At 35.2% G+C, this 72,089-nt stretch overlaps 4 protein-coding genes across 8 annotated transcripts in view; all 4 read left to right on the plus strand.

Annotated features, from left to right (window-relative positions):
* The first annotated feature begins 9,084 nt into the window (after positions 1–9,084).
* tut7 (terminal uridylyl transferase 7) lies at positions 9,085–38,449 on the plus strand. 2 transcript variants are annotated; one of them, XM_073839634.1, is made up of 30 exons: positions 9,085–9,222; positions 9,859–10,181; positions 10,269–10,387; positions 12,124–12,231; positions 12,325–12,502; positions 12,587–12,675; positions 14,583–14,634; positions 14,869–14,938; positions 15,944–16,070; positions 16,203–16,322; positions 17,959–18,087; positions 19,751–19,928; positions 20,002–20,333; positions 21,245–21,505; positions 21,759–21,909; positions 25,016–25,102; positions 25,233–25,333; positions 26,079–26,136; positions 26,467–26,570; positions 28,733–28,822; positions 28,976–29,089; positions 30,831–30,908; positions 31,819–31,996; positions 34,166–34,213; positions 34,563–34,654; positions 35,012–35,127; positions 36,009–36,190; positions 36,283–36,332; positions 36,436–36,502; positions 37,770–38,449. In XM_073839634.1, the coding sequence occupies exons 2-30, from the start codon at positions 9,866–9,868 to the stop codon at positions 37,832–37,834; spliced, it is 3,660 nt and encodes a 1,219-aa protein (XP_073695735.1). In that variant the 5' UTR covers positions 9,085–9,222; positions 9,859–9,865; the 3' UTR covers positions 37,835–38,449. The 2 variants fall into 2 exon arrangements, with proteins under 2 accessions (XP_073695735.1, XP_073695734.1); XM_073839633.1 differs by having other exon boundaries at positions 9,203–9,330.
* Positions 38,450–42,435: 3,986 nt separating this feature from the next.
* isca1 (iron-sulfur cluster assembly 1) lies at positions 42,436–47,455 on the plus strand. The gene is made up of 4 exons (XM_073841418.1): positions 42,436–42,581; positions 45,201–45,254; positions 45,357–45,462; positions 47,303–47,455. Exons 1-4 carry the CDS (start codon positions 42,501–42,503, stop codon positions 47,449–47,451), a joined length of 390 nt encoding a protein of 129 aa, XP_073697519.1. The 5' UTR covers positions 42,436–42,500; the 3' UTR covers positions 47,452–47,455.
* A 7,955-nt stretch (positions 47,456–55,410) lies between these two features.
* On the plus strand, positions 55,411–63,528 carry LOC141334396 (cyclin-O). The gene is given in 3 exon segments (XM_073839457.1): positions 55,411–55,872; positions 59,157–59,342; positions 62,974–63,528. Coding segments are annotated over 3 exon segments (921 nt in total). The 5' UTR covers positions 55,411–55,692.
* A 2,677-nt stretch (positions 63,529–66,205) lies between these two features.
* smtnb (smoothelin b) overlaps positions 66,206–72,089 on the plus strand; it is a 100,194-nt gene continuing 94,310 nt past the window's right edge. For all 4 annotated transcript variants that reach the window (XM_073839433.1, XM_073839435.1, XM_073839434.1 and 1 more), the window contains exon 1: positions 66,206–66,531. In XM_073839433.1, coding sequence (XP_073695534.1) covers positions 66,469–66,531 — 63 coding nt within the window. In that variant the 5' untranslated portion in view covers positions 66,206–66,468. The remainder of the gene's footprint in view (positions 66,532–72,089) is intronic.

Genomic DNA, 72,089 nt, shown 5'->3' on the forward strand with positions numbered 1-72,089 from the left:
TGGGACACACGTTACTTTCACGTTATAAGTATTGCCTAACACAATATTAAAACAAATGTTTACTTTAAGTTATGAGACAATAAAATGTTTTTAAAATGTAGCTAAAATGTTGTGACACACTGCAAAACAGGCATTTTTATTACAAAGTGGTAATATAGTTCGTACCTGCATCCAGGAGACAAATCTTGATTTCGGGGTGTTTGTGTGTCATCCATGATGAAGCTGAACAGACAGAAGAGAATGATGAATCTCCAACACTTACTCTGGGTGGAAATGACAAACAAATAATTGAGTTGAACGGATCCTGAGAGTCGGAGAAACAGCAGAACGACACTCAGTCTTATGTTAACACAAATGATCAAATCAACCACAGACAACACGAAAAGAATCGAAACCATTTGGTTAAAAATATCAAACACATTAAAGAGCACACGTCCTTCAGGAGAAATATGAACGCGGAAGTCACCTGCATTCCTCACTGATTGCGACACTGATTCTTCTACTACTGTATGTTAATGGCGCATTACAATAAGACAGGATTTTCTGCATTTACTAACAATTTCATCTGTTTTTTTCAATGTGTATCAAACTAGACACGCAAATTGGCGCAATTTTTTTCTTTAATCTTTAAGCAAGAGACAAAACATTATGAATGAACAAGATGTTTATTTGCTTTATTTTATTTTTAATTTTAAGATTTAGAGCAAACAGTCTCAGTGATGATTCTAAAAATACAAATTCTCTCTCTGACAGCAGGTGGCGCTTATGACCGCTGTAAACAGAGCAGTGCTGCACTTATTAATACAAAAATATGCATTAAATGCTATCAAAGAAAGAAGAAGAAATGTTGTTTTGTCCTCTTTGCATCTGTTTTTATTGTGTCCCGTCTCTGGCTCCTGTTAACACATTCTTTACAAACTTCTTAATAAATCCACATTGTCGTCCTTCATTCTTTGTTCTTCCACCTTCCATGAGGGTCTTCCGCTCTGCCATAGTCCCTTTCTACACCAGTTCCATGATCATCTCCTCTGTCAGATTCTGAGTAGAAGTTTCCATCTTTGCTGGTCCTGAAACAGAAACAGAAAATCTTTGTTTATTCAAAACTACTGAACTTTAGATGTCATGTCCATACCCAGAATCATGTGTTACATGTTAGCTATGTGTTTTTGCATTGGGTTTATCTGTGTTTTACACTTGGATCTCTCTAGGGTTTTACCATCTTTAGCAAAACATATTATGACATATGACTGTAGTGTTCTTTGAGCTCAATAGCTGCAGAAAGTGAGCCATTTTAATAAGATGAGATGTTAGTGTGTTTTGTGAGTGTAAGCTGAAACTGTCACTGGTTAGAGTGTCTTCTACAGTATTTCACACTCTGGTGCACACTAGACTTGAGTCTCTGAACTCAAACAGAGGCACTGCTGTTCACTACATACAGCACAACATACTGAATAAAGAGTATATTCTATGTTATCTTTATTGATCTGCTTCTGTGATTGGTCTGTCACATATCCATAGCCGAGTCACAAAAAAGGAAAAAACTGACCAAATCAACATGAAATCAATTCTTTTTGAATGCATATTACTGTTTTACTGTGAACAATTCATGAGGGATTCATTGGTGTATTAATTTTGGGAGTGTGAAACACAGTAAGCAGTCTATCAGAACTGGATGAGATCTGATTTTCTGAAGGACTTGGATACATGTGTGGTTTCTGAAATTAATTAAACAAGAGAAATACACTTAATTATATAGATATTTACTCACCAAATATGTGACCCTGGACCACAAAACCAGTCATAAGGTTAAATTTTACAAAACTGAGATGTATACATCATATGGTAGCTCAATAAATAAGCTTTCTATTGATGTATGGTTTGTTAGGATAGGACCATATTTGGCCGAGATACATCTATTTGAAAATCTGGAATCTGAGGGTGCAAAAAAATCAAAATACTGAGAAAATCACCTTTAAAGTTGTCCAAATTAAGTTCTTAACAATGCATATTACTAATCAAAAATTACTTTTGATATATTTATAGTAGGAATTTTACAAAAAAAACTTCATGGAACATGATCTTAACTTAATTTCCTAATGATTTTTGGCATAAAAGAAAAATCTATAATTTTGACACATACAATATATTTTTGGCTATTGCTACAAATATACCCCAGCGACTTAAGACTGGTTTTGTGGTCCAGGGTCACATATGTAAATTCGTCTTTCTTGATGAATGTCTCAGATTTGGAGAAATGTTTGACTTTGGGAACCTTGAGTTTTGGTTTTTAATTAAAATTAGAGGACAGAACTATATGATGGTGCATGACACACTTTCTCAGGATTACATTACTCCTGAAAGAAGCAACTTCTGTTAAAAATTATTCATAAAACTGCACAAAAGAATGAGCAGGTGATAAATTCTGAGGCAAATGACTTTGTTTGAGGTTTGGTGAAACTGGACATTAGGAGAGAAAAGAGCAATGGATTTGAATGAACAGTTTCCAAACAGAGTTGACTGTAGGACACAGCAGTGATTTCACACATTAAAATACATCACTTCATATGCTAGAGAAGAGATACACAGTAAAACCACAGACTGCACACGATTAAATCTAAACAGATTACATGTTAAATAGACGCCCTCTGCTGGAGAAACTGGACAAACAACCTGGTTAATACGGCTACACAAAGTTATTTATTAAATTATTGGTTTTATATATCTTTAATATTTAAACAGTTGTCATTTTAAACCTTCAAAAATTGTAACCGCAACTCATATTAAAAACATGAGCATCCATACATGCAGCTAAAACACATTTTAATGTTTTTTATTATTATTATTATTATTATTATTATTTAATCGAACACATATACTGTATTTTTCATTATGTATATTTTTTTAAACTACTGGGATAAAGCATTTTATTAATTTATAATACATATTTAATTTATCATAATATTCTGACAGACTGTGTTTTTGTAATCTTTGATTTTATGCATATTACAGGCCTATTTAAAAATAAACGGGAATCATTAAGAAAGTTCAGAGACTCTCGAGTTTTATGACGCCATAGAGCGCGTTCGAATAGAACTCTGGGGGTTTATAAAGAGCCTGACATTCTTTCATTCTTTGTGGGTTTGTTGTAGTGGTCAGTGAATTAATTCAACGATGGGACAGAGACTTAATAAAGTGAGTCCGATGCCGCTTGGAGAGGTGTACGAACAACACCCTAGTACACCCCCAACACCCAGCACCAACATGGAGGTTCACCTTCCTCATCCTCGAGATGACACCCCTGTTGGTGCTGGAGGAGGAGGAGGAGGAGAAGGAGGAGGAAGAGGAGAAGTAGTAGTAGTAGGAGAGGAAGGAGGAAGAGGAGGAGAGGAAGGTGGAGATGGAGGAGGAGAAGTAGTAGCAGGAGAGGAAGGAGGAGAGGAAGGAGGAAGAGGAGGAGAGGAAGGTGGAGATGGAGGAGGAGAAGTAGTAGCAGGAGAGGAAGGAGGAGAGACAGAGGAGGAGGAGAAGAGGAAGGAAGCAGGGAGAGTTAAGGAGAAAAGAAAGAGCAAGTGGTGGAAGAGGCTTCGCTCTTTCTTCAAAGCTGGCAAAAAACAGCCAGAGAGCAGCTCAGGTCAGGGAGAGGAGGAGCAGCAGCAGGAGGAGGAGGAGGAGGAGGGAGAGAAGAGGAAGGTGGCAGGAAGAAGTAGTGATGGTAAATGACACATCCATCTTATGAGAACATTGTAAATATAAACACTCTGTAAAACTATCAGTCCCCTCATGCACAATATCAAAAATACACATCAGTACATATAAGCACTGTCTGATCTTTATTCTGACATGTTAAAACATTACTGTTCTATGTCTTTACGAATGTATGTTAAAACTATAAATATTGGTAACAATGTGGTTCTGTTTAATTTAATGCTACTGTATTAACTGACATGAACAAACAATGACAAACACATTTATTACAGTATTTATTCATCTTTGTTAATGCTAGTTAATGAAAATACAGTTGATCAGTGTTAGTTCATGGTAATTGAAAGTGCATTAACTAATGTTAACAAGCACAACTTTTGATGTTAAATTAGTATGTTTAAATAAACATGAACTAAGATAAATAAATGCTATATTGTTCATTCTTAGTTCATGTTAACTAAAGTAGTTAATTAACCTGTAAAATATTACCAAATATTCAATATAGCCTCTATTAATTAATTAAAACACTCATTAAAACTAGTCATGTATGAAAATGAGTTTAAATGATATTTAGATTAAATACAGCATGTCACATCACAAGGCACTGATCTCATGTGAAATTTTGTTACTTTATTTTTTAACAGACTACATCTTCAGCCGGTACTCTGTGGGCGATCAGCTGGGGAACGGTAGTTTTGGTGTGGTGTATGAAGGGAGACGCCTGGAGGATGATCTTAAAGTAAGTGAATATTAATAACACATCACCAAGCTAGCAAATGTTTTATCTTCTAAATCCTCTTAATGTATCTTAAATAATTAATTACATGTTTTTTGTTCATCAGGTGGCTTTGAAGTATGTCACCAAGACCGAAGACACGGAATGCATAGTCATTGTAAGTACACTGCACTATAAAAACAGTATAAAATGTCTCATATTAATATTAATCAAACAAATTAAATGAACAAACTTGTCCAAGACTCTATTTGAGAAACTATCCTCTTGTACTGTAAGCATTATAAAAACTCAATTCCTGTAGCCCGATCATCCAGTCCCCCTTCCCAAAGAGATCGCCCTCACCATCCTGGCCAATAAAGGTCACAGAGTGGCACAAATAATCCAGCTGCTGGACTGGACGGACCACCCTGACCACTTTGTTATCATCCTCGAATGTCCCTCTCCCTGTGAAAATCTAGTAGAGTTCATAAGGCGTCACGGTGGAAGCCTCGATGAAGTAACAACGCGGACGATCATGTGGCAGGCGGTTAATGCGGCAAACATGTGCTGCCTCCGCAGAGTGCTCCACCGTGACGTCAAACTGGAGAACCTACTGATCAACAGGGAGACATCCGAAGTCAAACTGATCGACTTCGGATGCGGGGACATTCTGAGGATGACGCCGTACAGGTCCTACCATGGTATGTATGACAGAATTCATTTCTTCTAGTAGACACAAAACAATCATTCTGCATTAATGCAAACGTACACATCATACAAACTCCTCTCTCCTCCAGGAACAGCAGAGTACTCGCCGCCAGAGTACTACAGCAGGGGGGAGTACTGCGGCAGGCCAGCGACGGTCTGGTCACTAGGGATTGTGATGTTCACCATGTTGTGTGGACATTTCCCTAGTGACTTTGACCTGCACCTGCTGCAGTACAAGAGCTGGTCCAAACCTGGCCTGTCTCTAGGTGAGATCACAAAACATCTTACAGAATAGCGTGATCAAATAGAGCAGATGTGTAAGCTAATAAAATAATGTCCTTCTCGTCTTCCTGCACAGAGTGCTGTGACCTCCTCAGTGCTCTCCTCAACGAGAAGCCAATCCGGCGGCTTGGCTTGGGGCAAATCAGGTCCCACAACTGGTTTATGGTAAGGAAGCTAAGATCAGCTAAAAATAATTAATATCCTCGTGGGAAGAAATTGCGAAGTCAAATCTGTTGTTCTTCTGTTGTGTTTCAGGTCGTCTCATAAGACCAATCCAGTTGGCGTCTCTCCTGCAGCTTTGCGTCTTGCGGGCTGCAGTGGGAGACGTTTCCATCCCTCTCTCGCCTTTGCGTCTTGCGGGGCGAGCAAGCCTTGTGTTGCGTCTTGCGCCTTGGCTCGAGGAAGCAGTATTTGCGTCTGGCGGTACTGCTTCCGGAGGGATGTGTACATATTGTATATATATGTACATACTTCTTTTGGTTGCCCCTTTTTGTTTGTCCCATCACGGCCACTTCATTCCTGAGGTTCCTGTCACAGCATGCCAGAGCTCTCAGTCTTCTCCTCCACAATGACAGAGCTCCCATTCTCTGCCACCATTCAAGCCAAAGGTGCTCCACATCTGTCATAGTCATCCCAATGGTGTCGTTGCCTCCTCAGAGGTTTGTGTAAAGGCTCAAGCCAGAACCAGCACCAAAGCAGTCTCAGTCCACAGCCGCCCTGGGCTCCAATTTCCCAGTCATCCCTGTATAAGCCCAGAGGTTTCTGTCATGGCCTCCTGGTCCCAGATACTCCAATCATTACTTCTTCAGAAGTTCAGGTGATGAGGTTCAGCCACAGACAGAAACCAAAGCATCTCAGTTCAAAAGCTCCTACCTCAGCCACTCAGGTCTACAAACTCCCATCATCTGTCATGGCCTGTTGGCCCCAGAAGTGCCAGTTAGTGCCACGTCTATGTAATAGAAGTTCCTGTTCCAGCTGCCAAAGAGGGTCCTGTAATGGACACCATGGTCTCCAAGCTCCTCACAATGTTAGCTCAGTCCCAGAGCTCCCTGCCTCAGAGATTCCTGCTAAAGAAATGCATTCTTAATATGAACAATTGAATAAAAATGAGTTCAGTTAATAAAAACATATTTTTTTTATTTAAGAAACAGGGATCATACACTCTAAAAACAATTTTTTTAAATATTTATGACAAATTTGTTTTTTAAAAGACAGACATGACATGCAGTCTTATACAGGTAAGTATTCTAGAAAATGTTGTATAATTCTACATTAGGGAATTGTTCACAATTCAACAGTTGTCAAGTATTATTTATGAAATACTATTATAATAGACGGATTACAAATTGTAATCAAACTTTAATTTATAGATGAGAACACAGTTGATTGAATTAATCAGTCAGATGTAGCGGCAGGGATGTGATGAGTCAGGAATATGCATTAGAAAAAGAGAACAAGCCACAATCAACATTTAATAGTGTGCATTCATTTCATGAGAAACCAGGCTTAAGATGTACAGTTAAAGTCAAAAGTTTACATACACCTTGCAGAGTTTAAATGGCTTAAGTTGATTTAACTTAAAATCTTAAGGCAGCTGCTAAACTTAACTTTTTAAGTTGAAACTGGTGAAACTTTTTACAGTGTATGGTAAATGTAATTATTAAACAATTATTATGGATTGTAAACAAACCGAATGCAAAAAAGCATTTTTTTTTATTTTAAAGTTGAGAAGAATGAATATTAATTGAAATGAAAACAAAAATCACATTGCTTTAATATTTAAAGTATGTATAACTAGCAAAAGTAAATTTGCAAAAACTGGCTTTGAATATTGAATTGACTAAAACTTTTGAAGCTTGAATGGGCTTTATAGATTTGTTCTGTGGTAAGTAAAAAAATGAATACGCTGCACAATTGCTTAAAATGCTTGAAATAACACATATCATATATCTTTCATTTAAGCAATAAGGTACGAGAGGCCTTATTACTCCGCTTCGCGTCGTGCCTAGCAACGCCCTTCAGCCGTGATCTATTCATGATACAGCACGGCCTCAAGTACCTTATTGCTTTTATAAAATGGTTACCACACAATAAAAATATTAAAATCAAAAATATATATTAATCTATATATATTAAGTTGTACGTTTTCATAAAGTAAAATCATTAACTGCCTTCCGCTGTAAAAAGTAGTCCCTAACTGCTGCAGCTGTGTTTATGTTGCTAAGGGTGGTTGCTAAGGGGGTTCAGTGATACACAAAACCGTTGAGTGAAGCGGTCATAGCAGTCATAGATATATATACATAGATACCGCATTGGACCGCTCCAAGCACGTAGATGCGTCCGCCATATTGGAACGGTCCACTTGACGTCATTCACCATACTGTAGGTTCGCAGACCAACGGCTGTGCAGGACTGTGGCTTTTCGAATTTTCAGTGATTACTATGAGATCTATGGGTGAATGACGTCAAGTAGACCGCAGTGAAATGGCGGATGGCTTACGTATAACGGCCCATAGAAACAGTCGCTAATGAGGCATCTACGTATATATATCTATGATAGCAGTGCCCAGAGTGCCGTATCATGAATACGACACAGCTGCTGACCAATCAGAATTGAGGAATGGAACTAACCGTTTTATAATTTAAAATATAACATTCCGCTTTTCCATACAGCACAGAAACGTCAACAGGTTAACAACGCTATTAAACAACAAAAATAATGGAGCAATATTGTAAACCATTAAATATATATCGGAAAATGTAAAGATTTCAGTATAAACAATTTTAAAGCACAGCATTTTACTCGGCCGCCATCTTTGAAACGCCTCTCAGGCATGCAAGTAAATAAGAAATCAAATTCATGTAAAATTTCATATTTGAAATCACCAATGAACTCTGACAACAACTGACTCATAAAGGGTGTTCCTTATGCTCCATTGTAGCGTTAGAAAAGCTTGTTTTTGATGCTGGACAAGACAGTGCGCATGCGCAGTCACAAGCGCAGGTTTGCTAATGCTGCCTGTTTCTATAGGAACCGACGTTTCTAACGGCAGCTGTAGTGACGCGATGACTTTTTTAATCAACGATTGGTTCTTTTCGCTATATACTTTCTCCTATTCATAAACAGTCTTCCTATATCTAAAATCTTTGGTATAAACAAAGAAGTTATATTACTCTGTACTCTTTGGTATAAATACTGACAAATACAGTATCTTGATTCGGTTCCTTTTCTCTGGTTCAGCCAGTCAATGTTTTTTTTTTTTTTACGTTATTAAAATATTAACCAAAATACATTAATAACATAATTAAAAACGCATTTTAGGTTTGGGAGTGACGCATTTGAATTTTGGTATTTTATTTAGTTTAATTGGTCATTGGCTTAATTTAGCTACGCAAATCTGGCAACCATGGATCTGTAAGTATGCTGCATGTTTTACCGAAATACAATCCTGTCAGTGTACCCACAGATCTTAAATCAATTTTGGCGATAAATGACCCAAGGTTTAATATAAAGGGATTTAAACGGGAAATAAGCACTGCGGCTTTAAATCACGAGAAGAAGCTTTTATTTTGACGTTACGTAGGACCCGGAAGTGCAAGATGCAAACAGCTACACTGCTACACAGCATATGAGGTAAAAATAGCAATTTAAATATCAAATGTCAAGATTGTCACATAAAAAAGTTAAGTATTAAACTCGCACTTTATTTACGCTTAATTAAATGCTAAATGGTTAGTTTTTATGCTCGTGATTATTTCAGACAGACGAACGTCGGATGATTTGACAGAAGTGTAGCCGGCGGAAGTGGGTTTGGGTCAGTATCAGACTTGTTAATGTTCAGGCACCTGCATGATACACTCATCAGGAAATTCTCACGGAATGTCGCGCTCACATTTATAAAGCAAGAGTAATATTAGATCGGGTGAGTTCGGCACGACCACATTAAACAGGCTGCTGTGTTGTTGTTTGTGTTCGTTTGACTCCGTGACACTCCTTCCGGCAGATTTCAAGAGCTGCTCTTTGTCCTCAGGGGGAAAGCAGCAGTTACACAGCAACTCTGATCGTGTTTTGCTTTAGTATTTGATACTTTTACAAAATGCGCGTAAATACGCGTGTTTTGCTTTATTTGATTAATATAAATAGCTCACACTGCCACAGTCAAAAATATCTGGTATTTCAGTCATTCTTTAGAGCTAATATAGGATTCAAGTCATGTTACTGAACATTGCAGGATCAGATTGCTATGAAATGCATATTTTGTCATAAAGTTTGACATGCTACAGAGCAAAACAGGCACTGTTTTTTAAATTAGTATGAAAACAAGTATGTGATTTTATTGGTATTGTGAATCCTTATAATCAAAATGACTGCAATGAGAGTGATTTCTCACTGAATTACACTGAGATTTCCATTTTTTCTTATTGATCTTGGTTCCCACCCATTAATCCAGATCCACAATGGCTGATAAGGGAAACAGGAAGTTTTCTCCACGCTACAGGAGACAGAAGGAAGCAGATGAAGCTGACAGCTGGAGGAGCCCGTTGGGACGAGACCATGTGAACCATGAGCGCAGTTACAGTCCTAAAACCAAACGGGGTCACGGTCGAACCTATGAAGGTGGCGGGGACAGAAAAACCAAAGCCTCGCTGTCGTGCAGCTCCCCTGAGGGACGAGCGTTCGGACAGAGTCCTTCTCATAAAGACCGAATGCAGAGGGGTTCACCTGCTGACCGGAAGAACTGGAGAGAACGACAGCGAGATGGACAGAAACGCGGTAAAGCGTGTAAATGACCTGTCGGCTAATGAAACCGTGAGATTAAAAACGTAGCTAATATCTGTCTACATCTTTTCCGTCTATCAGAAAGCATGCAGAACTGGAGGGAGAAGAGCAAGATTGTCTCGATTGAACGCTGCCTCACTAGACGGGACGTTTTACAGCTGTGCTTGGAAGCAGAAGGCGGTGATTGTGAGCCTAAAGAGGTTTGTAAGATATAGACGGACCGGTTAAAAGAGTAGTGCACAGGGAAATGAAAATGTGGGGGACATTCACTCACCCTCAGGCCATCCGAGATGTAGATGTCTTCATCAAATTTGGAGAAATATAGCATTGCATCACTTGCTCATCAACAGATCCTCTGCAGTGAATGGGTGCCGTCAGAATGAGAGTCCAAACAGCTGATAAAAGCATCACGATAATCCACAAGTAATACAAAACACCCCAGTCCATCAATCGACATCCTGTGAAGAGAAAAGCATTTATAATATTACCTCCAGTGAAGATCAAGCAACATATACAATTTACAAGCAAAAACACTTCTAAACAAATATGTGATGTGAGAGGACAATAGCACTGCAGGAAGCGTTATTATGGATTATGGACACTTTTATTATTGATTATGGTATTTTAGCCCGAAGCAATGGTTTGAAGCTAAAATGTCTTAATGATGGATTTGTTTCTTACACACAGCTTTTCACTTCTCAAGACCTTAACTGTTGGACTGAAATAGTGTGGGTTATTGTGGTGTTTTTATCAGCTGTTTGGACTCTCATTCTGACGGCACCCATTCACTGCAGAGGATCCATTGGTGAGCTAGTGATGGAATGATACATTTCTCCAAATCTGATGAAGAAACAAACTCCTCTACATTATCTCAGAAAAGTGGGTGCACCCCTCACATTTCAGCAACATTTTTAGTATATCTTCTCAAGGGGCAACACATTTAAACACCGCATAGGTATAACTTCCTTTTCTTATTGAAATCACAAATATTTTAATATATAAAACTTACCACAGACGGATAAAGATTTAATGCGAAAGAATGGCACGAAAGCTGAGAGCACGAACGGTCTGCTCTCGAAGTTCACTTCAGGTGTACTCACTTTTGTTGCCAGCTATTTTGACAATAATGACTGCATGTTGAGTTATTTTCAAAGGACAGTAAATCTATACTGCTATACAAGCTGCACATTGACTACTCTAAAATATATCCAAGTTCCTTTTCTATAGTATTGTCCCTTGAGAAGAAGATATACTACTAAAATTGTTGCTGAAATGTGTACTCATGAAGTGATGGATTTATTTCTTTGTGGGGTGAACTATTCCTTTAAGCAATTAAAATAGTATTCTAAGAAAAGTCGTAATTTGAAAAAGAGATACTCTCAAAACATTTCCATTGTGGTGCTAAAGGAATGTCACATTAATGTGCTGTAATCTTTACACAGTACAATGGCACATATTTAAAGTTACTAATTCTGTGATTTTAATGCTGTAGCATATCAACCAATACAAGCAGCTAAATAAGAATGATTTTATGACAAGTCTATTCTGCTCACAATGGCAGCTTTTATTTGATCAAAAATAGAGTAAAACAGTATATTATGGAAAAAAGTTCATAATTCAAAAGTTTCTTTGTGGATATATTGTAAACTGTAATTTATTCCTGTGATCAAAGCTGCATTTTCAACATAATTACTGCAGTCTTCAGTGTGACATGATCCTTCAGAAATCATTCTAATATGCTGATTTAATGCTCAAGAAACGTATCTGGTTTCTGAAAACAGTTGTGCTGTTAATAGTTTTGTGAAAACCATGATAAATGTTTTCAGGATTCTTTGATGAGTAGAAAGTGTTAATAAAATGGTTAATTTACTGACCTCAAACTTATAAACAGTCGTGTACATTGATCATATTTATTCACATGATCTGTTTTTATTAGTCAAGCGTCAGTCTGAAGTTCAGATGTGATAAATGTAAGGTGTACTGTGACGACATGTCACCAGCGCTCAATCACATCAGAGAAAGAGTCCACAGGAAGAAAGCCAAGGTGAGGAATCATGACAAAACAATCATCAAAATGTTAGCAGGCTCAAACTGCTCTGCTCAGCATTTATGGTTGAAATGTGTCTGCTCTTTACAGGAGCTGCAAAAGATGACGCTGCTGTTGAACATCCCTCCTCCAGAGAAAACCCAGTGTCATTCCATCAGCTCGGCTCTGGAAAGTGTGGTCGCTGAGTTTGGTTTAAACGATCAGGATTTGAAGCAACGGCAAGATATTCTCGCTCTAGTTGAGAACGTTCTCAAGCCTGTCCTTCCAGGTGTGTAACACTGAATAAAGGATTCAGTTCAAAGCTTTATTCAATGTTTTTGTTAATGCATTTGTCTTTGCGTTTTTGCTGCAGATTGCCAGTTCAGGTTATACGGATCTTCCTGCACCAAGTTTGGCTTCAAAGACTCTGATGTAAACGTTGATGTGAAGTTTCCATCCCATGTGAGTATGGGTGCTTATCAGAAATATTATTACAGCTTAACTTTTAATACACCTTGTTTTTTATTTGATCATTGTTTTTCTTTTAAACTACAGTCGTGGCCAAAAGTTTTGAGAATGACACAAATATTAGTTTTCACAAAGTTTGCTGCTAAACTGCTTTTAGATCTTTGTTTCAGTTGTTTCTGTGATGTACTGAAATATAATTACAAGCACTTCATACGTTTCAAAGGCTTTTATCGACAATTACATGACATTTATGCAAAGAGTCAGTATTTGCAGTGTTGGCCCTTCTTGTTCAGGACTTCTGCAATTCGACTGGGCATGCTCTCAATCAACTTCTGATAGCAACCCATTCTTTCATAATCACTTCTTGGAGTTTGTCAGAATTAGTGGGGTTTTGTTTGAGGATTGACCACAAGTTCTCAATGGGATTAAGATCTGGGGAGTTTCCAGACCATGGACCCAAAATGTCAACGTTTTGGTCCCCGAGCCACTTAGTTATCACTTTTGCCTATGGCACGGTGCTCCATCGTGCTGGAAAATGCATTGTTCTTCACCAAACTGTTGTTGGATTGTTGGAAGAAGTTGCTGTTGGAGGGTGTTTTGGTACCATTCTTAATTCATGGCTGTGTTTTGGGCAAAATTGTGAGTGAGCCCACTCCCTTGGATGAGAAGCAACCCCACAATTGAATGGTCTCAGGATGCTTTACTGTTGGCATGACACAGGACTGATGGTAGCGCTCACCTTTTCTTCTGCGGACAAGCCTTTTTCCAGATGCTCCAAACAATCGGAAAGAGGCTTCATCGGAGAATATGACTTTGCCCCAGTCCTCAGCAGTCCATTCGCCATACTTTTTGCAGAAGATCAATCTGTCCCTGATGGTTTTTTTGGAGAGAAGTGGCTTCTTTGCTGCCCTTCTTGACACCAGGCCATCTTCCAAAAGTCTTGGCCTCACTGTGTGTTCAGATGCGCTCACACCTGCCTGCTGCCATTCCTGAGCAAGCTCTGCACTGGTGGCACTCCGATCCCGCAGCTGAATCCTCTTTAGGAGACCTCTTTTCTTGGACGCCCTGAAGCCTTCTTAACAAGAATTGAACCTCTTTCCTTGAAGTTCTTGATGATCCTATAAATTGTTGATTTAGGTGCAATCTTAGTAGCCACAATATCCTTGCCTGTGAAGCCATTTTTATGCAACGCAGTGATGGCTGCACGCATTTCTTTGCAGGTCACCATGGTTAACAATGGAAGAACAATGATTTCAAGCATCACCCTCCTTTTAACATGTCAAGTCTGTCATTCTAACCCAATCAGCCTGACATAATGATCTCCAGCCTTGTGCTCATCAACATTCTCACCTGAGTCAACAAGACGATTACTGAAATGATCTCAGCAGGTCCTTTAATGACAGCAATGAAATGCAGTGGAAAGTTTTTTTCGGGATTAAGTTAATTTTCATGTCAAAGAAGGACTATGCAATTCATCTGATCACTCTTCATAACATTCTGGAGTATATGCAAATTGCTATTATAAAAACTTAAGCAGCAACTTTTCCAATTTCCAATATTTATGTAATTCTCAACTTTTGGCCACGACTGTACATTTGTAGTTGTTAAACTATGTTTTGTGCACCTAGCATAAAGTTAACTTTACTTACTTTACTCTTTTAAGTCCTTACAGGCATCACAAAGTAATATATCAGTTAGTAAGTCTACATGGCTAATGGTCAGAATCTCAATTTTCTGTGTTTACACTTTGATAGCAAACACACAAACTATGGCCAATGCATTTTAGTGTCTTTAATTGGTTTGCTTTCATAAACACCAAACAGTGTAGAGTTTTTGAGAATGTTTGGTCACATGTTTTACAAAAATTAATTTGCAAAATTAAAAGGTATATCTCTTATCAGTTCCAGCATCCTGATGTTCTGCTTGTGGCTCAAGAGCATCTCTCTAAAAGTGGTAAGTTGACAGTTGTAAAGCAGTGAAAGCAATGGATAATAGTAAAGTGAAAAAAGCATAGAATAGTAATGAACAGTGTTTAAATTAGCTGTGGTGAAAAACACTCACACAGACACTGATACTTGTTTTTTGCTAAAGCTGTTAAGCTGTATGATTGTAATATTATACATTTATAATATTTAGCATTATAAATACAGAATAAAAATGTCATTTTCTGACTTTTTATTTTTGCAGATCTTTTTGTCAATGTGGAGGGAGACTTTCATAGGAGAATGCCAGTAGTTGTGTGCAAAGAGAAATCCAGGTCTGTTTCCTTGTTTATTATTATTTATTTTTTTTTACAAATTTTATATGTGACCCTGGACCACAAAACCAGTCTTAAGTCACACAGGTGTATTTGTAGCAATAGCCAAAAATACTCTACATAGGTCAAAATGATAGATTTCTTTTGTTTTGTTTTATGCCAACAATCATTAGGATATTAAGTAAAAGTCATGTTCCATGAAGATATTTTGTAAATTCATTTCTGATTTAGTAATATGCATTGCTAAGAACTTCATTTGGACACCTTTAAAGGCAATTTTCTCAATAATTCGATTTTTATTTTATTTTATTTAACACCCTCAAATATTTGTATTTCGACCAAATATTGTCCCAAACCATACTTCAATGGAAAGCTTATGTATTCAGCTTTCAGATGATGTATAAATCCCAATTTCATAAAATTAACCCTTATGACTGGTTTTGTGGCCCGGGGTCACATATATGAAGTTATGCTTTGCCATTTAAATGTTGGGGTTTGGTGAAGTATTTTATATTTTTCAAGAAACCAATACCAATAAATTGATCAAAAGTGACAGTAAAGACATTTATAATGTTACAAACAATTTATATTTCAAAAATCAATGCTGTTCTTTTCAGCTTCATACTCATAAAATAATTCTTAATGTTTCTCAGTTCTCATAAAATATGAAGCAACACAACTGTTTTCAACAGTGATAATAATCAGAAATGTTTCTTGAACAGCAAATCAACATATTAGAATGATTTCTGAAGAATCATGTGAGCCTGAAGACTAGAGTAATGATGCTGGAAATTCAGCTTTGATCACAGAAATTAATTACATTTTAACTAATATTCACATGATTAAATTAATGCATCTTTGGTGAGCATAAGAAATGTATTTAAACTTCTTACTGATCCCAAAAATGTGTATATATATATATATATATATATATATATATATATATATATATATATATATATATAAATATGATTTATTTATGTACTTATTTTTTTATCTCCAAAGTGGTCTCATCTGCAAAGTCAGTGCTGGCAATGAAAGTGCATGCTTGACAACAGCATATTTGGCTGAGCTGGCCGATCTGGAACCACAACTCATCCCGCTGGTCGTATGCTTCAGATACTGGGCTAAGGTGAGACTGATGCATTCACTGCCATTGATTTCACTAGATAGTATGTAGGTTAAAAAAATAGGTGACTCTTTAGGGTTTCTTTATTTTTTAACATTCGTCATATGATTTTTTTTTTGTGTGTTTGTGAATTAGATCTGTTGTGTGGACCAGATGGAAGAAGGTGGACTTCCGTCCTACTGCTTTGCTCTCATGGTCATCAGCTTCCTGCAGCGACGCAAAGAACCCGTCTTACCATCATACCTCGAGTCTGTGGTGTGTGATTCAACATTAATGCATCAATTGATAAAAAGTTTATAGGACCAATGCCTGATTATTGCAGCTGGAAGCTTATGAAAAGGTAACCTGAGAAAACGTGCAGTGAGCCGGTTATTATTGCAAAATAAACACAAGGATGATCAGGACCTAGACGCAAATTGAATAATTAACACACTTTCTACACAGCTATTCAAAGAATAAATAACTATGTGAAAATTAAATTTGTAATTCAAGCTAAAAATAATGTTTGCAGTTGTTAATGCGCAACTACCATTTTCGATCGACAAACTGCAATACTGCGTAAGATTTTTATTCAAACTCAAAGCATAATTCTAGGCTGCTTTCAAAGCACAATGCAAAAACGTGACACATCATTCTATTTATCATGCTCTTTAATTGGAGAACCTAGCGTTAAACCCAGTGGGAGCACGTATACGTACGTATATAAAATTCACATGAAAAAGTAAATATTATCATTTTTATTTTTAGGTTTACTATAAAATAATAGTATTTTTATTTAATACTCCCTTTTTATTTTAAAACATAATAGTATTACCACACTTTATTTTTTTTATAAGCCCAATGATATTATCATCACTATTATTAATTACTAGTTATATTTAATGGGTCACACTATGTGTAGTGTGAGAACCAAACCAAATCTCTAGGTACTCTTATGAGAACCAGTTTAAAAAAAATGTATGCGTACCCCTGACAATATGGCTTTTACTTTCATGAAAAGTTCACTAATGCGAGGCAAAACTTAGGGAGGCTTCACCCAAAACTGAAAACTTGCTGTTAATTTACTCATCCTCAGGCCATGCAAGTAGGTGATTTTTCTTCAGTTGAAAAGTAAAAAAGATTTTTAGCTGAAGCTGTGGTCTTTGGGGAGTCCTTAAATGCAAGTCAGCAGCTACCATCACTTTGAGAGTCAAAAAAGCATATACAGGCAACACAAAATTCATACCTGTTGCTCCTGACAACATATTGAGGTCTTATGAAGCGAAACGATCTTGAAAATGGGTTGTTAAAACAAAAACAAAAAATTTCAATTTGGATTAGATCACAAAATCCATTCTCCTCTGTTTGTGTTGTTCAGAACATTTAAGTATGATTGGGATACTTTTGAAATAATAATAAAAAAAGATTATTCTGATCCTAGTAGACTGGTGAATTTCAGGAACAAAAGTTTAATAAAACGTTAAAACTGGTCCAAGTACAACATTTTAACATGTAATATATCCCCAATTCTCCAAACAGCTGTCAATATCAAACACTAGTCAGAAGTAGTTATTTGTGTGAATGCAATGCATTGGCTTTTGTTCCATCACCAGAGTGGTCCAATCCAATTTGGCTTTGAAAAACCGGAACAAAGTAAGATGGCTTACCTGATCCTGGATAGCAAAACATGGAATTTACAAATCCAGATCATTCTGATCCAGATTAAACTTTTTGAACAACTGGCCCTAGATTAAGTTAATTAATAGCAAATTTTCACTTCTGGATGAAATCTCCTTTTAAACATGACTTATAGATTTAATAGAAAATTTCTTGTTGTGAGGTAGTTTAATTTATATTTATTTTTTGAAGCAGCTCAATAAGATGCAGAGACTAATGTTGTGTTCTGTTTTAGGGTTTGCCCTTGACTAAACTGAAGAGTTTCTCCTTATTTGGGGTTGAAAAAGGACATGTGCTTTGGGTATATGATCAAACCTCAAACGATCCATCTCAAGATAAAGACAAAGCCGTCAAGAAGGGAAAGGTGAGTGTCTTCTCACTTATTCCTGATCTCACCCTGACAGTATTTGATTAAACAAAATTAGGGGCCAAGCTCCGAAGGTGGCATTGAGTCTATGGCAGCCCATAGAACCGCTTGTGGGAAACTTGTGTAATTTGGCACACCAATAGAGGATAGTTGCAACATTAACCATAGCAAGTTTGGAGTCTCTAACTCAAACTCTCTAGCGCCACCACTTGTCCAAAATATTTTTTCATTCTACTAACTTTTGAATCATAAGGCACACATTCAAAATTCTTTTTTTCTCTGAATCCTTGGATCATGCTGAGTTGAATGAAAATTCAAAATTCGAAAATCGTAAGGTTTGGTTTTTTTTCTATTTTTAATTGTCTGTTAAACCTACTTTTTCGAACTCGTCCTAGGCGGTTTATCTGACTTTCACCAAAATTGGCTCAGATCATCTTAAGACCATGCTGGCAAAAAGTTATGGAATTTAAGTTGATTTGTCAAACTAGTCATTAGTCATTCTTGAATAACAAATTCTACGAAAAGCATGCAAAAATTGGCGTGAGGCTATATCTCCACAACGGTTTGGCGTATTGAGACCAAACGTTGTTTGTGTTATAACAAGCATGACCTGAGGCTACCTGCAGTGTTTCAGCACAGTGCTGCGTAGTGATCAGGAGATATGAAAAATGGCTCTTTTTGCTTATAACTTCTCAATGGTTTGCCAAAAATCACAAAAAACTCTGCCATTTAGAATTTTGTGGTAAAATGCTATATTTTATGAATGCATTGACGTATCATTACAAAACTTGTTATGGGTCATCAGCACGATGCCCTGAAGGAGCCTGGAAAGTTTCGAGCCAGCACCACCTAGTGGTAAATTCAAATGGTCACATGCTCATAACTTTAAGTGTGGTCACCTTTTTAGACTCCTGAATCCTTGCCAAGTCCAGCGATGCCAAACATGCCAGGTTTTGCCTTATGGTTTGTGCAATGTTGCATTTTAGTGCTTAAAAAAACAATTCTAATGCCAATATCTCAGAAACCGTTACTCCGATCGACACAAAACTAAACCTACGTAGGAAAAACTAAAAGCGTAGGAAATTTGGAAACATAGCATGCCGGCTATACGCCATCCAATGTCCAATTGCCAAAATTTTGATAGTAAGTGGCAAAAAATGCGAACAAAGTCAGTCATCTGTCATTTTTTTCTCTTCTCATACATAATGTCTATAACTCCAAAACAAAATGAGATATTTTCATCAAATTTGACACGCATATGTATGGGCACACTCTACAAAAACAAAAAATTGGGCCTCTTGGTGAGCAAAACATGAAATTGCCATTGATTTCAATAGAGTATTATGATTGAAAATGTTATATTTTACAAATGCATTGGTGTACCATTACAAAAATTTTGTATATACCATCAAGACCATGACCTGAAAGCATTCAAAACGTTTTGAGACGGTACCACCTTGTGGTCAAAAGTGATAACCGATTATATTGTATTGCTAGTGGTTGTTTATTATGTTTTTTCACCTATTTTGACTAAAATCACCTTAAAATGGCTTTATTTTTTGCTAATATTCTTAATGCTTCCCATGCCTAGTGCTTGGTCCCATAATTGCTGCTTGCAGCTATATTAATTAAGAGTTGTGATTTCTGTTTTCTTAAATAGTCTCCACTGGTTTCCAAAGACCGCAGTCCTCCTGAGCTGCTGGGGAAGCTTTGGGTCGAGTTATTACGGTATTATTCACTGGAATTTCAAATACCTGATAAAATCATTAGCATGCGCACAAATGGTGAGCTGTGGCGGGATCTAAAAGACTGGCCCAAGAAGAGGATTGCAATCGAAGGTAATTATTTTTTTATTTTTAATAAATGTCTAGATATGAAACCCATCAACACTCATCTTTGCTTTCTTCTCAGATCCATTCGCCGTCCAGAGGAACGTGGCTCGGACGTTGAACAGTCAGATGATGTTTGACTATTTGTTGCATTGCCTCAAAACAACTTACAAGTACTTTGCTTCTCCTTCAAAAAGCACAGCAGGGAAAGTCAGTTCAAACAGTCAGTCTGACAGATCTGCTGTGAATCATGTTAATGCAGTGAAGAGAAGCCCAAAAGTGCCAACTGAGGATTTGAAGAGGTCTCATGTGAGATCCAGTCCACGGAGTGCAGAAGAGCTGGAGGACTCGGACTGCATCATTGAGCTGGAGATGGACGAGGAGGAGGAAGCCGACTCTGACGTGGAGACTGAGGTGTGCATTGGGCGTAAATGCATTGAACGTTATTTTTTGGTTGTCTGTAGGTCTTAAACCATTAAAAAATCATAATTGTCGATTCAAATAAAATGAAATTTAAGTCCCAGATGAAAAACTTTAAACTTAAAAAAAAAAAAAACACTAATAATAAGACAAAAGCATAAATATTACTTTTTTTGGAAGTTCTAACTGAAACAATTAAAAAAAAATCTTGTTCATTGAAATAAAGATGAAATAAAGTAAAATTACAAATACTAGACAAACAACTTTCAAAAATTACTAGACTGGGGAAAAAGACCACAAAGACCACAGAAACACAAAAACATATATATTAAAACTACTAAAAACTAAACTAATTAAAACTCAAAAAAAAAAATTTTGTTGGAGTTTTTGGAGGTTTTATCTAATAACATTAAAATCTTTTTTGTTAATTAAAAATAAAGCAAAACATAAATACTAAATACAATTTTTTACTTGAAACTACTAAAAACTAAAAACAAATTAAAGTTATTTTATTTTCTGTACGTTTTAACTGAAACAATTAAAAATAACTGAAAGTACTGAGTAACTGAAATAAAATGTATTATTGGTGATTTATTTTTTTTTTTTTTAATTACCCATTTTTACTGCATTTTATGCTGTTTTTGGACCTTGGAAAGGCTCAGAACAGTTTAGACATCAAATATTTGTTTAATAATTGTATGATGCTCTTGAGTTTTAATGCATCTGAGGGGCTTGTGTAAATTTGTCTTGTTTTAAGTAAATGTAATGGTTTCCAGTTCAAACAAGACAAAGATATAATCATCAACACTTCTGCAGTGTAAGCTTTTGGTTTGGTTTTGTAAAAAATGTGTAAAAATTATTTTTCCATTAGTGACCCTCCGAAAAATAACAAATATTGTCTATAGGGTGAAGACGAAGAAGAAGAAGACGAAGAAGATGACATAGAGCTGGATGGATCTGGCTGTGATCACTCCGGCGATGAGATCTTCCCGTTCGAGCGGGAGATGAGTGATGATGTGGGCTCTGATGTGGGCGATCCAGAGACGGCGTCCGTCCCAGACAAACCCAAAGCAGAGTTTACTAAATCTGAATCTCATGTAGGAGCTGCGACAGGTCCTGAAGTCTTTCAGTACGTCTTCAGCAAGCGTTTTTTCAGCGATGGCAAGGTAAAAATGCATTTTTTATTAAATGCATGTATATTAAGCAACAGTTTGCATATCTGTGTAAATCCATCCTGTTTTGTAATTAGTGAAAAGTAAAGGTTTGTCATTGTTGCCAGATATTTAGCTGCTCTCGTCAAGCAATTGTTGAGAAAGTGTATTAAACCTGAGATATTTCTGTTGGAAATTTGGCACATATTAACTTCCAGCACCAGCGTGTGGGTCATAGTGACAAACTAACCTTCATTTTCTCTGTTAGGCCCCTGTTCTGATATGCAGTCTTTGTAAAAGCGATGGGCATTCGAAACAGGACTGTCCCGAAGACTTCAAACGAGTGAAGCTGGATCCCCTTCCAACCATGACTCTGGACTTCCTCAAAATCCTCAATGATGTCTGTGAGCAGTGCTACTGTAAGTACATTGTCAGTATATTTTGCAAAACAGAAAAACATTATTTTCAAGACATTGCTTTTTCATGGTTGTTATCAGGGCTGAATGATCAATGAGCAATATTACACTCGTAGAAGTGAGATATGGCTGTATGTCGGCACTGCTGTGTTTCGGCCGTAGGTAATCATAGCATGCCAATATACAGCCATATCTGTCTATGAGTGTGATATTGCATTTATACAACAGTTTGACGGCACAAGTGTCTAAATGCATATGTGACCTTGGACCACAAAACCAGTCATAAGGTTAAATTTTACAAAACTGAGATGTATACATCATATGAAAGCTCAATAAATAAGCTTTCCATTGATATATGGTTTGTTAGGATCGGACAATATTTGGTCGAGATACATCTATTTGAAAATCTGGAATCTGAGGGTGCAAAAAAATCAAAATACTGAGAAAATCACCTTTAAAGTTGTTCAAATTAAGTTCTTAACAATGCATATTACTAATCAACAATTACATTTTTATATATTTATAGAAGGAATTTCACAAAAAATCTTCATGGAACATGATCTTTACTTAATTTCCTAATGATTTTTGGCATAAAAGAAAAATCAATAATTTTGACCCATACTATGTATTTTTGGCTATTGCTACAAATATACCCCAGCGACTTAAGACTGGTTTTGTGGTCCAGGGTCACATATAACAATGGAGTGTCTTTAAAAGCCCTCTTTTTTGCGAACTACTTCATTCCGCTACTGATTCAAATCTAAAGTTAACAGTTTAAGAGCTGAGCACAAGCTTCCGTTACTAACTCCAAAACGTCACTTTAGTGACTTTTTAGTATTATGAGAGAGAGATGGACTGAGCGATTGTGTTTATCTGCATCTGATCCAGCATTCATTCTTCAGATCAATCCCATATTCACGATTAGTTGAATGTCCGCTGAGGAAAGCGCCATCTTTGTCGTAACGTTAATATCCTTTCATTTGTTAAGGGTGATGACAGCGCTGCTCAGTGCATTTGTTAGCTGCATTAAGCTGATGTTGAAACTAAAAGTTACTTCCGCTTATGACTGTTCATTTTTTTCAAAGTAAAAGTCTTTACTGCTGGCTCGTAAAAAAAAAAAAAATCTCATGTCGCCATCTCATGGTGGAACAGTGTAAATAAAATCACCATCACAAATATGCACCGTTTCTCAGTATTAAACACTATTATTAAATACTACTATTATTTATATAAAACACAATCTTAAGTGCAACTATTATTTATGTAAAATATTATTTAATTAATAAAAATATTTAATAAACAACAACAACAGCCATCATAAAAAGTTGCTTAGCAATTCAGTCAAAATTACACAGGCAGCGCTCTGATATACAGCATTGAATTTACATAAACATGATGAGATTTTGCCAAAACAATTTGTTCTGGACTAATATTAGAGACTGCCTGTTAGATTTACCCAAAACGAATTATAGCTCATATGTAAGCACTACAGAGACATCAGAGCCAGTGGTAAATTCCAGAAGATCTGTCCGAGGTGAGGCGCTCTCGTGCGGGTTGCTGAGTGCAGAACGACTGCTGATCATCCAGAGCTCACATGTCCGAAAAACGTTGACAAAATTTTTAAAATAGACGTTATCTTTATTAACAAACTGCAAATATGAGCTATAAACAAGTACATTCTCGCCTGAAACCCTCTTAAAACTACATTCCATGACACAAAAACAGAACAATTTTATTTAATGTTGATTATATCGCTCATATTGTCTGCAATTATGAATGCGGGTTTGCGTAGCTTGTCAGTGAACTACGGCTCTGTGTAGTAAATGCTGCTCCATCTGAAAGCACGCACGTGATGGAGATTTACTACTGAATACAGAACCGGCTTTACTGACAAGATGCGCATGACAATCGCATGCACTTTACTGTGCAGTTGTTATTTTTGTAAACTAAACCTGAGGTCATTGTTTCAGATGAGAAAGCAGCTTTATATTTTGCTTTATTATTACATAAAAATGAAAATAAATGGGTATTTTATGGTACTTTTATTTATATATATATATATATATATATATATATATATATATATATTTTTTTTTTTTTTTTTTGTGATGCTCTATTTGAAACTAAAACCTCCAGTAGGCAACCTCTGGTTATTGATCCTGAAATGTGACCCTGGACCACAAAACCACTCATACGGGTAAATTTGTTCCATTGATGTATGGTTTGTTGCCGAGATGCTACTATTTGAAAATCTGTAATCTGAGGGTGCAAAAAAAATTCAACTGTTGAGAAAATCGCCTTTAAAGTTGTCCAAATTAAGTGCTTAGCAATGCATATAACTAATCAAAAATTAAGTTCTGATATATTTACGGTAGGGATTTTTACAAAACATCTTTATGGAACATGTTCTTTTATATCCTAATGATTTTTGGCATAAATGATCATTTTGACCACGTACAATAAATTTTTACTATTGCTACAAATATAGCTGTGCTACTTGAGTCTGCTTTTTGTGGTCCAGGGTCACATTTTAATTTGGCACTTGCATTATTTTGCATTGATAACAAGCCTCCACAAGCTTTCATGGTTGCGACTGCCAGATTTCAGGGGTTTAAATGCTCCAATCAGAGCTTTTTTCATAAATCGATACATTTTCTACATGTTCTTAAGTGGTTTACTTAATCTTTTCAGCCTGGCAACCATGCACACTCACTTTCTTTGCGTTATGAAACACTAAACACTGATGACACTTGTAAGAAGGAGTTTAACAATCCCTATTGAGATATTCTGCTCAAATAAATGTTTAAAACTGCAAGTCTGGTTTCTTTAACGCACCTATTTGCACTGTTGGCTGAGACTAAATCTCAGAGCAAACCATGCAAGTTTTGAGGTAATTAAAAAAAAAATATATATATATATATATATATATATATATATATATATATATATATATATTAAATAAATATAAAAATTGACATTAGTCAGCGTATGGATCTTTTATATTTTTATTACTGTTATTAACAAATGTTTAAATTTAGCATGTACTTTTTTTTTTTTTTTTTTTTTTTGCGTATCGTTTCAGTGATTGATTAAATATTGTTTCTTTTAGGTGATTTTGCACCAGATGATGTAGAGGTGAAAGTCAGAGAACACATTTTACAAGATTTCGAGAGTTTCCTGAGATGTCAAGTGCCAGGTAATGAACGCACACCTGTGTAACTGTTTAAAAGCATGGAAAAATAATTTGGTTATACTTTACTCAAAGCCTGTCACCGCCGTAAATGTGTATAGAATATTTTTTTTTAAAATGTGCATTTTTTTAACAGGAGCCAAGTTGGTTTTGTTTGGCTCTTCCAAAAATGGGTTTGGCTTTAAACAGAGTGACTTGGACATCTGCATGACTCTAGAAGGCCAGGACACAGCAGAGGTACACTGACTTATTTCTACAATTATACAAGGTCTTCATGACACACAGACAGAATGTGTTCATTACAGCTTCTGAAAACTGTAGAAACTGCTCTGTATGAGCTGACAAATGGCAGCAAAGTCTTACTGTAAAATGTAACTTCACACAAATACTTTTTTTCAGACTACATTTTTGTTTTATTTTGTAGCTAAACTATTGAAATGAGTGTTTTAATATTTAAGAATCGTCCCCATTCATTTGCATCATAAGTGTCTCACTATAATCCACATTTTTGCTTTTTGTTTTTTAAGAAAAGTAAGCACAAGTGGAAATTAAATTTTATTACTAATATTTCATAAAATGTATAAATGATCCTCAATCGTTTTATATATTAGTCACCACAAAAATATAAAGCATCACAACTGTTTTTAACATTGATAATAATAAACTAAATGTTTTTTTGAGCAGCAGATCAGCATATTAAAATTATTTCTTAAGGATCATGTGACACTGAAAACTGGAGTTTGATCACAGGAATAAATTACATTTTACAATGTATTCAAAGAGATAATGGTTATTTTAAAATGTAATAATATTTCACAATGTTACAGTTTTTACTGCATTTTTGATCAAATAAAGGCAGCTTTGGTGAGCAGTTAAGTAAATATGCAACAAATGTTCAATAGCTACATGTATGCACTTTGTAGACCCTGTTTACACCTGTATTTAGCATTGATTGACTTTCTGCCTCTGGTTGCTCTGACAGGGTTTGGACTCCATGGCTGTTATCGACAGTTTGGCTAAAGCGCTGCGGAAACACCACAGTAAGTTCTCAGTTTCAGTGTTTGGGTGTAAATCTGAAATTGCCTGTTGTATACATAACTGAAGTACACAGGTGCTCATTTCATTCAATATTCATGTGCATTTTTTTGGACTTTTGACATTTATAGGAAGGAAAAGACTACGTTGTTTCTATATTTTCCTCTCCTTACATCTAATGTTCTAAATGGTTAATGAAATGACAAAGAGCCCATCTGAACGCTTCAGGCAACCTCCATTTATTTTTAATGTGTGTTGTTGAAATAAATCAGTAGTTTTGTTTTACACCCCATCTCTCTCTACCTCTGCCATGTCTATTTATCCATTCATTTTAGGCCTGAGAAACATCCTACCTATTACTACTGCAAAAGTCCCAATTGTGAAGTTTTACCACACCAAAACTGGACTAGAGGGAGATATAAGCTTGTACAATACACTGGTGAGAGAATAAACCTGACACAACATGATTAAATGGAAGTTCAGGCCATTAAGTATTGAAGTTATAGCACTAATATTTCATAATAAGATAGTCCTCTTTACATATTTCTAATATGGATTGCGCAAAAGTTATAAAAAAAAAGTTATCCTGGACATTCCTTCCTTATCGCTAATATTTCGGCTTAAGACGAGCACTATGTTTGTTTGGCTTTCCTTATGCCCCTTCGTTCACGAAATCTCTTCTTTTTTTTTATTACAAATTTTTATTTGGTCGGACATCTCATTAAAAAGCCATTATAGTGACTAAAGCTTGATTTTTGAAACGTAAATAAGTTATTTCTTAATTCATTCATAGCTCTTGAAGTGTGCTTGTATGATAAATAAATTCCTTTGTATTAATGCTAGTTACTGCCCACTTCAGCTCTCAAGAGATAAGTTTTCCACACCCAGCACATTTGTTAACTTCATGCCTATTAATTCAGTACAGTTACGAGAGACTTTCCTGTTCTAAGAGTCATTTAGACCATATTATATGTATGCATTGTAATTATATTTAAAGTGTTTGCATGGCTTTTGTCCTTCAAGTATATTTTGATTTTGTTTTTTATGTTACTTTCAATCTGCTCCGGATATTTAGCTTGACTGTGAGGTATTGCACTAAGTCAAAATTGAGTGTCTGTGTTCATCAATGTAGATCAGGATCACTTTAAAGTCAACTTCAGATTGTTACTTCTAACTAGAAAGAAAAATCTATTTAATAGAGGCATCAGTGATTGTGGCTTTCATCCATATTGCTTAGTTAAAATGTCATTAAAACAAGACATGTTTTGAATATTTGTTTAAAGTTAATTTGGAGACTTATTGTTAATTTATTAAGAGCTGCAAAGCGATTAGTTGCGATTAATCAATTCAAAATAAAAGTTTGTTTACATAATATACACAGCACACACATATATAATATGTTTATATATAAAACACACATGTGTATATATTAAGGATAATATTAGATTTATATGTAAAATATTTATATTTATACACAGTGTTGGGGGTAACGCATTACAAGTAACGCAAGTTACGTGATGTTACTTTTTCCAAGCAACTAGTAAAGTAACGCATTACTTTTTAATTGACGAAAATATCTGAGCTACTTTTTCAAATAAGCAACGCCAGTTACCAAATACTAAATAAATATGGTAAATAATACAAATATCCTTTATGTATTTAATCCCATTTTATTAACCGATGTCATGATCGAATTCGTCTATACTAATGAGCAAAAATTACTCACAATAATTTAACATTTGTTTTCCTTTTTTATTGCTGAAGAGTTGGCTTTTTTTCTTCTGTGGTCTACTGTACAGACGTGAATTTACTTTTCTCTAAACCTGAGGCTTTTACATTTGACAAAAATAGAACATTTTATATTAAAAAAACAAGCAAGTCCTGCCCAGATTTAAAAAGTAACATTTTAAAAGTAACACAAAAGTAATGTAACACATTACTTTCCATAAAAAGTAACTAAGTAACGTAATTAGTTACTTTTTTAAGGAGTAACTCAATATTGTAACGCATTACTTTTAAAAGTAACTTTGCCCAGCACTGTTTATATATAATATAAATGATATACAAGTGTTTACATACAAATATTATTTTTTTAAATATATACGTGTGTGTGTGTGTGTGTGTTTGTTTATATATACATAATAAATATACACAGTACACAAATATATAGTATGTAAACAAACATTTATTTTCAATTGAATAATCGTGACTGATTGTTTTGCAGCTCTAAATATATTTATGATCACAAATTTTATTGTTAGGTGCAATTATTTGTGATTAAATTGCAGAGACTTGCATAGTTAGTACTACTCTCCTGGTGTTTCTGTTGTAAATGTCAGTTCACAAACTTTATCTACAGCAAAGGTTTTGCATTTTTTTATTAACTTTTATTTTCATAAATGTAAATGAGAAACGTATTACATATTGCAGTGCTTTGTTTGGGTGCTTACTGTCATTACAAGGTACTAACCCTAAACTTCACTTTAAACTAATAAAATGTCCATATAGTTACTAAGGTACTCACTACCTTATGTAAGCCCACTGTAAGTGTACATACTGTAAAATAAAGTACAACTGAGTTTTTCTGTTTTATTTCCTCAGGCTTTGCACAACACAGAGTTGCTGGCATCATATGCAGCGATTGACGCTCGGGTGAAGATCCTCTGCTACGTCATGAAGGTGTTCGCTAAAGTGAGTTTGACACATTGGTTAAATATCACAGACTTTAGTGGCTGCGTTTGAAGCTAGAATGAGAAAGAAAGTTGCTTTTGGAGGAACTTTTCCACATTGGGTTAAATGACACACGTCAAAGATTTCACACATTGTTGATGTTTGTGTTTTCAGGTGTGTGATATTGGAGATGCGTCTCGTGGGAGTCTGTCGTCATATGCTTACACTCTAATGGTGCTGTACTTCCTTCAACAAAGAAGCCCACCTGTCATCCCAGTTCTCCAAGAGGTGTCTTTCTTGATCATAGTAACTTTTGCAATGATAGTTATTTCTAATAAATGATTTAAATGCAGTTGCAACACCTACATAAATATATATTTAATGCAGTAATTTCATTAGCTGTTAATATACCAGCACATGTGAACACCAAAAAGTAATTACTACATTTTATCCCTTTCTTGTAATTTAGATTAATCCATAAAATATATTACATTTAGAAAATGCATTATAAATTTATTTATAATGTACCTTTTAGGGCCGGGACTTTAACGCGTTAATTTAGATTAATTAATTACACAAAAATAACGCGTTAAAATTTTTTAACGCATTTTAATTGCACTTAGTTTTGCACCGCGGAACGTTTCTTACTGGATGAGATTCCGCGGACCGATTATACTGGAGCACCAACTAGCGTTTAGACAAGCTGCGTCCGTCCTAAATAGTATTGTATGTCCCAAATCGTAGTATGTTTAAAAAATTATTTCAAAGATTTCCGGATGGTCTACTACTTAACGATCAATGCACACTCTTAACTGCTAATATTGCCCGCAACACACTGCGCCGTGAACGAGGATTCGATTAGAACTACAAACACGCATAAAAAGTGTTAAACTACAAACATGGAGGATATACGCGACCAACGGACAGGTAGAGAAAGGGGTTTACGTGATAAATAATCAGTGTGTAACCTGATAAAAAATATTTTTTAAATGTTATCCGCGTTATATTCCATGTGCAGCAACATTTATAATGATAGGTTTGGTCATTAACGTTTAAATGCATAATTAAGCAAACACAAGAGCAGAGTTCTCGGCATGAAAGACTCGTTAAAGAACGTGCCTCTTGCTACACTTAATGGCAATATTGCATTGGTCTGTTGGACTTGGTTGAACAAAAATAAACAATATTTTGTTGCTTAAGCTTATGTATTCAGTCATTATTCAATGGTATACTAAAAATCCATGTAAAAATCTTAATTCTCACTGTTCTCAGGTCAAATATTTATATGCGATTAAAATGCGATTAATTTCGATTAATTAATTACAAAGCCTCTAATTAATTAGATTAAATTTTTTAATCGAGTCCCGGCCCTAGTACCTTTTAATGCATAAAATTTTCGTAAATAAATGTAACTGAAGTTAAAATGCATTATAATATTAGAAGGGTTTGTTTTTCATGTGTTTTAATGCATTATACTATACTTCCTAAATGAACATATAAGTATTATGATGTATTACAATTGTGATTATAACTAAGGTCCTACGATGCATTGAGGTGTGTTAAAAGTCATAATTAATGCATTAAAACTGTTTTTAAAATGCATTATACATAAATGCTTTAAGTGGGTAACACTTTAGAATAAGGTGTCATTTGTTAACATTAGTTAAGGTATTGACTAACATAAACCATGAACAGTACATTTATTGCACTATTTATTAATCTTTGTTAATGTTAGTTAATAAAAATCCAGTCGTTTATATTCGTACACAATCCATTAACTAATGTTGACCAACACAACATTGGATTTTAATAATGCATTAGTAAATGTTGGAATTAATATTAACTAAGATTAATAAATGCTGTAGAAATGTTGTTCATGTTAACTAAAGTAGTTAATGATAAAGAGTGAATACAGCTTAAAATGGGAACATTGTGACTATTTATGTCGTTTTATGTATACTCTTCAGTACATCCTGAACAGTATTATGGTATGACTGTGTCTGAATGAATTGTGTGTATGTTTTTGTAGATGTATGTTGAGGAGAAGAAACCAGTAGTCCTCGTAGATGGCTGGGATGTACATTTCTTCAATGATCTGAAGAATTTGGTGAGTTATTTTTAATAGCATAGCCAATTGTAAACAAACATTTATTTTTTACAATTGAAGTCATGTGAATCTGGACTGGAGTTTGTTTCCTATATCAGTTTTACTATCCTAAATTATGCTTTTGTACCAAAACAACAGCATAACTTTACATATTTTAACAGACAAGTGTAAACACTTACTAACTTTGCTTACTCTATTACAGCTTTTACATACTTTACATACGTAGATTACGTACTAGTTGAGTCTAAACAACAAAACATAACTTTTCTATTGTAATACATTTTAAAATGTAGTTTATTGCTGTGATCAAATCTGAATTTTAAGCATCATTACTCTAGTCTTCAGTCTCACATGATCCTTCAGAAATCATTCTAATATGTGACCCTGGACCACAAAACCAGTCTTAAGTCGCTGGGGTATATTTGTAGCAATAGCCAAAAATACATAGTATGGGTCAAAATTATTGATTTTTCTTTTATGTCAAAAATCACTAGGAAATTAAGTAAAGATCATGTTCCATGAAGATTTTTTGTAAAATTCCTACTGTAAACCTATCAAAATGTAATTTTTGATTAGTAATATGCATTGTTAAGAACTTAATGTGGAAAACTTTAAAGGTGATTTTCTCAGTATTTTGATTTATTTGCACCCTTAGATTCCAGATTTTCAAATAGATGTATCTCGGTCAAATATTGTCCTATCCTAACAAACCAAACATCAATAGAAAGTTTATTTATTGAGCTTTCATATGATGTATACATCTCAGTTTTGTAAAATGTAACCTTATGACTGGTTTTGTGGTCCAGGGTCACATATGTTGCTCAAGAAACATTTCCGCTTAAACTTATTCCTACAAAATACTAGTTTTACAGTTGTTGTTTTTTTTCTGGTTTTGTTGTTGATTCCTCAGCATAAATATTGGCCGGAGTACAAGAAGAACAAGGAGTCTGTGGGGCAGCTGTGGCTTGGCCTGCTGCAGTTTTACACCGAGACATTTGACTTCAAGGAGACTGTCGTCTGCATTCGCAGAAAAGAGCCTCTCACCACCTTCAAGAAGCAGTGGACCTCCAAACATCTTGCCATTGAGGGTAAAAGCAATCTTTCAAGTGGAAATCAGACAAAGAACCTATGAATATGCAGTGGAAACATGTTACAGTTTTATTTTTGTACCTTATTTACCATGAAAAGGTTCATATTAGTACTGTAAAAGTACATACTACTACCTAAATGGCACAAATTAGCATGTACTTAAGTTAGGCATGTACTTAAAATTAAAAAAATTATAGTTTATAGTTAATTCTCACAAATAGTAACTGAGTTAGCAAGTGAATTGCATCATCATAAAAGTAACTAATTAACAGGGAAAGTAACTATTTTGTTACGTTTTAAAAATAACTTAACTTAACTTAAATGGATGCCCCCAATATTAACCCTCTGGGCCTCTTTGGTCATTTTTAACCGAACAATTTTATGTTTTGAAATTGTAAAAAATCGTGGCTTCATCGGAATGAAATAACTGACACACAAAAAAATAACTGACATGATTCGGATGTGTTAAAGGGTCAAAAAAAAAATAACAGTCACACTTGGCTCCTTCGCAGTCAAACATGACAGACATAGGAAATGAATGGGAAATAATTCAGAGAATCTTTTGGTGGAACAAGCTACAAATCAGCCACTGTGCTGAAAAAAGTGTTCAGCAATCAAGGAGAGTGACACTGTAAAATATCAAGAGTGCAAAACTGACACCCACGCTCACACACACTAAGAAATAAACTGGCAAGACTGCATTAGAGCAAATTTTGAGCAAATGTGAAATAAAATGAATACATTAAGTACAATACATTCTCACTTATTTTAAATGCTTTCACTCTATTTTAATGTGAAATGTTGCATTTATTGAAAAATAATAAATAATTAAATACAAAAAAAATTAATTCAAGTGTAAAATTCAAGTGCTGGGGTGTGTTTGTAGCAATAGCCAAAAATAAATTGCATGGGTCAAAATTTTTGATTTTTCTTTTATGCCAAAAATCATTAGGATATTAAGTAAAGTTCATGTTCCATGAAGGTTTTTTGTAAAATTCCTACTGTAAATATATCAAAATGTAATTTTTGATTTGTAATATGCATTAAGAACCTAATTTGGACAACTTTAAAGGTGATTTTCTCAATATTTTAGATTTTTTTGCACCCTCAGATTTCTGATTTCAAATAGATGTATCTCAGCCAAATATTGTCTGATCCTAACAAACCATACATCAATAGAAAGCTTATTTATTGAGCTACCATATGATGTATAAATCTCAGTTTTGTCAAATTTAACCTTATGACTGGTTTTGTGGTCCAGGGTCACAAATATTGCATAGATTCGTTAAAAGCTCCTCAAAATTCTAAATAATAAGTACAAAATATTATTGAACAAAAAATGTATTTTAATGTTTTTCCTGAAGAAAAAAATAAGTTTTACTTTTAAGGCTTCGGTCACATTTGACCACGAAGGATCCAAGTGTGACTCCTAAATGAAGAGGCCCAGAGGGTTTAATATGTTAAATGATTAAAACATTGTACACTAATCTATACTATTTTAATGTTGCTGTGGGACAATGGCAGAGACACGGCACCACTGTTAAACCCTCTGGGGTCAAAGACCACGCCAACAAAACAATGTGCTTTTGTAAAATCAAGAAAATAAAGTGTGCTCTCTGCCATCTGTACCTTTTTTTTTCTAAGACTGTAATTGTCGTTTGAGTTTACAAAAAGGCATCAATCCAAAAGTAATTTTGTAAAACCTTTTTGACCATTGTGAACCTGTACAGTAACTGTTACTCTTAACAGCAGTGTGCATGCATTTTAAATATGAAGAATATTATTACTGAAACACTGAAATCTCTTAACAAGAATGATATTATGTCACCACTCCACGACAGTGAGAGCTGTTAAAAAGAAAAAGGGAACAAAATCACAAACTTTAGAAATGGGGCTTTTTTCTTGCATTTATCTTAATTTATATAAATTAGGTCACAAATAATCTTTTTCTAGTCACACAAGCAACCAGGTCTAATGTTTACCCACATTTTCAAAATGAAATGCATAATTTTAAAGGCTAAAATAAAAGACAGAAAACCGCATAAAACAAGACATTTTGTACATATTTTATTATGTACTTTATTAAGAGTTGCACTCATGTAATGTGTTAACATTCCTCTAACGTGCCGTATTGGAAGATTGTAGTTGATCGTTTGTGTTTCTTTCAGATCCCTTTGATTTGAGTCATAATCTTGGAGCTGGTCTGTCACGGAGAAGTATGTCATGTTTTTGTTATTTTTCTTTTACTGCTGTATGTATAATCCTTCATACAGACTCTACCGTTCATCATATGACCTAACTTTATTAAAGTTTATATTCAAACGTATAAACCGTCAGCCACCATATTTAGATGAAACACCTGCGATTGGCTACTGTTATCCATCAATGACCTCAATTGTCTAAACCATGTCAGATTTATGTGTGCATTAGGAACATTTTGTGCTCTATTTCTGTTTATAAATATAGAAATAGTGGTCAACTGTTGTTACTCATCTCAAAGATTTTGAAAAAGACCCTTGTCTTGATATTTTGATGTCGTGTTTTCTTCCGTGTGGCTGTTTGCAGTGGCGAGTTTCATCATGAAGGCCTTCATCAACGCCCGGACAGTTTTCGGGACCCCTGTCAGAGGCTTCCCACCAGAGTACTCCAATAAAATGGTTTGCATCCTTTACCCTGACCATGTCAATTCTGGATCTCACTCTTTTTTTTTTTTTGTAAGGTCCAATTTTCACTATGACTTTTGCCTCAATAAACTCCCAATTTGCAGCTGTTTTTAATAGTTAGTAAGGTGGTTTAATTTAGGTATGGGATGCATTTGGAATCTAAAATGTAGTCATGCAAAATAAGGCATTAATATACTTTAATAATACTAATAAACAAACAGTATACTAGTAATATGCACACTAATAAGCAAGTTGTAAATAGTGAAAATTGGTCTCTAAACCAAAGTGTTAGCAAATTGTGTAAAATGCCTCATATATCATTATACTTGATTGTTCCTTTTGTGTTTGCAGGAGTATTTTTTTGACCCAGACGTGCTGACAGAGGGCAAACTTGCACCCAATGACCGCTGCTGTCGGATCTGTGGGAAGATTGGGCATTTTATGAAAGACTGTCCAATGCGAAAGAGGTAATTCAGCACCAGATCTGTTGAGGAGTGTCTTTTTAAGGGTTCTCTATTGTAATTGTTAGATTGGTCATGTAAAACTGATCGTGCAGACCAAACCATAAGTCATAGAGACTTGAAACTTGGAGGGATGGTAGTACTCACAGCGCTGACAACGTGACCAAGTCTCAGCCCAATTGGCCTGACGGGGGCGCTACAGCGAAAAACAGTATGCAATCACTCATAACTCCTAAACCGTCAGTCCCAGGCTCAACTCTTATATCATAATAGCCAAATGTTCAGATATTTTTTAGATGTTTTTTGCCTGATTGGAAGCAAACCAGTGCAGGAAGATTCTCTGGAGAGTAAATATCAATAATTATTTTTAAAAAGTTACATTTTTGACTCACCATCGTAAAGGGACGCCAAAACGCTTGAAAGGGGCAAGGTGACTTTACTTAAATGCCTATAACTTCTGAACGGAATGAGATCTCTTCCCCAAACTCCATAAGAAGGATTTTCTAGACGAGTAAAAATTATTTTCTTGTTTTCAGAAAAAACAAGTCCAAATGAAGTGAGTTTTTGCTTAGAAAAAGCTAAATAATCTGCCAATGGGGTAAACAAAAATGTCTTATTTCAAACAGAAAACATGATTATTTTTCTTACCCCATTAGCAGATTATTTAGCTTGTTTCAAGCAAAAACACATTTAATTTTGACTTGTTTTTCCAGAAAACAAGACAATAATTTTTACTCGTCTATAAAATCCTTCTTGATTTAAGAATTTTTAGATGTTTTGGCTGGAAACAAGAAAAATCGTTTTTTGCAGTGTTAAATCTGACTTTTGATGCTTTCTAGTTTGATTTGGCTTGTTTACTCATTTGTTTGTTTGAATGGCTTGCTAAGACAAAGACGTGACACAGATGGATTGTTCGGCGGACGCGATGGGAACAGACCCGATGGCAGAGCGATGAATGACGGCAGTCCTTACACAGACGGACGGTGGCGCCAAAGGGAGGAGAAATGCTGTTATCTGTGTGGTTCCAACACTCACATCAAGAAAGACTGTCTGCTGGCCAAATCTTCAGGTAGCTGCACTCATCACAGCATTTAAACCTGTTAAAAATGTTACGGTCTTGCAGAAATTTGATTTAGGAATCACTCGTGTTTCTCTTTACAGAATCCTCTCCAAACACGTGCCAAAGAAGCCCTGCGTCAGGAGACAGACTAGTATGTCCGATACTATCTCATTTACAGTTTTCATTATGTGCTAACACTCAAGTTTTTCCTTGGAATTAAACATGAGCTCGGTTGGACTCTTGTGTGTTTGTAGGAGAGTCCTAAGCAGGGCAGGAAAAAGAAGCAGAGAGCAAAGAGGATGATTTTAGGTCCTGAAGCTGGTGAGTGAGTTATGCTGTGCTGAATGTTTAATTCTGTGAAGGGAAGACACTGCAAATGAAAAGAGTAAAAAAATAACTAATAGTTATCACCGTACTTACCCACTAGATTGATTACATTGATAATTGCAAACATGTTTTGTATTACAAGTTTTCCCAAATGTTACATTTAAATATGAAAATGAGCCAATATTTAATGAAATATGCCCTAATTTGCATACATTTCTAGTACAAAAATCTAAACACTGGATGAAGTCAGTTTCAAAATTCTTGCTTAATTTCTTTTTTTTTTACATATTAGAGTCAAATGTTTTTACAGAGAGGACTTTGAGTATCTCGTTTTGTCACTCCATGATTAAAAAAAACCAAACATTTTTTTTTTTTACCATTTTTGGGGGAATAAAATATTGTATAAAATCAAGCAAATTATATATGAACAAATCCCTCTGTAAAACCCTTCAGGATATAGACAGGAATAAAAATGTAAAGTTTGGTGTGTGTGTGTGTGTGTGTGTAAGTGCAACTGAAGTGGCGATTTATGGCTCTTTTTGAGAAAACAACCTTAATCTGTATTATAATTTAAAATCTATTGACACAAATAGATCAAGTGCTATAAAAGACGACACTGTGTCTTTCGGATGTTTTCTTTCCACTAGTCTGAAAAAACACTATGAAAAACCAAAGAGCTGAACAGCGTTTTTGCCTGCAGTGTCTCCCCTTAAAAATTCTGTACATCAGTTCACCTTTTAGTGCTTAATCCTGTTCTGTACAAACATAATTCAGTCATTTTTAAGAGTGACAACCACATTGTACAACCAATCAACTCCCCAAAAATGCATTATATGGCCCTATGTTTTCCGCAGTGCAGAAAACGCAGACGAAATCGTGGAATCCAGTCGTAAAAATGGAATTTACTGTATAACGCCTATAAATACTTAAATACTTTAGAATGTAAGGATCGTTTTAGTACCAGTCCTATACTTTTAACACCACTTACTGAAATAACACTGCATTTGTCTATAGACTGAGCTTTTTGTTTGTTTGTTTATTTTCCCATCATTTGATAAAGAAATATGACCAAACAGCTTTTACTCAGACTTTTGAAGCAACTCCTGATACACAGTCCAATACGCTTGTGAATCAATAGCTGTTTATCTGATGCTTGTGAAGGAGTTCAAAACACCATCATTGGTCATGAAGCAGCTGCTGTCTTTGCTTAGCATATATCTGAAAATGTCCCGTTGTCATAAGTTTCTCTGTCGTGTTGTAGGTAGCCTTGCCAGCAGACATGCGTCATTAAATGCGTCTTTGGAGAAGTGGAGCCCTTTCAAGTAAATCATCCGTTGTGAGCCGTTCCAGGCTGAAGCGGAGCGTTTCTGGATGTCCATCAGCCGCAGCTCAGTATTATCATGAACCCTAGTTAAAACGCCGTGATGAATGTGCCTTGTATAGGTGTCTGATTTTTAGTTGTTTTTTTGTGACAAGTGTGAAATGAATGTGATGTTTCTCATTTTATCTGTTTTTATTTTTTTAAATTAAGTCCAGCTGATTATCTTTGTAATTTAGATTGGAGCCCCAGTGTGTGTTTTTGAATTTGCTTGAATAGTTTTAGTAACACAAATTTGCACAGTTGTGCGTCTTGTGCATGTACCAAGAAGTGTTTTATTTTGTATAAAATGTATATATAGAAATGTTGGTTTGGGGTCTGTGTATTTACAGTGATGCTGATATTATTGCAGGTTCATTGTTGAGCTATTCATTGTGCGTTTCCGTTTGGCCGGGCTTGGTTTTAGTTATGCTTTATTTTATAGTTTATATTAGTGCTCTGTTTTTTGCTGAATGAATTGTGTATGTTTGAGGAAAAAGGCTCCATTGCCTTCATTGCATTTGCTGCAGTGTCAATAAACTAAATGAATTCCCTCCATATTAGTAATTTAACTCTGGTCCCTTTTTTTTAGATGACAATAAATTAATTTTGTCATAGTAAGGTCTCTGTGCTTTGTTTTTTTTTTTTTTTTTTTCAACGTTATGCGCTTGAAACCTATTGTAATTAGAATTGTCTCATAAAACTGATCGTGCAGACCAAACCATACGTCGTAGAGACTTGAGACTTGGAGGGATGCTAGTACTCACACCGCTGACAAAGTGACCAAGGCTTGCCCCAATCGGCCAAATGGGGGAGCTACAATGAACAAAAGTATGAAATCGCTCAACTCCTAAACCATCAGTCGCAGGCTCAAGTGTCTTATGTTGGAATCCTTGGATCATGATGGACAAAATGCTAGCATCAGATTCAATTGTAATTTTGTGAACTAGTCCTAGGTTTTTCATCCGATCGGAACCAAACCAGTGCAGTAAGATTCTCTGCAGAGTGAATCAAAAAAGAAAAAAGTTGACTCACCGTCGCAAAGGGATACCTAAACGTTTAAAAGTAAAATGCCTCTAATTTTTGAACGTAATGAGAAATCTCCACCAAACTCAGAACACTAATGAAAGAGCTCAATTTGAGGTCCCTTGGTGGCGCTATTAGAGGGGGGAAAACAAAACAAAAAGCTATACCTACGCAACTATTTGTTCCATCAACATGAAAATCGATGCGCACAGTCTTGGTCCAAAATGCCACAAGTGTCTTTAAGGACATTTGTGTATCTCAAAAAACATTGCCACCATTGGCCGACAATTTTGAGCACCTGTTTGACGAGGTTAATGGAGGCAATTTGGAACGAAACTTGGAGGAGCTGTTTGACTCACAGCCCAAAAGGTCTGAGAGAAATTTGAAAGAAATCGGCCATATCGATTGTATGTCACACGGTTTTTAGCACAAACACGTGGTATTTGTATTATATGTTAGAACTTCTCATTCCGGACATCTTTGCCTGTAGAACCACTGCTGTCAATCAAATAGTTGGTTAAATAACTGAGATGTCAAAAACCTACTTTTGCATTCTTTGGAATCAATATGTCAATAATAATTATCAAAAAAAGTTGAAATGTTCCCTTTGGGAAGCTATAACGGGGTCGTTTAGAAAAAGGGACCTGTCCAAATGTACTCAAAATCCTATAAAGCCTAAAGAAAAACTCAAAACTTCACAAAACCTGATGAGCACAAGACGGGTGATTCTAAACAAGCATGCAAAATTTAAAAGAGATCAGACCACAGCTGGCACCATAACAGTCATAAATGTTGCAAAACATAATATTTATATGGTAAATTGACCTGAATTTGCCACATATGCTTTTTAAAATCAGTAATTTAGGTGGTTACAAGCTTGTTAAATAATGCCTTAAAGTGCTTGAACCCTGGTAATTGGTGCTTGGAGATATATTTGTACTTTATTTACATTTTCTTACATCTTTGTGTGTCAATTTCTGCAGTTCTTATGGTTAGAGAAGATATTTGATATCACTACAAAAGTTTTGTTGCATATATATGAAAAAAGGTTTAGTGCATCCTATAACAAGTCTTTCTGCCAAAGTGATTAGTGGCAGTAACTTCATGAACAGTTGAGGTCAAAAGTTTACATACACCTTGCAGAAAATGTTAATTGTTTTACTTAAGAGGGATCATACAAAATGCATGTTATATGTAACATAGTAGTTCTAGTAGTAGTTGGATATGAGTCCCTCAGTTGTCCTCAGTGTAAAACGATGGATCTCAAAATCATACGGTCATTGTTGGAAAGGGTTCAAATACACAAAAATGCTGAAAAACCAATAATTTGTGGGGCCTAATAGATTTTTCTGAAGAACAGCAGGCAGTTTAACTGTTCAGGACAAACAAGAGACTCGTGAACAACTATCACTGAACAAAAAAATAGCTTTGGATCATTCAGGTAACAACACAGTATTAAGAATCAAGTGCATGTAAACTTTCGAAAAGGGCCATCTTTATAAATTCAACTATTATTCTCTTGTGGACTATAAACATCTTTTATGTGAATATATCATGCAGTTTGTATGATCCATCTTATTTGGCTGAAATAATGAACATTTTGCAGATTATGCAAGGTGTATGTAAACTTTTGACTGTATACTGTATGCATTTTTTCCACAGAAGACAACTGTAAACATCTGTAAATATTTTCTGTTGTTCACTTAAGATCAAGTTTACCAATTGATACTGTCTAAATAAAGGCCCAGTGTCAATACATCCACATTTGTTGCAAAGACAACGCTTTTTAATAATTATAGCCTACTCTTTGTTCTTTGTCTTACTTTATTCTTGTGAATAATAGATATTTCATAACACTGAAAGTCAAGCACGTGTCTTAGGATGACAGAATACTAACCTGGTGACATTGAACTATGAAAATACTGTAATAAATACATTTTCAGCCGTAAATTATTGTTTTAAAAATTCGCACACAGCTTTCTCAGTGTCAAAACCATAGACCCCGAGGTTGTCTCTAGTTAAAACATATTGAGGTGGATCAGTTAGCAATCCCAAGAATTTATAGATTTAAACGATTATTTTTTGGTGCACATAAATCGGGACTCAGCTTTCTGATGCGCCCTCTATAGGGGGCTACCCAGCTAACAAAAAAAGGTCCCCAGGACGTCCCCTAAATGGCCTCTGCGAACGTCCTCCGGACGTCATTGTGTAGGGTCCCCGTTACGTCTAGCGGACGTTCGCGAGGACGTCCTCCGGACGTTCACGGGGACGTTCACAGGACGTGCAGTGGCCATTCGGGACGTTTAGGGGACTTTCAATTTAAATTCTCTGGATGTCATTTTATTTTACATTTAGGCTAATCAAAGACAACAAACACATTGTATAGAGCAAACTACGTTTATTTTAATTGAACATTTGTAAAGTTGCAGTGCTCTTTCCGTGTGTGGGTGTGGTTGCCAGCTGTGGGGTTAGTCCGACGGCAATTCTTCCCGTTATCTTCTATCCTAAAACAACAAAATTAAAACATGCAGTAGTATTATGATTTTTTATTTCTATAACTATAGTTTGTCCATTAAAAAAATATTTGCAAAGACTGTTGAGAATTTGGATTTAGACCAGGCGGTCAGTAATTTAGTGAATGAGGCTATCCGTCCCAAATGTTTTTTTCTTTTGCCGCATTGGCGTCTCTGTGTGTATTTTTACCACATGAAAATTAAATACCTAAGTTCAGTTTCTGTAAATATCATGTACATTTAATCATTTCACCTTTACATGCTAACGTTAGCTTCAAAAAGTGTTCACATGCTAACTGTCAGCAGCCGTACACGACGGACAACTTCAGCAAACGTTTTAAAATGTTAACTTTTCAGCATTACACAGTGGTTATAGTAGCTAATGTTTATAAATATAAAAGTATAAATACCTTTTCGACCGACAAAAGCGAAAACAAAAGGCTGTGTCTGAAGAAATGACCGGGAGGACCGTTAACTGTCACTACTCACTAAGCAGCTGAGCGTTGCCATGGATACATGCGCGTAACCCTAAAGTGATGTCACTCAATCACGCGCTCATTTGATCTACACTTGCTTGTAGCCTATATCACAATATGGCTATATTGTATTACACATTTAAATGCAAAAAGAAGAATTTTCCTAAATATCTTTTCTTATTGGTTTACCAACAGTTTAATATGTAAATAGAATACATGTATTTTTCTTACCTGTGTTATTTTCCACTTTCTTTTCCATTCTTCGTTTTCTTGGCTGCATTCATAGCATACGACCCCTCATTGCGCATAGGACATAGTTATAAAATCAGATGCAACAATTTCAGTAAACTAGATCATTTCTATAACAATTTTTATAATCATTCGGTATATTATAATATTTCAGCAAACCAGACGTCCTCTTACTTACATTATAATTAGTTGCGTAATACACTTAAAATGTCGCATGGTGTTAAAGCCTGCAGTAGCGATCACTCATAGGCTTGACGAGCTGTCACTCAAATATCCAGCCAATCCTGTGCGCCCGAGGAGGCGGGCGTTCCTCGCATTCACCTCTGCTCTGGTGTTTACATGCAAACACGAAATACTTAAGTAACTTCAACATGTCAGCCTCCATAGCACGGGCGACAGTGAGGGCGGTTAGCAGACGGAAAATACTGCCAACGAGAGCTGCTTTAACGCTGGTGAGTGCTGAGTTTGTGTACAACACGATGAAGAAACCGAACACGCATTTAGTTTTCAAATACTCGACGTAGCGTGCCTGACAGTTGCGATTAGCTTAGTTGTCTATAACGTTAGTTGAGTAATAACAGGATAATAATAGACAGCTTCGTCTATTTGGACAGAATCAGAAGGAGATTCAAATATAGCAGCAAGTTAGATCTGACTAGCATTGTGTTTGTGGTGTTCAGGTAGACATCAAGGTCAGTGTTTACGCAGGTTAGCCGTTAGCTGATGCTTGGAGAGCCGAACTTCTAACGTTAGATCTGCCTCGTTACACCTTTCAGATATAATTTTGGACATACTTAACTGTTTTGTCCTTCATCTCTGCTTGTTTGGACTGTCTGGGACAAACAGCAGCAGTTGTTTAGGGTGAGGTCAGGGCTTTTAATGATCTTATCGTTGTTGTTGTTGTGATCAGATAACCGCCCTAGAGTTTGGGCTTGTCGTTATTGACTCCAAAAAATGCAGCATTGCACTGCTGAAACACCCATGTTTATTGAGTACATGCTAAAATTTAAACAGTTTGGCTTCTGGACATGTTTGTACTTTGATAAACCGTACATTAAGCTAGTGAAATCCGTACTTTAAAGGTATTGTGCATGTGCATATGGCACTGTGGGATGGTAATAACATATTTTGTTGATGTCAAAGCAGTTTTCATTTTTAGGATGTGTGTATCAGGTGTTTATATGTAATAAGCAGTCATGTAGCAAATGCTTTTTTATCTCAAATGACTTACAGGAGAGTTTTTATAGTGAGAAACCACAGGTGAATAGATAAAACCATACTTTCCCCTTTTGATTAATTACAGTACATTACCACAGTTGTTTTTTGAAAGGTGATGTTTAAAGGAGTAGTTCACTTTCAGAACAAAAAAATTCGGATAATGTACTCACCCCCTTGTCATCCAAGATGTTCATGTCTTTCTTTCTTCAGTCGTAAGGAAATTATGTTTTTGAGGAAAACATTTCAGGATTTCTCTCCATAAAATGGACTTCTATGGTGCCCCTGAGTTTGAACTTCCAAAATGCAGCTTTAAAGGGCTCTAAATGATCCCAGCTGAGGAAGAAGGGTCTTATCTAGTGAAACGATTGTTGTTATTTTTGTTTTTTTAAACATTCACAATTTATATACTTTTTAACCTCAAATGCTCATCTTGTCTAGCTTGTTAAAACGGACATTTGAGATTAAAAAGTCAAATTTGCAAATTCTGTAAGTGTTGCTGAAGAGAAGAAAAAACATCCTCTTAGCTTTTAAATATATACATTTTAATTGAAATTTACAGATCAAAAAAGAAAAAGTATAATAAAATAAACAGTCAAATGTATGTTTTGGATTATTTTTTTATGAAAAATAATTATGAAAGAAGACACTGCCAAACTAACTTTGCAATTGAAGCAAAAAATATATTAAAAAATGTACACTACCAATCAGACGTTTTTGAATTGTAAAATATTTAATGTTTTTAAAGAAGTCTCTTCTGCTCATCAGGCCTGCATTTATTTGATCCAAAGTACAGCAAAAGTTGAAAAATGTTGAAATATTTTTACTATTTAAAGTAATAGTTTTCTATTTGAATATATTTTAAAATGTAATATATTCCTGTGATCAAAGCTGAATTTTCAGCATCATTGGAAATTATAGAAATAATACTGTTATTTAGCAAGGCTGCTTAAAATTGATCAAAAGTGATGATAAAGACATTTATAATGTTACAAAAGATTTCTATTTCAGATTAATGCTGTTCTTCTGAACTTTCTATTCATCAAAGTAACCTGCAAAATTCTACTCCGCTTTTTTCAACATAATATTAATAATAAATGTTTTTTGAGCAGCAAATCAGAATATTAGAATGATTTCTGAGGGATCATGTGACTGTAGTAATAATGCTAAAAATTCAGCACAGGAATAAATTGCATTTCAAAATATTCAAATAGAAAACACTTATTTTAAATAGTAAAAAATGTTTTAAAATTGTGCTGCTTTTGCTGTACTTTGGATCACATAAATGCAGGCTTGGTGAGCAGAAGAGGCTTCTTTAAAACACATGAACTTACCTTTGAAGATAATAGAATCGGAAAATAAACTATGAACTCCTATACTCTTTCATTTGGTTACATTTTTAACTTTTTTGATTTAGTTGGAGAGTCTTCTAGACATCTTCCATTGTTTAAACAAACTTCTTTTGTATAATTCACTGATATAAATTTGTAGTTAAAAATAATCATTTGAAATTTGTCTTTTTAGCAAACTTTAGCTAATTCACAATTTACATTTTTTCCCCTAATGGATAATAACTTCTGAACTAAATGATGTTGATTTAACATCTGTATTTTGGTGAAAAAAATCATCTGATATAAAACCGTTTTCATATTCATATTTTTGAAAAAAGGGTCAAAAATCTGTCACTGGAGCAGTGCCTTTTCAAAAGGTACTAATATGTGCTTTTTAGATACTAATATGCACACTTTGAGGGCTAAAAAGGTACAAAAGTGTGCCTTTTTGTCATACTATTACAGTGCCATGCTTTCATTTATCTGTCATAAAATGATCACCGAATGTATTCTCTTCATTCTCAGACGCCTTCAGCTGTGAATAAAGTCAAACAACTTTTACAGAATAAACCAGAATATGTAAGTATTAGTTTTATAATTATCCATTAACACCTGCAGCCTCAGTGAGTCATATATATATATATATACACATGTTTTTTATATTCACTTGTCTTCAAACAGATCGGCCTCAAGGTTGGTGTCCGAACCCGAGGTTGCAATGGCCTCACCTATACACTAGACTATACTAAAGAGAAAGACAAATCAGATGAGGAGGTGTTACAAGATGGTGAGTAACACAGTTACAATATTATATCTCATTCACAGTGCTATCCAAATGTTTGAAGTCTGTAATAGGGATGCACCGAATGTTCGGCAACCTAAATTATTCTGCCGAAAATAGCAAAATAATAGCAGAATAAGATGGCTTTGTGTAGAAAAAGCTGCTCTATCTAAAAGCACATGAAAATACCACAATTAATTAGGGATGCACTGAAGGTTTAGCAACAAATTATTCGGCTGAAAATGGCAAAAATAAGCAAAAAAGGCAGAATAAATGATACCGAACAATGATGTGACGTGATCAAATAGAGGCGTGCACTAATGCAGCAAACATGTGGGCAGTGTGGAAACATTTAAAACTGTCAGAGAAAGATGCAAAAATCATTCCAAGCAGCGACAGCGAGAGACTGTTTAGTGTCACATCGCATGTCTTCCATGAGAAGAGAAAGAGCTGGTTGTTGCTGGTTACTGTATGCTGACTGAAATTGCGAAATGACCTTAAACCATTAGTAGATAAACTACAGAAAGTTCTGTTGTCTAATACACGCATGAATTGTATTTATTCTGACAGCTCTGCATGAGCTCCTTAGCCAGGGTTCAAAGTCCAAAGCGTGAGGAAAATCTGTGTGATGAGAATCATTCATAAATCTGCTGCTGTCAACAAAAAGTAGTACTTTCTTGTGGGTTTCTGCCGAAATAAGAGTCAACATTCATAAATGTTTGCATTGTAATTTTACTGTTGTTCTGTAAAATAAAATTAAAAGTAAGACAAAAATAATGATAACAATCATTCCAACAGCTCTATTATTACATTTATTATAACTTGTCCTTTGCTCAGCAAAGCTGCATTTATTTGTACATTAAAAACACACGCCTGATTCAAGAAAGGGGTCTTAAAAATGGCCAAAGAATATTAGTTTACTAACTTATTAATTTTAAGTTAAATTGTGGTTTGTTGGTAGGCTAAAATGTCTACTAGAATGTTAAAAATGTTCAGTGTTAAATATTTTTAAATGGGTTTGTAATTGATTTTGTTCTTTGAAAAGCAAGGCGAAACTGTAAAAAGCAAATATTGGCTATTTAATTTATGCAGTGGTGAAAATAATTGGCAAAACACATGGGGGGAAAACACGAAAAACTGTGTTCGGTGATCAGCCTTCGGCCAAGAATTTTCATTTTGGTGCATCCCTAGTGTGTAAGGTTTTTCAGTGTTTTTGCAAGTCTCTTTTGCTTACCAAAGTTGCATTTATTTGGTTAAAATCTTTCAAATAAAATCAGCATTTTGTATTGTAATATATTGTAAAATTGAAATTTTTCCAGTGATCAAAGCTGAATTTTTAGCATCATTACTGCAGTTTTCAGTGTCACATGGTCCTTCAGAAATCATTCTAATATGCTGATTTGCTGCTCAAGATACATTTCTTCACTGAAAAAAAATGCTTTTCTTACTTAAATTTTTTGGCAGATTTTTTTTGATTGTTACAAGCAAAAACACACTTAATTTAAAAAAAAAAAAATTATTATTTTTTTTTTTTTACAAAATTAAAAAAAAATCCTTCTTGATTTTAGAATTTTTAGATACTTTGGCTGGAAACAAGACAAAAAATCTAAGTAAGAATTTTGTTTTTGCAGTGCTGATTATTATCATTGTATCACATCAGGTCTCCTTGATGAATCGAAAGTTCAAAAACAGCTGTTATTTGAGATCAAAACCTTTTGTAACATTAATGCCGGCTTTGATCATTTCAATGTGTCCTTGATGAATAAAAAGAACCCCCCAAACTTATAAATTGCACATATGTGCACAGAAATGCGATTGACGTCATATTTGTGGTGTGTTTCTCCAGGCGTGAGAGTGTTCATCGAGAAGAAGGCTCAGCTGACGCTGCTCGGCACAGAGATGGATTTCGTCGAAACGAAACTTGCCAGCGAGTTTGTGTTCAACAATCCCAACATCAAAGGGACGTGTGGTTGCGGGGAAAGCTTCAACATATGAACCTCGCCGCGCGTTTGGCTTCATCTAGAGCTCGAGCCCTCCAGGACATTCAGTCCAGATCCTAGATTCAATCATCCATCTTGAAGATTTGTGGGTAGAGAGCCAGAGGAAGAGACTTATGTTTAGTGGCCTGTTTGGCCATCGTTTCCTGTGCTGCCAGCAGTCACCTCAACGCAAACCCTGCATACAGATACACCTGATCATTTCACTGCTTAATGTGTGTCTCGTGTGTCTCAGAGGAGAGGTCCAGTTACACTCCATGTTAGTGGTTAAAGAGTAATTCATTGCTTTGGTCTCTTCTCAGAGCGTTGTGTATCATCCAGTCGCTCTGTTATGCGTTCATGTTTAGTAATCCAGTTAACGCATTGTTCTGAGGATTATCCAGATGAGCTGATCCTGCTGAATGCCGTAATACAAGCAATGACACAAGAAATCTGCAGTTGCTTCCTCATGGTTTAGTGGATTGTGGACCAGCAGTTCAACTCTGTAACTATTGATGTAATATTCAAAGATTTCCCTGATGTTAAGTGATTATTTGCACTTTCCGCATGCCACTTTTTGCCATTTGCTCTATAATGTGATAAGGTGCAGCACAGGAACTGATGCCAAGTTTTGAAATGCAACTGTTTGACTTGAAGTTGTTTTCTCTTGAGTGTGATATGTACATAACAATGTAAATCCCATCGACTGTCTTTTAACGCACAAATAAACTTCCAATATACTCAAGAGTTCACTGGTTCTTGTTTTTAGTGTCCTGAAGGTGGCGCTGTTTTCTAATGACCCATTGCATCTTAACATTACAGTCCAGTCTTTGACTGTAATACAGTGATTAAGAAATAAGAAAGTGATGGAAAATGTGGATTTGTGACCCTGGAGATTTATACATCTGCAAAAAAAAAAAAAAAAAAAAAAGAAAATACTGAGAAAATCGCCTTTAGAGTTGTCCAAATGAAGTTCTTAGCAATGCATATTACTAATCAAAAATTAAGTTTTGATATATTTATGGTAGGAAATGTACAACATATTTTCATAGAACATGATCTTAACTAAATATCCTAATGATTTTTGGCATAAAAGAAAAATCAATAATTTTGACCTTATGTATTTTTGGCTGTTGTTACAAATATATCCGTGCGACTTAAGACACATATATTCTTATTTTTCTATCACAGCAATTATTATACACAGACATCAGTTATCCAATAATAATAAATGTCCAAATATTTTGCTTATTTTTTACAAATTAGTTTTTGTTTTCTCAATTACGCTTACATTTATTATCAAAATAATGATATAAACCACCTGGAAAAATAACATTTTACATTTTTATTTTACACAATTACATTAAATTGAGTATTGATTAAGTACTTAAGTAAGCTAGGGTAAAACTTCACAAAAATACTGGTAAATTTAACAGCATGTTTTCAAGTAAACATCTTATTTACAATAAGATTCATTAGTTAACTACATGAGTCAACATGAACTAAAAAAAAATGAGCAATACTTCTACAGCATTTATTATCTTAATTTTAGCCTTTACATTTATCTTGCGTTTTTTAAATCAAAAGTTGTGTTAGTTAAGATTAGTTAATGCACTATGAACTAAAAATGAACAACTTTATTTTCATCAACTAACATTAACAAAGATGAATAAATGCATTGTTCCTTGTTCATTCATGTTAGTTAATACATTATCTAATGAAACCTTACTGTAAAGTGCTACCAAAATAATTATGTGCTAATTAAATAAAAAAAGAAAATATAATTGGGTGCGTAGATTCAGTCGTTAAAAAACAAAAAATACAAAAAGAAAAAGGGAATCCTTTGAACAAAAGTGCACTATTAAAAATGTGACTGTGCACACACACACACACACACACACACACACAACAAAAACCAAAAAAAGCACATGTTTCAGTCCATGCTGGACTATCTTCAGTGCTGAAGATCACAACAAGATGATTAAGTGAATCAGCTGGATGACTAATTGAAAATGCAATAAGCAGAGTGTCTCTAGTGAGGGGAAAAGTGACAGAAAGTGTATAGTGCCCAGGGTCTTTGGGGCCCGCAGGATCTTTCAGGGTAAAACTGAATGACCTTTTGGTTTTAATGAAACTTTAAATCTGTCCTGCTTTCTTTAGAAGCCTTTCCTGTCCATCAGTTGCTCCTTTTTTGGTTTTGTTTTGTCTTTAAACTTTAGTATTGTTGTTCAGTTCGCCTCACCCACCATGTGCTAATTGTTAATTGCTTATTGCATTTTCAACTAGTCATCCAGCTGATTCAGGTAATCACCTGATGTTTCTTAAATGTTGTTGACCATTGTTGTAATCTTTAGCACGTTTGAGTTTTTCTTTGTGTGTGTGTGTGCGTGTGTGTGTGTGTGTCACAGTCACACTTTTTTACTGCACTTTAGATCTTGTTGCCACTTTCATGTAAATCTTCTATAATACTTTTTTGTTCAAAGGACCTTGAACTTTGCTTTTTTTTGGTTTGTGGATTCCCTTTTTAATTTTTTATTTCAAGTAAAGGGTATGCAATTTTTACCGCTTTAATTAGAAATTCCCAAGTAAATTTACTTTTAATACTTTTTAATTTGACCCAACTTAGGAAGTTTCAAGGTCACACTTTACAGATGATGTACTCACCTCCTTGTCTTCCAAGATATTCATGTCTTTCTTTCTTCAGTCGGAAAGAAATTATGTTTTTTAAGGAAAATATTTCAGGATTTTTCTCCATAAAGTGGACTTCTATTATGTTTGGAGTTTGAACTTCCAAAATGCAATTGTAAATGATCCCAGCAAAGGAAGAAGGGTTTCATGTAGTGAAATGATCGTTTTTTTTGTTTTTGTTTTTTTTTTTTTTGTCGAGAAAAAGATATGGGTGTTTTTAACATACCCTAACTGTCTTGAACTGGGAAAAAAACAGAGTACAGGCAGAGCAAGACAAGATGAGCATTTGAGGTTAAAAAGTATATAAATTGCAATAAATAAAAATAATATAAAAATAAAAATAAAAAAAGCCATCGTTTCGCTAGATGAGACCCTTCTTCCTCGCCTGGGATCATTTAGAGCCCTTTGAAGCGGCATTTAAACTGCATTTTAAAAAATTTCAAAGTCACCATAGAAGTCCGCTATATGGAGAAACAATTTCTTTACGACTGAAGAAAGAAAGACATGAACATCTTGGATGACAAGGGGGTGAGTTCATTATCTGTAAACTTTTGTTCTGGAAGGGACCTTTAAATAACACTTTATTTTAAAGTCAAATTCTCACTATTAACTAATAACTATGACTTTTTCCTCAATAAACCCCTAATCTGTTGCTTATTAATATCGGGTAGTTGTTAAATTTAGGTATGGGGTGGATTAGGGATCTATAATTTGATCATGCAAAATAAGACATTAATATATGCTTTATAAGTGCTAATAAACAGCTAATATGCTAGTAATATGCATGCTAATATGCAACTAGTTAGTTAGAATTGGCCCTGATCTAAAGTGTTAGCCTACAGAATACCAGAATAAGTACACTGTAAAAAGTTTTCACCACATTCAACTTAAAAACCTAAGTTCAGCAGCTGCCTTACGTTTTTAAGTTAAATCAGCTTAAAACTACAAGTCATTTGAACTTATTATTACAATCAAAAGTAGTTGATTTAACTTGTGAGTTTAAATTACTTAACATTTTAAGGCAGCTGCTAAACTTAAGTTTTTAAGTTGAAACTGGTGAAACAGTGTAGAATTTCTCGAATTCCTGAGTAATGTTGACTTCACCCAAAATTAAAATACGCTGAACTTGTGTCAACTTCCAATCAGCTTCCATCAAAGATGTAGATGAGTTTGTTTCTTCATCAGATTTGGAGAAATGTAGCATTGCATCAGTTGCTCACCAATGGATCCTCTGCAGTGAATGGGTGCCGTCAGAATGAGAGTCCAAACAGCTGATAAAAACATCACAATTAATGTCTTGAGAAGTGAAAATCTTTGTTTGTAAGACACAAATCCATCATTATTGCATGCCATGAATTCATTAGTGTTCAGTATTTTTTATTTTATTTTATATGCATTAATACCTTCATCTGATTTGCTGATGCAAATAATCAATCACAAATGCATTTGTAGTGAGACAAATAAATAGAGTAGAGATGCAGATGAGGCAACACTTGACTTTCTCATGGTGTTTGAATATAACTGTGTCGTAACCAGACACATAAAACAACTGTAGTGACGTCTGTGTTTCTTTAAGGCTCATAGATCAGTCTGTACCATCTGTTTTCTTTATTTCTTAACTGCGGCTTTAATGATAACTTACAAGGCCAGCTGCCACAATATACAAGAGACTGCCTCTACTGACTCCCACAGATATATATATATTAATATGTGAAGGGAGCTGATAAGATTTAGCTATTGTTGCTGGACTCTTCTGTCTGAATGCGGTCCAGACGGGAAGGAAGAGAAAACTTTGCTTTGCTCCTGTTTTCTTTTTGGACGTAGCGTTTCCTCACAGCTGCAGATCTCCTATTTCTTTCTGTCTTCCTAAACACACAGGTGTCCATCTGTCGTGACTGGATTTTGCTTTTGTTTGCTTGCCTTTTCGTGTCTTTTCATTTTTCATCATCACAGATCTAAATAACTGTGGTCTATAGCTGGTCCAGCATCTAAATAAATAAAGAGCGAGTCATTAAAATGACATTTGACTGTGTTCAACAAAGATGAGACTCTGTCAGGTTTGATTTCATCCTTCAACTAATGACTTGCTTACGCTTGGAAATGAGCAAACTTGATGGTTGAGTCATTTCAAACTATGTTTGACCATGAGAATGGGATTCCTTGAATAAATATTGACTATCTTAACAATATATTTAGATTTAAACAAATTGTTCACCCAAAAATGTATATTTGCTGAAAATGTACTCACCCTCAGGCCATCCAAGATGTAGATGAGTTTGTTTCTTCATGGAAACAGATTTATTAAGATCTTTTTAACTTCAAATCATTGCTTCAGGGTAAAATACGAGTCTGTAATCCATAATAATGCTTCCTCCATCCCCTGTTGTCCTCTCACATCAAAATCCACCCACATATTTATTTTTGGCTTGTAAACTGTGCTTGATTTGTGCATATTTTTCTCTAATTCACTTTTTCATTTTGAAACATCCTAATGTTTGTTTCTTACAAACACACAGCTTTTGTCTTCTCAGGATGTTTACTGATGGACTGGAGTGGTGTGGATTATTTGTGGATTATTGTGATGTTTTTATCAGCTGTTTGGACTCTAATTCTGACGGCACCCATTCACTGCAGAGGATCCATTACTGAGAAAGTGATGCAATGCTACATTTCTCCAAATTTGACGAAGAAACAAACTCAATGCATGTGGGTTTCAAATACCATTTCTATTTTTTGCAGTTAGGTGTTTTCTATATGCTTTAACTCTTTCAGTTTTGCTAAAACACTTTCAAAAAAGCTGATTACTGTTTTTAAATATATAATATAATATAGTCTTAGGTAGCACATGTATATTTGTAGCAATAGCCAAAAATTCATTGTATGGGTCAAAATTTTATTTTTTTCTTTCATGCCAAAAATCATTTGGATATTAAGATCATGCTCTATGAAGATATTTTGTAAATTTCCTACCGTAAATATATCAAAACTTAATTTTTGATTAGTAATATGCATCACTAAGAACTTCATTTGGACAAGTTTAAGCTCCTGACTACCAGCTATGGAGTTTTGGAAATATGATAATATTTTGTAATGATCATTTAAATCTGAATAATTTTCACATTGTTTCTCATAAAACAACATCTCAGGAAAATGTTATGGTGTTTCAAATTAAAATATGACTTTCTGTTATGAAACAGGAGATTAATTTCATGCACATCCACTGTAGAGGACACAGGACTTGCTGCATGTTTATTACACATTTTGGGAAACACAACAAGTGAATAGGGAAAGAAATTATATTTCAATATTGCTATGAAATATTAGATATTATTATGAAAATCTTGGAAATTATTACACTTATTGTTCATTATAAGTTGCCCCAAAAACATATAAATATGCAAATTAGATAAGTTTATATAATGGGAAACCCTTGTAAAATGGCCTTTTTACACACATTTTGCATACAGAAAAATGGTTTATCAAATCATTCTGTTAAATCTTTAAAAGAATAGTTGAGAATCATCGTTATATAAAGTTTGGTATAAAAAAATAAAAATTGACTTGTAATTAAAACAAAAAAAACATTGACCTTTTTCGCCTTTTTATGTCTATTCATGTCTTTTTATTAAAAAAAATTAAAATAAAATAAAGTCCTGGTGTCCTCTACAGAGGACGTAGCATAATATGTGACCCTGGGCCACAAAACCAGTCTTAAGTCGCTGGGGTATATTTGTAGCAATAGCCAAAAAAAACATAGTATGGGTCAAAATTCTAGATTTTTCTTTTATGCCAAAAATCATTAGGATATTAAGTAAAGATCTTGTTCCATGAAGATTTTTTGTAAAATTCCTACTATAAATATATCAAAATGTAATTTTTGATTAGTAATATGCATTGTTAAGAACTTAATTTGGACAAGTTTAACCTCCTGACTACCAGCTATGGAGTTTTGGAAATATGATAATATTTTGTAATGATCATTTAAATCTGAATAATTTTCACATTGTTTCTCATAAAACAACATCTCAGGAAAATGTTATGGGGTTTCAAATTAAAATATGACTTTCTGTTATGAAACAGGACATTAATTTCATGCACATCCACTGTAGAGGACACAGGACTTGCTGCATGTTTATTACACATTTTGGGAAACACAACAAGTGAATAGGGAAATAAATTATATTTCAATATTGCTATGAAATATTAGATATTATTATGAAAATCTTGGAAATTATTACACTTATTGTTCATTATAGGTTGCCCCAAAAACATATAAATATGCAAATTAGATAAGTTTATATAATGGGAAACCCTTGTAAAATGGCCTTTTTACACACATTTTGCACACAGAAAAATGGTTTATCAAATCATTCTGTTAAATCTTTAAAAAAATAGTTGAGAATCATCGTTATATAAAGTTTGGTATAATAAAATAAAAATTGACTTGTGATTAAAACAAAAAACAATTGACCTTTTTTGCCTTTTTATGTCTATTCATGTCTTTTTATTAAAAAAAATTAAAATAAAATAAAGTCCTGGTGTCCTCTACAGAGGACGTAGCATAATATGTGACCCTGGGCCACAAAACCAGTCTTAAGTCGCTGGGGTATATTTGTAGCAATAGCCAAAAATACATTGTATGGGTCAAAATTCTAGATTTTTCTTTTATGCCAAAAATCATTAGGATATTAAGTAAAGATCTTGTTCCATGAAGATTTTTTGTAAAATTCCTACTATAAATATATCAAAATGTAATTTTTGATTAGTAATATGCATTGTTAAGAACTTTAAAGGTGATTTTTTTCAGTATTTAGATTTTTTTGCACCCTCAGATTCCAGATTTTCAAATAGATGTATCTCGGCCAAATATTGTCCTATCCTAACAAACCATACATCAATAGAAAGCTTATTTATTGAGCTTTCATATGTTGTATACACCTCAGTTTTGTAAAATTTAACCTGATTTAAATTTAAATTTTGTGGTCCAGGGTCACATATATGAATTAAAAAATATATATTTTAAATATTATTTTTCAATTTTGTTCTTATACTCCAAACATCAAGAAAAAAATACTAAAATCTCAAACCAAGCGATTTCTCACTATAACTTTTTTTGCACCCTCAGATTCCAGATTTTCAAATAGTTGTATCTTGACCAAATATTGTCCAATCCTATACCATGCATCAATGGAAAGCTTGTTTATTTAGCTTTCAGGTGATGTGTACATCTCAGAATTTCAAAAAAGGACCCTTATGACTGATTTTGTGGTCCAGGGTCACATATGTTTTGTTATATTTTATGGCCAACAAAAATCAAGTGACGCTTCAGACAAAACAAGCGACACCTGCGGCTCCGGTGGGACTGTTGTCATGGTGACGCGTGTACGCGGGCTGAATAGCGCCCTACACTGCGCGCTAAAACACCCGGGAAAGACCCGTTTACAAGCACCCTTTCACCTCACAACAGCGCATTCGACTGAGACCCTGCAGGATCATGATTATGAGGGGACATCTTTCAGTACGACATCCATCTCAGCGGTAGAGAATCTCCTGTGCGGCAGTTTCCTCAGAGATGTCTGCATTAAGTGACTCTGGCTTTGAAGAGGATCTTCAGATTTCTCCGGTCAAGGGTTCGAGCGTCAGATTAACACCAGACCTGCAAGAGTGTGATTATGAGGAGAGTTGCTTCATCATCCAGAGACACAATGAGCAGCAGTTTCTAGCGCAGAACTGCCTCGCGCGACAACCGCAGGTCTGTATTATTATTATTATTGAAAAAAAAAACCATACTTTTATTAAGCAAGGACGCGTTAAATCAAAAGTGATAGTAAACACATCAATAATATTACAATCAGTGTTGGGGGTAACGCATTACAAGTAACGCAAGTTACGTAATAATATTACTTTTCCAAGTAACTAGTAAAGTAACGCATTACTTTTTAAACGAGTTACTTTTTCAAATAAGTAACGCCAGTTACTTTTCCCCTCATTTATTGATTAAAAGCTCTCCTGTCCTCATGTTGAGAGAAATTGTGAGTAAGATGTTACTTTAGATCTAGAATAAATGTGAGCATGCATTAATTCATCTCACTCACTAAAAAAAAAATCAGATACAGTGTTCTTCAAAATGAATAAAAACACTGCGAAATTCAATGCAAACCTGCAATAATTAAATATGTTAAATAATACAAATATCCTTTATGTGTTTAATCCTGTTTTATTAGCCAATGTCTTTGCTGCCAAAAATGACTCAAGATAATCTAACATTTGTTTTCCTTTTTTTTTTTTTATTGCTGAAGAGTTGACATTTTTTTCTTCTGCGGTTTGCTGAACAGACACCAATTTACTGTTCTCTAAGCAAGAAGCTTTTGGTGTAAAAAGGCTTTTGCCAAAAATAGAACTTTTTATATTAAAAACAAACTAGCAAGTCCTGCCCAGATTTAAAAAGTAACGCAAAAGTAAGTAGCGCATTACTTTCCATAATGTAATTAGTTACTTTTTTAGGAAGTAACTCAATATTGTAATGCATTACTTTTAAAAGTAACTTTCCCCAACACTGGTTACAATAGATTCTGTTTCTATAAATCCCGTTTTCTATGTTTCTATTCAATAAAAAGAAAAATCATGTTTTCCACAAAATCTTAACTTTTTCAATGTTTTCAACAGTTTTTGAACAGTAAGATTTTGTTTTATAAGAATAGTTTTTTTTAAAGAAGTCTCTTTTGCTCACCAAGCTTGCATTTATTTGATCCAAAGTACAGCAAAAACAGTAAAAAAAAAAAAAAATTCAGAAATATTTGTAATATTTAAAATAACTGTTCTGTTTGAAAATGTAATTTATTTCTGTGATTTCAAAGTTGAATTTTCAGCATCATTACTCACATGATCCTTCAGAAATCATTCTAATATGCTGATTTGCTGTTCAAGAAACATTTATTATTATTTATTATTATGATCATTAATATTTAAAACAGTTGAGTACATTTTTTTAGGATTATTTGATGAATAGAAAGATCCAAAGATCAGCATTTGTAATATTATTACGTTATACCATTCAAAAGTTAGGAATCAGTCTAAGGAGGTGACGAAATGATAGAAATTAATACTTTTATTTAGCAAGAATGCTTTAAATTGATCAAAAGTGATGATAAAGACATTTATAATATTTCAAAAAGATTTCCATTTAAAGTGCCCCTATTATGCCATTTTAAAGGTAGTTAATATTGTTGTAATAGTCTCTTAAAACAGGTTTACATGTATGCAAGTTCAAAAAACACTTTAGTTTTCTCCAAAATTAGATTTATTTTTACCCCGTTTCTAAATGATTCGTAAACGACTCGTGTGAAGCAGTTCGAAGAATCAGTCTCTCTAAACCCCTCCTTTCCGTGAGCCCTCACTGCTGTGATTGGTCAGATGGTGCAGTCCTTTTGGATTGGTCTACCGCTACAGCGCAAAACGAAACGCCCATTGGCATAACTGAATGACAGCTGCGGAGACCTGTTAATGCATAGAAAAGATAGCCTCGATTTTACCCTATCAATTCGAGCCGGAGTCTGACGATGAAACGGTTGAAGTGTCACATCGACAAGAAACTGTTTTGCAAGCACGACCGGAGCAGGACGTTTCTCAGTGGGTGTCATATGTTAACTGTGGACAGTGTTTGCAATTTGCTTTTGTAAGCGAACCGGGCACACCTCTACGTTGTGAACTTCAACACTGTACAATCCATAACACTGCGTTAAGCCATCGTTTATCATTATCATTACTTAAACTAATAAGGCAGACAGACAGTCAAGCTGCATCAATCACAAGACTTTTTAGACTACATTGCACTCACAGCTGAACAACAGAACTACAGAAACGCAAGTTAGCCGGTTACCAAGACATGTGCGGGGTTGTTACACAACATAACGTACACAAAGACGTATTTTGAACGATCGCTAGAAAATACAATTATTAATCATACTTACAGGTAGAAGTTCAGAGGAGCAAGCCGGTCCAAATAAACTGGGCACTGATCCATTTTTTAAAACCAAGCCTTTGGTGAATCTCGCGTTGTAACGTTACTCCCCAAGATTAGAAAAGCAGTCATCAGTAAAATGACGCGAACACAACACAAGATTGGCATTGGACTGCTGAGGTGTTGAAAAAATTAATGTTAACCACTGATAGTTTCATCTTTTGGAAGGGCATATAAAACAAATTCACTCTCACAGGCTGTCACAGCGCAGGGCGTCTTCTTGACATGATGTAATCCACGTGAAAATGGTAGGCCTGCTGTTTGTGGGCGGGCAAGTTGTTCGCGAAATTGAATGTGGGCGGACATTACCCAAATGTGTAGTTCGTGACGTGTGGCCGTTACAGAAAAAAGATTCTAATTGCTGACGACTCGTTTAGGCGAATGTGAGCCGACTCTTTTTTTTGATAGACAAAAACTTTATTTATAGTGCACTGTCAGCGTCACAACTTTGCAGATAGTTTATGTTCACATACAGCTACATGACACACTACATGAAATATCATATTTGAAAAGGCATAATAGGGGCACTTTAAGTTAAATGCTGTTCTTCTGAACTTTCTGTTCATCGAAGAAACTTGGGAAAATTTTCCTCAGCTGTTTTCAACATAATAATAATAATAATAATAATAATAATAAAATGTTTTTTAGCAGCAAATCAGAATATTAGAATGAATATTACTTTTTAAAATGATTCAAATAAAAAACAGTTACTTTAAATAGTAATAATATTTCAAAACATTACTGTTTTTGCTGTTCTTTGGATCAAATAAATGCAGGCTTGGTGAAAAGATGTGACTTCTTTAAAAAAACTTTTAAATGGTAGTGTATATATTGTATTATATATAATGGAATTTCAGATTGGAGGTTGGAAATGAGCAAAAAACATTAAAGCAGTTTTCATAAGTGCTAAAACCAATATACAAAACCACAGTGTAAAAAAAGGCACGAATGCACTCCATTAATATGAGTGAATTTTCTGTGTTGATTTTTTACAGTTGTTTTTTATATCCTCACAGATTACGGCAGAGGCTCGCAGTAAGCTGGTCAGCTGGCTCATAGCTGTACGCAGACAGCTCAAATTGTCTTTTGAATCGTGCTGCTTGGCTGTTAACATCATGGACCGCTTCTTGATCACAACCTCAGTAGCTGCAGACTGTTTCCAGTTACTGGGAGTGACGTCTCTGCTGATCGCCACAAAACAGGTAGAGTAGAGCATTCTCTCGTACTCGTCATTCAATACAGAAACAGTACAGAGTTAAGAATTACATCTGGTTATTAGTTTTCTCAATCTCATGTACATTGTGACTGTGCAGCACACTTCAAACCACACAAGTATTAGTATTCAAATACTGCACTTGCAGATAAAAGAGCATTACTGAAATTAAATGCAACTTATGTGTACTTACAGACACTTTCAACTTTTGTTGTGTTTTAAAGAAGCACACTTTTTTAAAGATATTGAAGCGCATAGTTGTCACGGATCAGTGTTGTAGAACACACACAAGCACAAACATGAAGGCAGAAGGTAGTCTTTAATAAATCCACAGACAAACAAGCCACATAAAGAGAACAGCATGCAACACATCCAGCTCAGACAAGACCCGACAACAGTGAACAGAAACAGAGAAACTTAAATACATGAGCAAACGAGGATAATTAATGACACACACTTGAACCGAATGACGAAATCAAATCAACAACCATGACAACCAACACAACAGGGAAAATGTGCAAACTCAAACAAACTCCAAACTAACTGATATAGAGGGTTTGCACTTATGCTGCATTTAAGAAAAGACTATAGACCTTTTTCCTGAGTAAACGATGAGCGCCGCCATTACGAATTCTAACGTCAGATTGAATGCTTTTCTGTTCCGGTTTCCATAGGAACCCATTCAAATAGCGTCCATCTGTTTTTAATGTAGCTAATGTCCACTGCTTCGTGTCATCTACACACTCATTAAAGTGAGGCACTGACAAATGACGGTCATTGCAACATTGCCAAGTGATGGCGCTATAGAGCCATGTGCTTTTAAAAAAACATTTTAATAGGTTTAACATTAGTTTATTAGCTCGGAATATACCCTAATTTGACTAGAAGCAATGCAGACCGGAAATGCAAAGCATTCTTTCAGTTAAGAGTCGGACTTACTTCCGTGTTCAGGAAAAACGTCTATAGAATACCCAAAGACATGTTACTCGTATAGTTTTGAATGGGGAAAAATGCAACGATCATTATGGCCGAGAAGCCCCGCCTTCTTAGTGAAAGAGCCAATCGTTGATTAGTAAAGTTAGCGCGTCACTGCAGCTGCCGTTAGAAGTCCCGGTTGCTATAGAAACAATAAGCGCTCTAACGCTTCAAACATTTAAAACTGCACCACTGCGGTAAAATGTAGTAGATTGTATGTTTTTACATTTAAATGTATTATTAGTGTCATGTGCTGAATTTAACTTTTAAAAAAGAAGCTGCAGAGCATGACGTCATATCACGACCGTTGCAGCAGCATCCGAAGGAATTTCGCACGCTCAAAGTCTAGTGTGACCGGGGCTTAAGGCCCCGATCACACCGAACGCGTCTTTTAGTTCTAAAAACGCGAGGCGCACAGCACTGCCTTTTTTTGGTGACTTTTAATAAAAGAGCAATGTGCTGCGGTTTTTTTATGTTGCTAAGCAATGAACAAAACAGCTGTCCTGTCAGTCAAATCAAAGGATTATAGCTCGAGCGCTCTAAAATCTTTGGTTTTTGCTGTTAAGTAAACTGTCATATTAGCAGAAACCCTAAAAAATACAGCTCTGGGTTAACCACGACAGACACCAAAGGTTTCTCCTCCATTTCTTGCAGTCTCTGGACTTTTTAAGCAACGGTAAACTTTCGTCACCACAACAGAAGGGCCGCCTCTCCATTCATTTGATTGGACAACGGAAAAGAACGCGAATGCGTTGGGCGTTTTTCCGCTCAGAGTTGATTTTTTTTCAACTTCAGGTGCTCAGAGCACTCCTGCAAAAACTTGAGGCGCAGCAGGCGGCGAAAACTTGAGGCGCCTGGGGCGCATAAGCAGCGCGCAGAACGCTCACTGCCAACAGAAAACCATTCAAAAGAGGCGCCTAAAACTGCAAAAACGCGTTCGGTGTGATCGGGGCCTAAAGGCGTGGTCACACTGCACTCTTCGTTCCATTGACTTCCATTCATACGCATGCGAATGCGTTAGACCGGAAACGCAAGCCCCGTGCGAAATATTTTTGCATTTTGCTGCGTTTGAAAGTTCAAGCTTGGTGAACTCTGACCAACGAATTCGTATCACATGACTCTGTGGGACCAACAGGAGATCGATACGTCACAGCATAACCTCTAGCTGAATGAAAACAACCTTAAATTAAACATTTAAAACTGCAGCACTGCGGTAAAGTGTAGTAGATTGTATGTTTTTACATTTAAAATGTATTATTAGTGTCATGTGCTGAATTTAACTTTTAAAAAGATGCGGCAGAGCATGACGTCATATCACAACCGTTGCAGAAGTATCCGAGGGAATTTCGCACGGTCAAAGTGCAGTGTGACCGCGCCTTAAGACGTGCGCTCAGTACTGCGCATGCGCACTGGCTCATTTAGCCGGAAAAATAAGCGTTTTTTAATGCTATTGGAGCACAAGGAACCATATTTATGAGGCAGTTCTTGTTGGATTTCTTTGGAGATTTAAAATATGAAATTTAATCATAAGCTTGGTGAACAGTTTTGGAGAATTTGATGTTTCCCCATTCAAAGAGATAGGAGCGTTAGTAGCGTTTCAAAGATGGCCACCGAGTGACATGACTTGCCTTAAAGGGACTTTGATTTAAGTCCTCTTAGACATTCGTACTTACTAGTTGACAAGTTGGCATTTACCCTTTCTACATAACATTCAAAGATTTTTTTAAACTTTAAAAAATGTGCATCATTGTATTTTTGCCTTTTTCTGTTTTTATCCATTTTATGAAGGTGATGTAAACGGCATAATTTGTTTCCCACTCGTAATATGACTTTTGTGGTGGCGTTCATCTCGTAAATACGACCTATCCGACATGAATTGAATGCACTATTACATCACAATTTGGTCAGTTACCTTGACGCACGGCCATATTGGCGATACTCGGACCTAAACAACAGCATGGACTGCATGGTTAATGTACGACTGAATATGTTGCTCTGTTAATTTATGCTGTCTAAACCATGCAAAAAACATGTGGAAGCTGTTAAAAAATATGGCCATTTCATTTAACAGTTTAGGACTTATTAAGGAAAAGGGTGCAGTATTTTGGCGAACTAAAGTTAATAGGTGGTAAAGATAAGTATGAGCAGTATTAATTAAGATATTAGCCTAATATTTCACCTGCCTGACCGGAAACAAAGTCCCTTTAAGGGAAGTCATGTCACTCGGTGGCCATCTTTGAGAAATGCCTCTCGGGAAGGCAAGTGCAGCTCCAATCTCTTTGAATGGGGAAACATCGAATTCTCCAAAACTGATGATTAAATTTCATATTTTAAATCACCAAAGAAATCCGACAAATCAGGGAGAAGACTGTCTGAGTTTATGGTTGGCCAAACTGAACCAGGATTTCCAGGGCAAAAATCTTGACAACATTCATGTTTGTTCTCATCATTTCCAGTCAGGTAGGTGAAATATTAGGCTTAGTTAACAACTGTGCAATCCATGCTGTTGCATTACATTCAGTCACACTAAAGTATATTCTTTAATATGCTAAAGTGTACTTCTTAATAAATACTTTTCAGGGACAGTTGATTACAAAAACAGACCAATATGTAATTATGAATTGTGTTTTTTGTGTGTTTTCCAGATTGAAGTGTATTCGCCTCGCATCACACAACTTCTGTCGCTTTGCTGCAATTCATTTTCCAGAGAGCAGCTGTGCAATCTCGAATGCCTGATCCTTCTCAGACTCAATTTCAGACTGGCTGCGCCCACCCATGCTTTCTTTCTGGACTACTTCAGCAGTCGCACTACTGGATATCAGGCCGATAGAGCCATCGATAAGATGGTCACTGCACAGGATAGAAAGCCTGAGAAGAAGTGGAATTGGTTGGCTTGCAAAGTCTGTGAAATGAGTTTGGCTGACTACACATTTAACAAGTATATGCCGTCTGTAATCGTGCTGTGTGCTATGAAACTGGCAAAAGATCTGCTGAAGGTGCATTCAGTGCAGTCCACAGGCATCAAAGCTGGCTCATCAGAGACATTGGAGTCATTCTGTATTGAAGAGTATCCAACATTGGAAGCTCAGGTTTTGTTTCAGCAGTGCACAGAAGATCTGAAATTGTTGGTTTCTCTTAATCAAGACGCAGTCCAGGACTTCATATCACTATAAACCATTAGATCATTGAAAATGCATTGAAAATGATCACATTGAAAATGCATTTCAGCAATTGCTGAAGAAAATGTGCAAAAATGCAAAAATGCTGTAGTAATTGAATGTTTACCAAATTTCTTTTCATTTTAATCCATATGACTCAAAAAGCTGTATTTATAATACACAAACATTTTGAAATGCAGTCAAACAGTATTTATCCCCAAAAATATTTATGCAAAAGGTTTTATTTTTAATTTATGTTTATGTTAAAATCATCTTTATGATTATGATTCTGAGATTGACTGATCTGGGACGTAAAAACATAAGAGAAGTTGATGTTTAATGAAATCTTACAGATTTACAGGTAAGGTAAACTGTACAATTTTAAAGAAAAAAACGTAATGTTTGTTGCTTCATGGAAATTTAGCATTACATCACCTAATCCGCAAGTAATCCACATGACGCCAGTTCTTCAATTAACGACTTGTGAAGCCAAATGACGTTTTAAACCTCAAAGTCAAACCATTGCCTCTAATTAAAATATGAGTCCTCTTTCTATAATACTGCTTTTTTTTTAGCCTTTGGACTCTTTTTCTGACAGCACCCATTCACCTCATTGGTCATCATGTAATTTAATACTACATTTCTCCAAATTTGTATTGATGAAGAAACAAACTCATCTGCATATTGGATGGCCTGAGTGTTAGTACATTTTCAGCAAATTTTCATTTTTGGGTATTACTTTCGCCTGAGGTCCACTCATAATGTTTGCAAAGTCATGCGTCATAATTAAGTTCTTCATGAGCATTTTTCATCAAAACCAGTCTTATTTAGCATGGATATATTTGTAGCAATAGCCAAAAATACACTGTAAAAAAAACATTAGGATTTTAAGTAAAGATCATGTTGCATAAAGATATTTTGTAAAATTTTTCCAACCCTCAATATATCAAAACTTAATTTTTGATGAGTAATATCATGCATTGCTAAGAACTTTATTTAGACAACTTTAAAGGCGATTTTCTCAATATTTAGTTTTTTTTTTCAGATTCCAGATTTCAAGATACTGTTGTATCTCGACCAAATATAGTCCTATCCTAACCATACATCAATGGAAAGCTTATATATTAAGCTTTCAGATGATGTATACATCTTAATTTCGTAAAATTGGCCCGTATTACTGGTTTTGTGGTCCAGGGTCCCAAATGACATTCAGCACTCACACACAGGCTATGGGTTTTCTAATATAGCTCACATATCTTTGCCTACAGATGACGGATGTTGTTTAAAATAACCTTTGGCTACTTTAAAATTTTAAAGACTGAACATGCATCAGTCGTGTATGATTTGGGTGGCCATATGTTTTGGGTTTCTGACTTCAGAATTGATTTTTTAATGAAGTTTTCATAGTTCAATTAATTTGTTTATCCCTAAAGTTAAGTAACAGATAAGACCCTTTTTAAAAACAAAACTTGTGAAGGGTTACCATCTGAGAGACATAAGGCGAGACACTCTAAGTGAACAGGGTAAAAAACTAGTTATCACCTTACTTACCCAGTTGATTGATTACATTGATAATTGCAAACATTTTTTTGTATTACAAGTTTTATAAACTGTTAGGTTTAGATATGCAAATGGGATTATTTAATGAAATATGCGCTAATTTGCATAAATTTCTAGTACAAAGATCTAAACACTGAATGAAGTCAGTTTCAAATTTCTTTGACATATTAGAGTCAAATGTTTTTGACAGAAGGGATTTTCGGTATGTCATATTGCCACTCCATAATTCAGAAAAAAATTAGAACAGTCACATTTTTTTGGGGGGGGGGTAAAATGTATAAAATCAAGCAAATGATATATGAACAAATCCCTCAGTAAAAACCTTGAGAATATAGACAGGAATAAAAATGTAATATTTGGTGTGTGTAAGTGCTACTGAAGAGGAGATTTATGGTGCAGTCTAGAAGGAAAAAACTAATTTTGAGAAAATGTCCTTTAAAAATATGGACTGTAATCGAAATCTGTTGACACAAATAGATAAAGTGCTATAAAAGAAACACTTAAAAGTGTCTTTTGGGTGTTTTCTTTCCACTAGTATTGAAAAACACTTTATGTAAAAGCAAAAAGCCCAAAAATTTCAAACTTGACAGATGCCTGAAAATCAGTGTTTTAGCCTGCAGTGTCTCACCTTAAATGCTATAATACTGAATATACATTTATTTTGGCAAAAAAGCGCAGGAAAGGTAAACTCATGTTATCATATGGCTATTAATGCTTATCTCTTGAGTGCCAAAGTCCCTATAATACTTGAACTTCAGTCTTTAACTGATGATATGTTTACCTATATTCTATACTGATGAAGTTTATTACAGTTTGGTTGATTTAAAATATAGTTACCTATGTCTATGTTGCAGGCCATGTGAGGTTTCACGTCAGGTCTTGCACAAGTCGGTTAGTCAGCAGACAGGGCGTGGAAGAGATTAAATGAAACAGGAAAGTAAATGTGACATTAGATTTATTGTTAGTCGCGGTGCCAAATTATTTACTGTAAGAAAATACAAAAAAAACAATGTGGGAGTTCGTTTCACCAATCAAGCGTGTGAGGGTTTGAATTTGCCGGCCTGTTATTGGCTGACGGTGTTCGAGGGGCGGGGCTTCAACTCAAATCACTCACCGCTTGTGACTCCGTAGGCATGTAGTCTGACTGTCTGAAGCGGCTGTGAACCGTGAAACGGCTGAAGTGTGTGAAAACAAACTGCTGCTTAACAAGGAGAGCTTTTAATTTCGAGTTTTTTTCGTTAGGGTGTATCTCAGACGGGTTTGTCGTTTCTTTATTAGAGAGCATCCTCCCCGAGTTAAACGGACTGAGAGCTACTCTTTAATGTACTCAGCGTGAGCCTTTCTATTATGTGTATATGACGGTTTATTTAACATTACTTTAGTCTCGTATCGAATGAGCTAACGTTTTAAACCGGTCTTAAAATGTCTGAGACGATGTCAGAGAAGCGATACTCCAGCATGGATGAGTCCTCTCTCCGCAATCTGGTGAGTTCAGCTCTTAGTTATGTCACTTTTTACTTTTAACAGATTGTGGGTTTAGCTTTAGCATCACTTCAGTTTTTGACAAGAAGGTAAGTGCTTTATCTGGTGTTCACATCTGTCTGATAAAACTGCCCTTGTCAACATTATATGTGAGCTCAAGCGCACGTGTCATGCTGTAAAATGGTTAAAAATTAACATTATGTCCGTTAACAAAGCTTATTATAGTTCAACTTTCAAAGTAAACAACGATGATGATGTTGAAAATAATACTTGTTTACAATATATATATATATATATATATATATATGTATATTAGGCAATAATATAAAAATGCTATTGTATCTGCTTTTATCAGTGCAACCCTAGTTAGTAGACATGATTCTGACATAAATAAAAAACATTCAGTGATTTAAAAAAAATAAATATGCAAACATTACATTTGAGAATATATATATATATATATATATATAGATGGTGTCTTTAAAAATAATACTTATTTACAATATATATGTTTATGCAATAATAAAAAAATGCTATTGTATCTGCTTTTATCAGTGCAACCCTAGTTAGTAGACATGAATAAATAAATAAAATATATGCAAACATACATTTGAGAATATATATATATATATATATATATGTATATTAGGCAATAATATAAAAATGCTATTGTATCTGCTTTTATCAGTGCAACCCTAGTTAGTAGACATGATTCTGACATAAACAACTGAAAACATTCAATGCTTTTTAAAAAATAAATATGCAAACATTACGTTTGAGAATTCAAAAGCTGTGTTGATATTTATTTCAGTCTGCACTTAAGCATGCTAATACTATGTTTACTTTATGTGGCATATTCAGCCAGTTCTCAAGGCATTTTACAACCAAACATTATAACAAACACAGTATATACACAATACACTACAGAGAGACAGAGCATGAGTCAGCAGTGCAGTCCAGAGTGATGCTACAGATCCACCAGACAGACTAAACAGAATGAGGATGAGTGGAGAAATGAAATGTCCAAACAAGCAGCCACACATAACAGAGCCTTAGTGTGTGTGTGTGTGTGTGTGTGTGTGTGTGTGTGTGTGTGTAATATGAGATAGAGAAAGAAAGAGGAACAGGAACCAAATAAACAGATTAGGAGTGAAGCAGCAGGAGTTCGTAAATAAACTTAATGCATCCTGGCTGATGGATAGACCTAAACCACTGAGGGCAAATTAGAGTGACAAATAGTGCACCTTTAACCTTAAATGTGTCATGAACAAGCATTACAGTTGTATATGAGTGTTGAAAGAATTGACATCTGGTTTCTGGCTGGTTTCTGTTGAGTCAGTGGTGGTCCTGACTATCATTCTGCCCCAGGCCAGATAAGAGGTGCTTAGAAAGAAACAAATCATTTTCAGTGGGTTGTGGATGGAGTGGAGAGCAATTGTGTGAAACGGCTGGGAATGAGTGCTGAAGTGGGCGCCTGAGAGCCTGTGTGAGAGCAACGTTAGGCAACAATGCCAGCATATACAACGTCCAGCATCGCCTGTGCCAGGATTCATGGAGTGACAGCATTGCAAAGTGATCACCACTGCATTCTTGCATATTGAGAAAGCACAAAAAAACCCTAAAGAACCCTTTTGTCGTGGCTCGTTTGTCGTAATTATGCTTTTAGATATAAGTTTGTCTCGTTTACAGTAAAAAAAAAAACAGCCCAGGTTGCATTTTGGCAATAGTTATCCTTTCAGTTGAAAGAAATAATTTTTTTGGAGGAAAACATTCCAGGATTTCTCTCCATATAATGGACTTCTATGGTGCCCCCGAGTTTGAACTTTCAAAATGCAGTTTAATTACAGCTTCAAAGGGCTCTAAATGATCCCAGCCAAGGAAGAAGGGTCTTATCTAGTGAAACGATCAGTTATTTTCTAATAACATTTTAGGGCTGCAACTAACGATTATTTTAATAATCGATTAATCTGTCGATTATTTTTTCGATTAATCGATGAATCGGATAAAAAAAACAAGGGATTTACAACCCTTTATTCAAAAACAGAACTAAAATCTTTAGAAAGTGCACGAACATGTTGCTCCTTGAACTGTTATAATAATAATAATAAAATAAAAATGGACTAACACAAAAAACATACACATGTATGCTTTACATCTGCCAAATATATAGACTAAATAAACTAAAATTACTATCCGTCAAGACAGCGGCTTGCTGTGGTGTACATGCTGCATTTCCCATCAAGAAGCCTCTCAAATTAAATTCCTCAGTGCGCATTAAAAAAGTCATGTGACTTTGCACGCTGGAACGGGATAACTTGACTAACTTTCTGCTACATTCATTCTGCCATGGCGGTGTTTAGTGTCCTGCCATCAGCAGCGACCAGCTGGAAGAGTTCCGCATTCAAATGCACGCAAAACTGGCCTCAAAGCCCCAGCAAAAGTAATTACCATGAATGTGTCAAGGCAAAAATGAAGAAAATATTCGAATTACTTATTAATAAACTAGTATTTTCTGATTCAGTGTTGCAAAGATGAAATTGACGATCCTGCCATCTGCTCATTAATGCCTAATGCATCTTTATGGATTAGCTAATGAAAGAGTTTTGTTTTCGATTTTAATTATTTCGTTTTGTAGTAAAATAATAATTTAAAGCTTTCTATAGATATTGTGTTTGTGAGGCAATTACCTGGGTTTCGGTTATTATTGTGAAGCGCTCCTGTTTAAACCAAAGATATCAAGCGTATTCTGTTTGTTTTCTTTAAGAGCACATTTTGTTGATACTGTTAGTACACACAAACTAAGGTAGACCCTTTACAGTTCCGGCCCGGGTGGTAAATTACTCTTACCTTTATGAGCAAAAAAGAAATTCCACATTGCACTGGCGTCTCCATGCGCTGCAAAGCGCGCTTCTCTCCGCACAAACTTTGGATTTATATTGATTGAATGATTAAACTAATATTGTGATATGTTTTAAGTTTTTTATATCAATGGATTTTAATTTAAATCGCGATGAATTAAGCAGGCTTTTGATCTGTCTGCCGTTGTTTGCTAGGTATAACTTTAAAAAACAAAAACTTGAATTTAACAAACAAAAAGTGTTCCAAATATATCTCTAAATTAACTTTATAAACTAAAGGAACGAAAATAAATGTAATCACTTTGCTATTAAAATCAGCAGCTGTGTAATGAGGAAGAGAAAGAGAAAAAAAGACAGTCGGACTGGAAATTCAGTCGGCCAAAAATTGATGAGCTGTCGGACATTTTTACAAGGAATGTTTGTTTAATAACCTATATAATATTCTTAGGCTACTTTCTTAATTAAATATATTATTTCTTTGATTTATTTTAGCGTTTTTAGGCTGCTTGTTAGCTGACTGAAGTGTAGGCTATATATAAAAAAACAACGTGCCACAGTCACAGCCCTATTCAAAACTGAGACGATTTCACCTCAGCAGAGCTCCTCTTTCTCCTTACGGTTGTGGTATGTTTTCGACACATTATACAGACAGACAGTGTTACAAAAACTATAGAAGTAGTTTTCTCCATCTCCACTATCCAACGACCCGTACACCAGCTGTTTTGCGATCGAGCATTGGCTGCTGTGAAAGTACGCTAGCCAAAGTAGGCTTAAATATCAAACATGTTTGATATAAATCGGGGCAGCATATATATATAATGTAGAAACGGTGCTTTATGCTCAAATGTTCCAGTATTGCGCATAAGTTAAATTCGCATTTTTGGATGGAAACACAGCTTATGAGGTGCCGAACTCTGCTGGCATCAGTGCGGGAGAGAGACCGAATGTGTCCACTCCGCTCTGCGCTCAATTTTTTTTAAATATATATAATAACAACCAAATGTCTCTGCGTCGCGCGACACAACGAATCGATTATGAAATTCGTTGCCAACGCTTTTAGTAATCGATTTTTATCGATTTTATCGATTCGTTGTTGCAGCCCTATAACATTTACAATTTATATACTTTTTAGTCTCTACACAGAGTACACACAGAGCTAGACAAGATGAGCATTTGAGGTTAAAAAGTATATAAATTGAAATTTTTATTTTTTTAAATAACTGATCGTTTTGCTAGATAAGACCCTTCTTTCCTCAGCTGTGATTGTTTAGAGCGCTTTGAAGCTGCATTTTAGAAGTTCAAACTCAGGGGCACCATAGAAGTCCATTACATGGAGAGAAATCCTGAAATGTTTTCCTCAAAAACATAATTTCCTTACGCCTGAAGAAAGAAAGACATGAACTTCTTGGATGACAAGGGGGTGAGTACATGATCTGTAAATTTTTGTTCTGAAAGTGAACTACTCCTTTAACTTGTGAGTCTTGTATTAATTAGCACTTTGATAAGTGGGTTCAGGTGTTTGACATACCACATTATCTTGGATTGGCAGTGTGCCGTTAAAGAAAAACCATTGAATTATGTACTGTCATGTGGGAATGGTCTCTAAAATAGTTACAGCATATGTCAACGTGGATAAACAGTTTCTGAAAAGAGCAAATGTGGCGTCAAAGCTCACCGACAATGCGACAATACTTCAGGATTGTTCCTAATGGAAAATTCCCAGTAAAGTATAGCGTCACAAATTCCTACACAATTGAATAAGCGCTTCTGTAACTCTGGTCATGAGCTTCATCAAGCTAAATTGCAAGGCAGGTTTAAACCATCAGTGCGGAAGGGCTCATAACACAGAGCACAAAACCTGTATTCAGAGCAATGGGGAAAAAAAATATCACCTGTTTTTTCCCCATTGCGTAGACGTTTACTGAATAACCGCCCTTTTGGAAAAATGAGGTCATGACAGCTTGAAGTGGTTTGGCTGATTTTTGTAATATGGTACTGTTTGCTTGTTGTTGCCTGGTCTCAACCAGCTTAGCCGGCTAACTTAACCTTACGTACCTGGTTAACCCCAACCTGTTGGTAGAGCATTAGACCAGCTAGTGGCTAAAATGACCAGTTTTGACCTGCTAGAAAGTTCATTCATTCATTCATTCATTGTATATTTATTTGACTGTAATTCAATACACCAGTGCTGTTTGACTGACACACATCCAGCACTTATAAGCTAAATGCACTTGGTTAGAATTTCTATTTTATTGTTTTATTCATGTTTATAAGTAAATGTAAATAGAAAATGTATGTCAAATGTAAAAAAAAGCATGCTTTTAAAGGGATAATTAATTTAGTTAATTAATTTACTCATCCTCAGGCTCCTCAAAGATGCTGACTATCTTAACCTTAAGAGTCAAAAAAAGCATATCAAAGAACACAAAATTAATATCCACAGCTGCTGATGATATATTAAGATCTTATGAAATTAATGGTCTGTTCAAGAAACTGCACATTATTTGCAACATTATTATCCATAATCCATAGCCTCAGACAAACGATCCAGAGTCTGGTTCACGGACAAATCATTACGTTTTTGAGAGTTATTTTATGGTTTCTTTGATTGTTTTATGTAAAAAGGTGAGTTGATTAAAACTAGTTTATTCAATTTATATGTTTTACGTGCAATTATATAGAATATAATACAATTATATTTGT

Source organism: Garra rufa, chromosome 5, assembly GCF_049309525.1.
Source record: "Garra rufa chromosome 5, GarRuf1.0, whole genome shotgun sequence".
Lineage (NCBI taxonomy): Eukaryota > Metazoa > Chordata > Actinopteri > Cypriniformes > Cyprinidae > Garra > Garra rufa.

Excerpts from the sequence above, each read along its gene's own strand:
- tut7 (XM_073839634.1), top strand. The coding sequence starts at position 9,866 with ATGGCTGATAAGGGAAACAGGAAGTTTTCTCCACGCTACAGGAGACAG. Across the intron at positions 14,635-14,868 it reads AGAGCATCTCTCTAAAAGTG|ATCTTTTTGTCAATGTGGAG; the intron begins GTAAGTTGACAG and ends TTATTTTTGCAG. Across the intron at positions 30,909-31,818 it reads TCAATGATCTGAAGAATTTG|CATAAATATTGGCCGGAGTA; the intron begins GTGAGTTATTTT and ends TTGATTCCTCAG.
- isca1 (XM_073841418.1), top strand. The coding sequence starts at position 42,501 with ATGTCAGCCTCCATAGCACGGGCGACAGTGAGGGCGGTTAGCAGACGG. Across the intron at positions 42,582-45,200 it reads CGAGAGCTGCTTTAACGCTG|ACGCCTTCAGCTGTGAATAA; the intron begins GTGAGTGCTGAG and ends CTTCATTCTCAG. Across the intron at positions 45,255-45,356 it reads TACAGAATAAACCAGAATAT|ATCGGCCTCAAGGTTGGTGT; the intron begins GTAAGTATTAGT and ends GTCTTCAAACAG.